We start from the raw sequence: 72089 nt of genomic DNA, 5'->3' as shown, positions 1-72089 counted from the left end.
AAACCCTGGTTGTCCCAAACCTTCATGATCATCTTCCAGCCAACCTGAGTAGTATGGCGAACAACCGGCGTGGTATCTATCCGGCTCAATAGAGTCTCTTTCCAATATGATTTTGCAGTGCCACATGTGCTGAGCTTGGCACTTATGAGGGCTATCGTCATCTTTAAAATCGGCCCTGAAATGACCCATTTTGTCGACCCTTGGTATAACCTGTTTCCTTCCTACCTGTCTCATGACTCGGAGAGGGACATAACGATAAATTCCTCTCAGGCCGATGAGAATAAGAAATGGTGCATCCCGAGATCGGACAATGAACTCTTCAGTAGGGAACCATTCGAACATCCACTGCACTTGGTCTTCTTTCAGATTTTCAAACAACCCTACCCATCCTTTAGCGTCTTCTGGTTGAGTGAACATGTTAGGCATATAGTTCATTCGCCTTGGCTGATGGAAGGCGATATGATCATCCCAGTCCCTGCGTAGGATCTCTTGCCGATATTCACCCCTTTGGAGGTGCTCCATGAGCCAGAGTTGGAGTAGTAAGTTACAGCCCTCAAAGTGATTGGCCCCTTGCTGACATTTTCCTAGGGCTCGGTATATCTCTGCGACAATCATTGGTACTATGCTGAAAGGCTGCCCGCCAATCCCTTCCATTAGAGTCTTGGTAACCATGGCCAGTCTGGTATGGATCCTAGCCTTCTTCATGGGAAATACTATCATCCCCAAAAAGCAGAATATGAAGATGAAGACTCTTCTGTGGATATGCGTCAATGAGGTGAGGGCAAATTCATCTGGGTAGGTGCGGTAGGACTTGCTATGGCCGTACCTTTCGTATAGATATTCGAAAGGAATGTAAGAGTCCTTCAAACAAGTCAAGTCTGGGTTTTTCTTCAGCCCCATCATCTTGAGGAAACCCCTACCCTTGCGATTTTCTGGAACAAGCAAACTCGGAGTCTCCCAAGGAATACCAGCTAACCCTCCTATTTCTTCGAGCAAAGGGGTCATTTCAAGGTCCTCGAAGCGAAACACTGATCTATCACTGTCCCAGAATAAGGTTGCAGCCTCTATGATTTTGTTGTCGGGCTGGATTTCCAAAAGGGAAGGCAAATTTCACAAGTATTTGCGGACGAGAGTCTGGTCATTGGAGTGAAGGTCTTCCCACCAGCTTAGCAACCTTGGGTGAATGTTGGTTACCATGCCGAATCTGGGAACTTCGTGCTTCATTTTCTGCAAAACAAAGTGTTAGACCCTTACCCCACCGGACTCGACTATTTAAACCAATAATTAGCATAAACGACATTTAGTTCTCCAAATAAATGCACAGAATATGGTGGTGTCCGTTTGGGTTCCAAGGAAACCCAATGGACTTTGGACAAGGCTATCTTAAAGAGTCATTATGTGGACAGCATAACTGACTCGACTAGGTTTGACAGTGATGCATGCACAGTGAAAACAGAGTAAGGTTTCTATGGGGTATTAGACCGGTACCCTTGAGCGGACAACTCAAGAGGGAAAGGCACGGAACCGTTGACTGCAACACTGATCGACTGGTTTTACCGCAAATACGCCTTTACCAAATTTAGGGGGTGATATATTGGAAGGGCGCAACCACTCATTATAAGCGTTGCTATGGTATTTATTTGGCACGAGTGGAATATGATGTTGAAGATGCAGTTACAAAAATGAAACAAGTTGTCACGTATTTGCACGTTCATATAATAATGATTACAATGATTGCTCATAATTACAACAGTATTGAAAGAAAGCAGTAAAGGCATTAAAGAAAAGAAAAGAAAGAGCCAAGTCAGTTTAAGTAGAAGAGAAATAAAGACATTAAATAAAAGCAATAAAGAAGCAATAAAGTCACAAATAACATGTAATGGTAAAAGCCTAAAAGAAAACTCCCCAGTGGAATCGCCATGCTGTCGACGCCCCCTTTTTCCTCTTTTAAAAGGCGAAATCGGGTTTACGATATTTGGACGGACAACTCTATTCCTTTTGGGAATTTGGGTTTGAGATTTAGAAGAGCCGCCACCTAATGATTAAGTGCATTAGGACACCAAAAAATTTAAAAGGAAGAAGAACCAGAGAATGGGTAAGGGCTTGAAATTATCTCAGGGGGAAGGTGTTAGGCACCCCCCAAGATCTACTAGTGTGGATCCCGGCCATGTTATAATTGTGACTTTAAAACAAATAAGCATACAAGACAACTTCCACATAATGATTACAAGTAGGAATGTATAAAGGTTAAATAAGCATGCTGGAGTCAGAAAATAGGTGGTTTCATTGTTGTTTCAAAGAATGTATAAGTGCAGAAAATAAGGATCAAATAGCGAATGCGAACAATCAGACGAAAGAAGTGAAATGGGCGGAAGTTCTAAAAGGAAACAATGCTGGAAATTCAAAGAGGTTTTAGATGACGTGAAGCAAAATACAAGGATTAAAGAGCTGGAAACTGACAGTTTAAAGAAAACAATAACGGAAGTACATAAGGAGAAGGGTCCTAGGTTTACAAGTAACATGGATCATCCACACAACACCCGGTAACCAATTATACGCGTGGTGTTATCGTGTGATCATCATATCTATGTCTACCCTTCCCACCCCGTTAAGGTATTGAAGCGCGGAATAGTATCGTTACTTATTGCATGCTATTACCCGTCCCGATCCTATCAGTCCCGGAGGCATTGAGACCACTAATCCTAAAGGGGAGGGAGTTGGGGCCTTTTGGAAGTTTTAAAAGGATAAAAGTCTAGGCGACAAACAAAACACATAATCAAATAGGGGAGAATCAAACAGCAGTTACGGCTCACACAAGCCTCCTTACTTATAAGCAAATATATAGCATGACTTCGGATACTGGTTAGGGTCTGAATTAAATTTAAAAGCGTTAGGACAGGTGGCTGATTTAGCACATATTTTCAGATAAGAAGTTTGGATTAGACCTGCCTGTTGGTTGTAATTATTAAAGACTGGCAAAGTTGATTAATTACCTAAAGGTTTGCCTAGGTGAAACCTATAGGCATGATATCTGACAATGCAAAAGTATGTTGATTTTAAAGAAGGCTTGCTGGTTATAGAAAAATACGAGTTCTGCAGATTAAACGACATTGCTACTGATTTTAAACTTGTAAACGAGCTAGACGATTCAGATTCATTAGTTATCCCTATAGGCATGCTTCTAAGCATAATTGACTTAGGACATTTGTAAGAGTGCAGGAATCCTATAGGCATGGTCTCTGGAGTACATTTGTTATTTTAACCTATGGATAGTTTGCCTAAGGGGAGTATGCAAAAGTGCAGAAACTTATAGGCATGATTTCCAATGCAAGTGAATAGCTTATAGGAAGGATTTCTTTATGCAGTAATGAATAACTTATAGGCAGGATTTCTATATGCAGCAATGAATAACTTATAGGCAGGATTTCTATATGCAGTAATGAATGACTTATAAACAGGATGCAATAATGAATAACTTATAGGCAGGATTTCTATATGCAGTAATGAATGACTTATAATTGCAGAAGTAAACCTAAAGCATGATATCTACCCCATATGCAAAACATGAAAGTCCTTCCCCCCATTTTACTATACACCCCATAAGTCATTACAAGGTTATTACAACTTGAATGAATCCAGAAAAGTGAATAAATAAAATACATCTGAAATTAAAATTCCAACCAAGGAGAGCCTAATTCAGACTCCTAGTCTAACGTATGGAATAATCCAACTTCCAAGGACCAGATTCTCCATAGCCTTTCTCTCATTTGGGATGTATCAAAGTTCCAAGGAGTTTCCTGAACTCCAGGCAATGCTTACACCCCAAATATCATTGTAGAAATATAGTGCAGTGTGGAAAGGCAAGCCCTTAAATGTCCAAGTTCAGAGGGAACTCAAGGTTCCCAAGGCAAGGCTCATAGGAGGGGGGGGGGGGGGGGTAGAACTTAGAGTCTAAGAGTAAGTGTAAGTGCAACAGAGGAGGAATTAGGGAAGGCCATGGCAGGCTAGTGGTCATGCCTAGCAATTGGGATGCTGGCACACCCCTGACCAGCCTGTCAGCCAAATCTTAGGAGTTAGGATCTATTGAAGATCAAGTTCAGACCTGAGCAGTAATTTGGGTACTGTCAGGCCAAAACCTTAACTCAGATATATAGAGGGGGATAAGGGTAGGGATTTATAATAGAAACAGTTATAAAGAAAGAAATACACATAGCTAATCACTGAACATGAACGGAAAAGTAAACAATAATGCTGAAACTATAAACACATAGGGGTAATGGGGTAGGGAACAATTGTTCATAAGGAAGAGAAGCATGCAATAACATATAGGCATTTTAAATCAGATGTTACACTTTACAAAGGGTAGAAAGTAGACATGCATACAAGACTGTAAATAAACACATTGGGGTGATACTGGAATTGATTTAGGACATACCAGTTTCAAATAAGCAAGTAAAGAGAAGCAGTAGTCTTGTAAAAGCCAAAGTGCAGACAAGAAGCAAGAATGCTCTAAGTGTAAGTTCAAAAGAGAATCGTGATTGTGATTTTTTTAAGAGTCTGTCTCTTTCTCCTTAAGGAGTCATGTATATATAGTGTAGAAAGCAGGCAGAAAGAAGGCAAGAAATAATTTTGAAAGCTGATTGCTAATTAATTACACGAAAATCTCCCTTAATTAAGGGGTTCAGATTCAAAAGGGCATAACTAATAAAGGATAAATTAATCAAACTCTTTTCAAAGCAGTACAAGAGGGGTAAATACATAATAGTTATTTAAGGGCAGGGTTTTGACAGTACACGATTGTATAATTTAGGAAAGAGACTCAATTAACAGCCACGAAATCAGAAGTCCAAATACTTGGTGTGAGTGAACCCAGTCAGAAAAAAGGGGAAGAAAGGTTTTACTTAAGGAAAATCAGTAACAATCAATCAAACCCTAAAAATAAGATTCTAATCAATTATAAGTTGGAAAACCTTTTCAGAAGAAAGAATTCATCACACATATAAAAACATACAGCCACGCTTAAACACGAAGAACTATCATGCTAATTAGTAGAAAAGTCTAGCATAGAAAAAGTTCAGAGTCGTAAACAAAGGAGTTCAAACTCAGCTCATAGACTCAGAATGAGTCTAAAAGAGTTAAGGGTTCCAAAATAGAACCCCGGTTCAAACACTTGCTCAAACCTTGGTAAAACCCCCAAATTCTAGGGTTTCCAACTCGAATCAGAGATAAGGAGGCAACGGGCTCAGAGATTTCTTTCAGAAACTCACGAGAAAGCAAACAGATACATTAGCAAATTCAAAACAACAGAGCGAAGAAACTGATTTGAAGCATAGAGAGAGTAGAAGGAACATGTTTAAGAAAAACCTGGGACTTAAACAAATTCAGGAGAAAAAAGAGATAGTATAACACTTAAGAAAAATAGTAGAGAAAACATGTTTAAAGGGAACTCAAACAAGGTCCAGTACAAGGCAAACAAAGAACTAAGAAACTTAGTAGAAAATACAATAGAGGAACATAAGGATATCAGAAAAACATAGCCAAAAACACATAGGGAAACATAACAAGATAAACATGTGAGGGCATGGTATAGAAACACAATATGAAGGTGAAACATAGAAAGCATAGAAGAACACGTATAGTAGTAAGAAAGCATAAGAAAGCAGTAGAAACACATGCGTGGTAAAAGGACATAAACACATAGGCACAATGAGGACAAATACACATAGAAAAGAAAAGTCGGAGAAACACTTTGAACTTTCAGAAACCCTAAATCGGAAAGAAGTAAGTTTTGAAAGAAAAAATTGGGAAAAATGTTTAAAAACTCAAGTAGAGCACAAATATAGAACAGATCTAAGAAAACAATCAGAGAAAACCTCGAATAGCTAGGGTTTCAGAGGAACCCTAAAACGAGAAAGGCTTGGAAAAGGTCTGATCTTGGTCGGAAAGGTCAGAGATAGGCTCATAGGACCAGGATACGCCGGAGCAAGGCCGGCGATGGCCGTGAAAACTCGAGCAGGCACAGGTCTGGATGAAGGCCTTCGAGGTCTGGCCTTGATTCTTCAAATATCGAGCACACAGGAGTCATGGGGAGTGAGTATAAGGTTACCATGGCCGGAGGAGCCATGATTTCCGGTGGGTCTTGAGGTCGGAGATGGTGAGAGAGGCTAGGGTTTCGAGAGAGTTCGAGAGAGGAAAGGAATTCAGGGGCGGCTGATAGAGTGAAATGAGTTAGGGTTAGGGGTTTGGGTGAATTAAACTGGTAAGGGGAAATCGTGGCCGTTGATCAGATTGATCAACGGCCCGGATTAATAGGGATTTGGGTCGGGTGGTCTAAAGTGGGTTAAGGTTGGGTAAATAGAATTGGGCTGGTACGAAATTGGTTGAAATTGGGTCAATTAGGGGGGTTAGTTTGGTTATAATTGAAATGCAAATGAGGCCATATTTTAAATAGCCAGTTTTTCCCTTTTAATTTATAAAAATAGTAAAAAATGATTTCGAAAACAAATTAAAAGTACTGGATCAATTAATTAATACAAATATTAATTTAAAAATATTGGAACCAGTTATATAATTATAAAGTGCTGTTAATTCTGAAAACAGGCTAAAATTGCAATTGTATGCAATTTGGCTTTTAAAATACCAAATAAATTTGTAAAAATGAATAGAAATTACCCTAGCTACATGTTGGTATAAATATAAGAATAAAATAAGTTATACCAAAAAAAATAATTTTGGAAATAATTATTGGTTTTTGTACTACTAAAATGGGCAATAAATTGATCTAAAAAATCCTTTAAAAATTAGGAAAAATACTAAAACACTTGGGCATACTTGTATATGCATAAATATGTTATTTCGAAAGTATTTTGCATATAAAAAATAAACGGGAAAAATTGGGTATCAACAATGGCGCAACTCCAAAATCAGAATCGAGCCCCAACAAGCAGAATCGAACTCGATAGATCACAGAAAGTTGTTCATAGGGTCGAACCCGTACAGGAGAAATTGAACGATAATGGATCGAGAACTGATCCCGCCATCATGAAGATGCTCGAGGAGCTCGCTAAATGGATTGAATCGCGAGAAAAGAAGATCGAGGCTAATGATTAAAAGGTAGAACGTACAACTCCCGGGTTGATCAAATACCGGGGGCACCCCCGATTCTAAAGGGATTGGATTCGAAAAAGTTTGTACAGAAGCCTTTCCCACCAAGTGTGGATCTGAAGCCCATTCCGAAGAAATTCCGCATGCCAGAAATTCCAAAGTATAATGAAGCCACTGATCTTAACGAGCATGTCACTTCTCATACATGCGCAATAAAAGGAAATGACTTATAAGACGATGAAATTGAATATGTTCTATTGAAAAAATTTGGAGAAAATTTATCGAAGGGTCAATGATATGGTACCACAATTTGCCTCCTAATCCCATCGATTCTTTCGCCATGCTTGTCGATTCGTTCGTAAAGGCACACGCAGGAGCAATAAAGGCCGCGACTAGGAAGTCAGACCTCTTCAAAGTGAGACAAAAGGACAATGAAATTCTAAGGGAATTCGTATCTGGATAAGATGGAGCGCATCGACCTACCCCCGGTCACCGATGATTGGGCTGTCCAAGCCTTTACTCAGGGTTTGAACGAGCGAAGTTCGGTAGCATCACGTCAACTAAAGCAGAATTTGATTGAATATCCAGTGGTGAACTGGGCCGATGTGCATAATCGATACCAATCAAAGATCAGAGTTGGGGATGATTAGTTAGGAGCTCCATCCTATTCCGTTTACCAAAATAGGTCCGAAGGCAGGATTCAAAGAGACATCGACAGAGAGCCCCGATTGAACAGAGATCGGTACTAACCATATAGCGCAGATCGTACAAACAACGGACCGGGACGTAATCCCGTTCGAAATGATCGAACGAATGATCGAGGTAAAAATTCTCGAGGGTTCATGAGTAAGAGTGGATTCGATAAACATGTCGAGCCTAAGGAAGCACCACGGTTATCGGAATACAACTTCAGCGTCGATGCTTCAGGTATTGTGTCAGCCATTGGACGAATCAAGGATACTAGGTGGCCCAGACCCCTGCAGACCGATCCAGCGCAAAGGAATCCAAATCAAATGTGCAAGTACCATGGAACCCATGGTCATACAACCGAGGACTGCAGACAATTAAGGGAGGAAGTAGCTCGTTTATTCAACGAAGGTCATCTTCGAGAGTTCTTGAGTGAACGAGCAAAAAATCACTTCAGAGACAGAGATGCAAACAGGAAAAACGAATAGGAGGAATCGCATCACGTGATTCACAAGGGAGAAGCATACTCGGGACTACTTACCAGAAGATACCTTATCTTTCAACGATGAGGATACAGAAGGGATCGAACAACCTCACAACGACGCGCTTATAATATCTATCCTTATGAATTAAATTCAAGTTAAACATGCGTTGGTTGATCCAGGTAGCTCGGCAAATATTATTCGATCGAGGGTCGTGGAGTAGCTCGGCCTTCAGAATCAAATCGTGCCTGCAGCTGAGTGCTCAACGGTTTTAACATGGCAAGTGAAACCACCAAAGGGGAAATCATGTTACCGGTGAACGTGGCTGGAACTATCCAGGAAAGAAAGTTCCATGTAATCAAAGGTGACATGAGATAAAACTCCCTGCTCGGGAGACCTTGGATCCATAATATGAGAGTGGTACCTTCAACGCTTCATCAACTCTTGAAATTCCTAATGCCGGAAGGAGTCAAAACGGTGTACGACGAACAACCAGCAGCCAAAGAGATGTTTGCAATCGATGAGGTGATACCAGTATCGACTCTAACATCAACAAAGAGACCAAAATCAAAGGAAAAGCAGAAGGTCAAAAGAGCAACCACAGTCGCCGGCTTCGACTAGATCGGTACAACGGGAAATCATCGAGGATGATGATTGCATGATACCTCGAACCTTCGTAATCTCCAATGATTCTGATGCCACAAATTCAACGGTCGAAGAGCTAGAAAAAGTCATACTGATCGAGCATCTGCCCGATCGAAAGGTATACCTGGGCACGAGGTTAACTCTCGAGCTCAGGGAAAAACTTGTTAAATTCCTTATTAAAAATATGGATTGTCTTGCTTAGTCCCACCTTGACATGACAGGGATCCCACCGGAGATGACCACTCATCGATTGAGTTTGGACCCAAAGTCCAGACCGGTAAAACAAAAGAGAAGGCCATAGTCCGAGGTAAAGAATGCATTTATCAAGGACGAGGTAACCAAACTTCTCAAAATAGGATCCATCTGGGAAGTAAAATATCCCGAGTGCTTAGCAAACGTAGTTGTAGTCCCCAAGAAGTGGAAGAAACTTAGAATGTGTGTAGACTACAAATACTTCAACAAAGCATGCCCTAAGGACTCTTTTCCCCTGGCGAATATCGGTCGCATGATCGATGCCACGACCGGCCACGAGATCTTCAGCTTTCTCGATGCCTACTCCGGGTACGACCAAATACAATTGAACCCGGAGGATCAGGAAAATACTTCATTTATCACTAAGTATGATGCTTATTGCTTTAATGTAATGCCGTTTGGGCTAAAAAATGCTGGTGCAACTTATCAACGCCTAGTAAACCAAAATGTTCGAAGAACAAATAGGTAAATCAATTGAGGATTATATTGATGACATGCTAGTTAAGTCCCCGCGCACAGAGGACCATTTGACACATTTGCAAGAAACCTTCGACATATTGAGAAAATACAACATGAAGCTCCACCCCGAGAAATGTGCATTCGGGGTCGGTTCAGGAAAGTTCCTCGGCTTTATGGTGTCAAATCGGGGAATCGAGATCAACCCCGATAAAATCAAGGCAATCGAAGACATTACAGTTGTGGGCAGCGCTAAGGCCGTACAAAGGTTAACAGGACGGATAGCAGCTTTAGGCCGGTTCATCTCGAGGTCTTCGGACCGAAGTCATAGGTTCTTCTCACTGCTCAAAAAGAAGAACAATCTCACTTGGACCTCGAAATGCCAACATGCATTGGAAGAATTAAAGCGGTATCTTTCGAGCCCACCATTGCTTCATACTCCGAAAACGGGCGAGCAACTCTACTTATATTTGGCAGTCTCGGAGGTCGCGGTAAGTGGTGTCCTAGTTCGAGAAGAGCAAGGTATGCAATTTCCTATTTACTACGTTAGCTGAACTTCAGGTGAAGCAGAGATTGGGTACCCACGCTTAGAAAAATTAGCGCTTTCTTTAATAAGCGCCTCTAGGAAATTAAAATAGTATTTTCAATGTCACCCAATTTGTGCCGTAACCACTTAGCCCCTTCACAACATTTTGCACAAGCCTGAGCTCTCGGGCCGACTGGCCAAATGGGCCGTCGAAATCAGTGGGTACGATATCGAGTATCAACCCCGAACGGCCATCAAGTCTCAAATCTTAGCAAACTTCGTGGCCGACTTTACGCCAGCCCTCGTGCCCGAGGTCGAAAAGGAACTATTGCTAAAATCGGTACATCCTCGGGGGTGTGGACCCTTTTCACATACGACTCTTCATATGTGAAGGGGTCCAGGCTACCCATCGTTTTGAAGCCAGCCATAAGAAATACAATTAGACAACCTATCAAAACCCCTAAGTTGACTAACAATGAGGTCGAGTATGAGGCCATGATTGCAGGTCTCAAGCTGGCTAAAAGTTTGGGAGCAGAGATCATCGAGGCTAAGTGTGATTCCCAACTCTAGTTAACCAAGTCAATAAAACCTTCGAGGTTCGAGAAGATAGAATGCAAAGGTACTTGGAAAATTTGCAGGTAACCTTACACCGGTTCAAAGAATGGACCCTACACCATGTACCTCGAGAGCAGAACGATGAGGCGGATGCCTTTGCAAATTTGGGGTCATCAGTCGAAGATTATGAAATTAGCTCGGGGACTATCGTACAGCTTTCAAAGTCGGTAGTCGAAGAAGGCCACGCCCAAATAAACTCCACAAGCCTAACTTAGGATTGGAGGAACAAATATGTCGATTATCTGAAGAATGGGAAACTTCCGTCGGACCCTAAGGATTCGAGGACTCTGTGAACAAAAGCTGCACAATTCACATTGTCCGAAGATGGAACGTTGTACAGAAGGATGTTCGATGGGCCGTTGGCAATATGCTTGGGTCCGGGAGACACTGACTATGTCCTATGAGAAATTCACGAGGGTACTTGCGGAAACCATTCCGGTGCCGAATCACTGGTTCACAAAGTCATCAGAGCAGGATACTATTGGGACAGTACAGAAAATGATACTAAGGAGTGCGTTCAAAAATGCGACAAATGCCAAAGACATGCAACAATGATCCACCAGTCCTGGGAACAACTTCATTCAGTCTTATCCCCATGGCCATTCATGAAATGGGGAATGAATATTGTCGGCCCTCTACCATCGGCCCCAGGTAAAGCTAAGTTCATTTTATTTATGACTAACTATTTCTAAGTGGGTTGAAGCACAGCCCTTCGAGAAATTCAGAGAAAAAGAAGTCGTAGACTTTATTTGGGATCACATCATATGTCGATTCGGGATACCCGCCGAGATCGTGTGCGATAATGGGAAACAATTCGTCGGTAGCAAAACAACAAAGTTCCTCGAATATCACAAGATAAAAAGGATCCCGTTGACGCCATATCATTCTAGTCGGAACGGACAAGCCGAATCAACAAACAAGACCATTATTCAGAACTTAAAGAAAATGTTGAACAACGTTAAGGGGAAGTAGAGAGAAATTTTGCCCGAAGTCCTTTGGGCGTATCGAACAATTGCAACACCATTCTCCTTAGTATATGGCGTCGAAGCCCTGATCCCGATCGAGGTCGGGAAACCCAATGTCAGTTTTCGGTACACGACAAAAGAATCAAATCACGAAGCTTTGAGCACGAGCCTCGAATTGCTAGATGAAAAACGGGAAGCCGCCCTCGTTCGAATGGCCACCCAGAAATAGCGAATCGAAAGATACTACAATCGAAGAGCTAATCTTCTATACTTCAAAATTGGGGTCTTAGTTCTGCGAAAAGTCACCATCAACACTCGAGACCCAAACGAGGGAAAGCTCGGTCCAAATTGGGAGGGATCGTATCAGGTCCTCGGCATCATCGCAAAATGGTCTTATAAACTTGGCACGATAAACGACAAACAATTGCCAAATAATTAGAACGTATCACTCCTCAAGAGATATTATTGCTAAGGTAGTGGTTTTCTCCCTTTTTCATCTGTATTTTATACTAACTTATTGCAGGTGTGTGGTCGAAGACGTCGAAGTTCTCTCCTAAAACGAAGTCCTTAGGTCTGAAAGCACGCGTTGCACCCTTTTTCCTTTCGACCGATTTTTATCCCAAATGGGTTTTTCTGGCAAGGTTTATAACGAGGAAACCATTGTTCGTGCTAACTTAGAACAATTCAACAGTATCCGAAGCTTCTCTACAATCAACCTCGAATACTGGGGGGGGGGGCATCACCCTCGGATGTTATGTTTTCAAGGAAAGTACTTCGTGTCGATAGGAGCCGGATAGGTAAATTTTGTGAAGGTCCAAACGGTCGAATGAACCGTGCCCATGTAGATTGCTCGAGCCCTAGCGGCAAAACATGTACGCATGAACAATCTATTGAAAGAAGTATCTTTTCCCTACCAAATGTTCCATGCCTTAGTGAAATTTCTACTTTACAACTTCATATTTACAATCTATTGCGGAAACCGGCTCAAGAGCCAATCGCACCTAAAGCTTGAGCAATTAACCCTGTACTCAAGGACTGCCGTCCGAAAATCAACAGGCCCGAATTATTAAGCTACTAAATCATAAGACCTTAAAAAGGCAATCTTCGATTTAATAGGCCACAGCCACCCCACTCAGGGACAGACACTTTGAATAAGTACGAAGTATTTTCGCAGCCAAAGCTTGAGCAATTAACCCCGTACTCAGGGACTACCATCCGAAAATCGACATGCCAGAATTATTAAGCTACGAAATCATAAGACCTAAAAAAGGCAATATTCGATTTTATAGGCCACGACCACCCCACTCGGGGACTGACACTTTGAATAAGTTTGAAGTATAATCGAGAAGCAAGCCCAAAGGGCAAATCTCATGTTAAAGGCTACGGCCAAACTAACACGGTTCGGAGACGTCCGAATATTTTAATTGAATAGGCCTTCAAATATTTTCATAAAACCGGTTAGAAAAGGCTACCCTCAGCAAAGTTACAAAGGGTTTCGACAACATCAACCCTCAAAAACCTTAAGAGATACCAAATTGTTCGAACTCTCAAACAAACTTATCCTAAGGCATAACAAAGTTCACGATAACGCTGAATCCTAATGGGTACAGATTTATCTCTTGCTAAGGCATAACAATTTGTTATACAATTAAAACTTTTTAAGACAAAAAAGGGGAAAAGGCCACTCTTTTAAGGACATATTGGCCCGATTCAAGAGCCTAAGGGCCATTATGTTATTGAGTTCGAGGATCCACTCTTGCTCAACTAAGACCTAAGGGTTTTCTCTACTCCGAGTTCGAGCAATTACTCACTCGATTATAGAGACTATACCAATCTGATTTCGACAAAATTTTTGCTAGGCAACGAAGTGAGTCAATATTCTCACAAGATCTAAAGTGTACATGAATTATCATAAGGCAAAGGAAAATAGAGTTTTCACGAAACAGAAATTAGAGACAAATCGAAAAGAAAAGGGATTTTCATTTATGCAAGAATATATACAAAGACAACTCAGGGTCTTACACAAAAAATCCAAAAAAGAAGAAAAAATTCTAAAGTGCCTAAGCTTCCTGGGGAGCCGCATCTTCATCTCCACACTCGGATCCACTCGAGCTCGCGGAACCATCATCATGAGAGTAAAGCTTTGGCTTCGGCCTCTAGCACTTTTGCGTTCTCGATATCGACAGTATGGTCAAAAACACGAGCATGAATCTCTTCGAGAGTCTCTCTCTGAGACTGGCATTTGGCATGCTCGGCAATACAGTATGATCGGACCTGAGCAACGTTGGAAATTTCATTTGCTTGCGCGTGAGTGGCTTCAGCATCAGCTCGGTAGACGGCCACGACCGCCTCCGCATCGGCTTTTACTCTTTCTGCCTCAGCGGCCAACCGAGTCTCGAGCTCCTAAATTTTCTTCGCTCGAGCCAAGCTCTCCTCCTTCATGCTTTGGAGTTGACACTCAGCCGAAGATAGCTGGACGCGAGCAGTATCTTTCTCTGAGGCGAGATGGTCCATGTTCTGTTTCCACCCCAAGGTCTCTGCCTCTTTCATCTTAGCCTCCTCGCGAAGCCGCTCGATATTTTCGGCCTTCTGCTGAACCTGCAGGATCAAAGTATTAGTCGCCATCCCCGAATCGACACACCAAAATTCTAAGACAATTTGTCATTACCTGCTCGATCAAGTCAGTCTGCTCTTTGTGAGATTTGGCCAGTTCAGATAGGAGGTCCTTGATCTCCTCTTCGTTTTGCCCACTGAAGAGTTTGAGGGCATCTCTCTCCCCCGTGAGCATTTTGACATTGGCCTCACACCAGTTCAGCTCGGCTCGTGATTTTGAAAACGTTTCCTGATAAAGCGTCACAGCCTCTGGAGAAAGGAAGGAAATCAGGAAAAAGGAAATAAAGGCAAACATGAAACTAATAACGGGGGCTGAAGTCTACCCGGTTCAGGAGTCGCTGAGCCTCATAAAAAATGATTGATGCATCCATATCAGAAACATCATCGACCCCCGTGAAGCAGCCACATAATAAGTCATCCTCTTCGTGGGTCGTTCCCACGTCGGGGGTCTCCATAGCCTGGGCCTCCTGAAATTGCCCCTAAAAATGTAGGGAGGGGCGGCGAATCATCAATGTTGATTTCCCCAAGCAAGACACTTGGGGTGCTCTCTCCTTTTCGGAGGGCCTCGGAACCAGACCCATCAGGCACACCCGCCGATTGTTCGTCAAGGCGGACATGTACACTCACCGATTTTTCGTTATGGTGGGAGACATCTTTAGCCTCCGATGACTTGGGGACTTTGCACAGACCATCTTCCGAGATCTCCTCGGTTTGAAGATGATCCTCCTCGACCATCACCGGCTCAGCTGCCCTTGAAGCTTTGGCGATCCCCCTCTTTCGAGCCACCAGCTCAAAGTCATCATCATCTTTCTCCTCTTCTTCATCTCGTAGTTTCTGGGCTACGTCTGCAGGTAGAGCGGCAGTGCCATTCTTCTACTTACGAGCCTTGCTCCTTTTAGGCTTTGGAGTATTGGAAGGCGAGACCCTCTTCCTCTTCTTATCCTTAGCAGGTTTTGGGGCCTCCTCTTCCCCAGGCTAGGGCGACCTCATGATAGCATTGTCTTCAAGACCTCTATGTGGGGAAATAAAGTAAAAACAAAAAAGAAACATTTCACAGAAGGGCATCAAACATAGATAGAGAAGCTTACCGTGATTTTTGGCCTCCCATCGACCATTTGCCAAATCGCGCCACGAGCGCTCAGCGTACGAAGAGGTCGAGGCTAGTTTCTGAACCCAACTTTCAAATTTTGGGATTGTACCGAGCACCCAAGAAACCTATGCATCATAGGAAAGGATGTCAATACATAAAGGCAAAAGAAACAAAACGGTAAACAGAAGCTATAGCTTGGTTTGTACTTACACTTCATGTTCCACTCTTCAGGGAATGGCATCTTCTCGGCCGGAATTATGTCGGAAGTCCTCATTCGGACAAAGCGGCCCATCCATCCTCGTTCCCTGTCTTCATCTATGCTCGAGAATAGCACCTTGGTGGCTTGACGCTGAAGCTTTATTAGTCCGCCTCGATAAAGATGGGGCTGCACATTCTTATGAGATGGTCGAGGGTAAAAGGCATCCCCTTGACTTTTCTCACAAAAAATCGAAGCAAAATTACTATAATCCAGAAGGAAGGATGGATCTGGCCCAGGGTTATTTGGTATTGGCGGAAAAAATCAATGATAACGGGGTCAACGGGACCCAGCGTAAAAGGGTAAGTATAAACACTCAAGAACCCTTTCACATGGGTGGTGATGTTCTCTCTAGGAGTCGGAATCACCACCTCCTTGTTTTCCCAATGGCAATCTTTTTTTGCCTGTTCAAGATCACCCTCAGTTATCGAGTATATGTATGTCGACATTAGCTCATATCGGCCAGGTACCCACAAGGTTTTTTCAACTTTAAAGTCAGAAGTAAGATCGTATGACCCAGGAACTCACTCTTCCATGCGTGGCGATGAAGAGGCTTTTTCTTTTTGAGGAACGACTTTCGATGTTTTCGCCATTTTTTATGAGACAGGGAAAGAAGAAGATAAAACTTGTTGTTTGATGAGAAGGTTGGCAAACGAAATTTGAAAAATTGAAAAACTTGAAGGAAGAAGAAGTTCTTTGAAGATTAGAAGAGATTTTGAAAGTAAAGTTTGGGAAATGAAGATGATCCATTTATAATATTTGCTATGACGGTTCAAAGGCACTAGTGGCCGACCATCAACTAGCGCTAATTGATGATCTTGGGAACCGCACCGACGCGACACTTCAGTCGTTTCTGTTGCATACGTCATAAGAATGACATCATAATTGGTCGAATCATAAAATCAAAGACTCAGTTCATTTCTTCTCATCACACTCCAAGAAACAAGGGGACTATCTATTTTTGGTTAAAATCAGGCTTGTCCGATTTTGCTATTTAATCGAGACCAGGAGATCACGTCGAGGATCAACCTCGCAACGGACCGGACTATAGCACGAAGACGAGGTGTCGAGTTCAAGAATCAAGATGTCCGTCGAGACCGAGGCCAGCAGCAATCGAGACTAAGTATGACTGATTTCGAGTGAAGTGCAATAACGAAAAGGCGAGATATCCGTAACCAGTCAAAGATCACGGCGAAAATCCTGGAACAGATCAAATAAAGGGCGATTATTTGTACCAATCATGGGATTTACCTCCGTAATTAGAATTTTACCATAATTATGATTCCTCTAGTATATAAAGGGGAGTCCCCATCATTTGTAAGACACCTTACATTCACGAATATCAAAGCAATATAATATTTCTTTCTTTTTCTCATTAACTTGCTGCTCTTTAACTGTTCTTACTCTACCAAGCTCGAGAGTTCATTAGCTCGAGAGCATTGACCAAACACTGGTTTGCTTTGTATCATTGTCAATTTGCATCACTTATCTTTACGTTTATCAATTAATATTAAGTGAAATCTCATATCCTTAAAACCACATTATAAGTTTAATTATTATCCGAATTTTAGGGTAAATTCCATAATTCGAATTCGAAGCTTCTAATTAAGGATTAAGGGACCTTTCCCATTGTACTACGACCTGTAATGGTTCGACTTATAGTTTTTACTTGATTTAGGATGCGGGTTTAGCATGTTATACGCTACGTAAAGATAAGTGGAATATAAACATAACGACCCGACCGGTAGTTTTGAGTATTTTAGCCCCGATTCCCTATTTATTGCATCCTCTATGTTATATTGTGGCTATGTGACTTTTAGAGGTGTTTGGTTTTGGTTTCAGGTGAATTTCGGAGTGAAATGTGACACATAGTCCCTAAGTTGGAGGTTTAAGTTGAAAGAGTTGATCGTAGTTTGACTTTTATGTAGATGACTTCGGAATGGAATTTTGACGGTTCTAATAGCTCCTTATGATGATTTTACACTTAGGAGCGTGTCCATATATTGATTTGGACGTCCGTAGGTCGTTTCGGCTTGAAGTAGCGAATGTTAGAAAGTTGAAGGTTTGGAAGGCTGGAAAGTGTGACCGGGAGTTGACTTTATAGATATCGGGGTTGGATTTTGACTCTGGAAGTTGTAGTAGGTTCTTCATGTCATTTATGACTTGTGTGCAAAATTTGAAGTCAATCGGAGTTATTTTGGTATGAATCGGCATTACTTTTGGAATTCGGAAGTTCAAAGTTTCAATAGGCTTGAATTGGGTTGCTATTCGTGTTTTTTGATATTGTTTGATATGATTTGAGGCCTTTACAAAGTTCGTATCGTATTTTAGAACTTGTTGGTATGTTCGGACGGGGTTCCGGGGGTCTCGGATGTGATTCGGATCAAGTTCGTCTTCATTGTTGGCTTTGTGGGATTGCTGGTTTTCTGAGTCTGGTTTCTTCTCATGCGATTGCATGAAGGGGCTACGATCGCGAAACTTTAAGACTGGCAGATTTGATGTTTTTCTATGCGTTCACAGGGATGGGATTGCGATCGCGAAGTTTGGGAAGTTACAGCCCCGCAAACGCGTAAGTGATGTTGTGTTCGCGAGGAAGAATGAGGAGGCCCGGGAAGGCTGATGCATTGCTCTATGCGATCGCATAAGTGTGAACGTTATCGAGTAGCTTTGGAGTTTTACTCACCGCGTTCGCGACCTGTAGAGTGAGTTCGTGTAGGTCATTTTGTGAGGGTAACATTATTGTTCTTCGAGATTGCGCAGGACATTCCCCGATCGCGAAGATGAATCGCTGGGCAGCAGAATAAAAACTTGAAAACGAGGGTTTCATCTAATTTTTCATAATTTGGACCTAGAGAGCTTGGCTTGTGGCGATTTTTCGAGAGTTTTTCAAGGAAATCATTGGTGATTCTAACCCAGATTGGACAATATTTCATGAATCTATTATTATTTTCATCATCTAACTAGTGATTTGAGTTGGAAATTTGGGGAAAATTGTGAAAACTTCCTAGACTAAATTTAGGGGGTTTTGTAAGGAGATTTGAGGTCGGATTTGAGTAATTCTTTTATGGGTTGACTCGTTATCGAATGGGTGTTCGAATTTTTATAAATTTGGTCGGGTTCCGAGATGCGGGCTCGAGTTGACTTTTTGAGTTAACTTTTTTTTTCTTTGCAAAGATTGTAACTTTATTGTTAGAAATAGTTTTCTATAGTTTATATTTGTGGTACGAAGTTGTTTTGACTAGATTCAAACCGTTCGGAGTTGGATAATCGAGGAAAAGGCCTACTAGTGGGTTGAGTTAGCATGTTTTGAGGTAAGTGTCTTGCCTTATTTTTTTTGTGGAGGAATTACCCCTTAGAATTGGTGTTGTTTTGTGTTAATAGTGTTGTGTGGAAGCCGTGTACATAAGGTGACGAGTGTATACACGGGCTAAATGTTGAAACTTACAAGTTTTAGCTGTGTAGGTTCCTTTCATGACTTAATTAAGTTATCTTAACATGTTATATTCATCACCACTAGTCTCTTTTCACATGCTCTACTTGTCATATTTCTTACTTGTTAATGGCTCTATATGTTTAACTGAAGTTCTTGTTTCCTTTATTCCATATTCATTATATAATCGTTGAATTCTCTACTTGATGTTGTTATTCTTGGAATACTTCTTGTTAAAATTGGTATTGATTTATAAAGGCCGTGATTCACATTGAGGCAAAGTATTAAGGTGTGAAATACTATTCTTGTTGAGTTATTTACTTTCAGTTCCTATTGTTGAGACTCTTGTGTACATTGTGGTTGAGCCATGGCCTACTTATTGTGAAAATACTGTTATTGTTGATTTCTTTGGCAAGTTGTGATATTAGGCACTTGCGGTGCAATTTGTGATACGTTGTAATTTTGATACACATACGGTGGTATAAGATTTTGGGGTTGAAACGCATGCGGTGAGATACGGTGGGACTGATACGCGTGTTGCTAGTAGGGGAATTACTTGAAGCCACGCGGTGTGATAAAACGCGAGATGCTATTTCGAAAAAAAATAATTTTCAAAACTTAATACAAGACTCCCGTGGGGATATAAGGAAAGATTGTGAATTATTTTGTGATTTGCGACTACAAGGCGGTACCTCGGTAGTGACTCTTGTTGATACTTCTCTAACACTTGTGTTTGGTTATTTCGTTTACTTGGCATAGCATCCCTTGTTTCCTCCATGAAGCATTATTTGTCCTAGGCAGTGTAGTTAATCTTGGTATATTTCCTACTTTTTTCATTTCCATGGTTATTATTATTACGCTATTAATTACTCGTTCTGTTTCTTATTGGTTCCAGTAGGGCCTTGACATGACCTCATCACTATTCTACCGAGAATAGGTTGGGCACTGGGGTACCATTGTGATGTATTCATACTACGCTTCTACACATCTTTTTGTGCAGATCCAGGTACCTCCTACTAGTCCTGGCACTAGTGAGGCGAGCTCAGTTCGAAGACTTCAAGGTATATCTGCTGGCGTTCGCAGGCCTCGGAGTCCCCCTCTATCTAGACTATTTTATTTTCCTATCCTTTTGTAGATAATGATGTATTTGGATGTCCAGTACCATCATATAGAGCTTGTGACTTGTATTCGCCGGGTTTTGGGAAGTTGTATATACTGAGTTGCGGATTTTATTTTATATTAGATGTTGAGTTTTAAGACTTTAAATTATCATTCCGTTAATATAGCCTGTATATTAGGCTTACCTAGACTTAGAGACTAGGTGCCATCACGACATCATGCAGAGGGAAATTGGGGTCGTGACAAGTTGGTATCGGAGCTCTAGGTTCATAGGTGCTATGAGTCAAAAGCAAGTTTAGTAGAGTTTCGCGGATCGGTACATAGACACATATAGTTATCTTTGAGAGGATATGGAACTGTTACGACAAGTTTCACTTCTTTGATTCTGTATCGTGCTAATTTGCTGACTTCAGAATTCTAAATCTCTGTCTTTCTATTCTCTCATAGATGGTGAGGACACGCTAAGTTGGATCTGATGATTAGACACCCGCACCCCTTAGTTTCCGAGCATGTTAGACACTCTTGCCCAAGCGAGGTTGATTCCACTTGCTCCTTTCATATCTCAAGCCGGGGGAGGAGCACATACTCCCACAGCCTGTACCCCAGGGCAGTGGGTCCAGAGTGATCAGGTCTCAGAGGTCATACCAGTGCAACCAGTTGTCCCAGTTCAGCCCGAGGTTAGGGCAGCAGTATTTGAGGAGGAGCCGATCAGGCTCGAGAGGTACAAGAAGTACCACCCTCCTACTTTCAGCGGCTTAGCTTCAGAGGATGCACAGGGTTTTCTTGAGGAGTTCCACCATATTCTCCGTACTATGGGTATTGTGGAGTCAAGTGGGATTGCTTTCACTACGTTCCAGCTTAAGGGAGCAGCTTATCAGTGGTGGCGAGCTTATGAGTTAGGTGCCCGACCGAGGCAGCTTCACTCACCTAGGCTCAGTTCTCAGAGATGTTCATGAGAGAGTTTATTCCCTAGAGTTTTAGGGATGTATGGAGCGCAAAGTTTAAGTAGTTCCTCTAGGGTGCTATGACAATATTAGAGTATGCGGTCAGGTTGAGCGAGTTCTCCCAACATACACCAGCTTTAGTCTCCACAATTAGAGAGCGAGTACATCGATTTATCGAGAGGCTCAACCACAGTATTAGATTCACCATGGCTCGAGAGCTGGAGACTGATACCCCATACCAGCAGGCTGTGGAGACCGCTCAGAGATTGAGGTGTATGTGGGGCCGGGAGAGAGAGATGAGAGGGAGGCCAAGAGGGCTCGAGATTCTGGCATATATAATGGTGCCCGTACCCCAGTTGCAGCCCGTCATGGTAGAGGCTATGTGAGTCATTCTGTTCATTCAATGCTTCCAGCTTTTAGCGGTATTCCGGCCATTCCTAGGTCTCAAGTTGCCCAGTATGCACCACACTGTCTAGTGCACCTCCTGCACGGGGTGCTTTCAGCAGTGAGTCCAGCCGAGTAGGACACATCCTCCGAGAGCTTATTTTGAGTGTGGCGACACTCGTCATATGGTGTGGGACTGCCCCAAACTCAGAAGGGGTGCACCTCCATAGACTACTCAGGCTCCATGTATTCCATAGGGCCCCCTGATTTCTCAAGACATGGTTACCGCACTAGTTACCACTCCACCTGCTCAACTAGCTAGAGGTGGAGGTCGGGCAGATAGAGGTCGTCCTAGAGGGGGTGGCCAGGCCATATGTTCTGCTCTTTCGTCTAGGACGGAGGCGGTTGAATCTGACTCAGTTATCACAAGTATTGTTCCTGTTTTTCATAGAGATGCATCACTCTTATTTGATCCATGCTCCACTTATTCCTATGTATCATCTTGCTTTGCTCTATATTTGTGTATATCCTGTGATACCTTGAGTTCTCCTGTCTATGTGTCCATGCCAATGGGAGTTCGATTGTTGTTGATCGCGTGTATCGGTCGTTCTTAGTTATTCTTGGTGGTTTTGAGACCAGAGTTGATCTATTATTGCTCAATATGGTAGATTTTGATGTTATATTGGGTATGGACCGATTGCCACCCTATCATGCTATTCTTGATTGTCACACCAAGATAGTGATGTTGGCTATGCCAGGTTTGTTGCAGTTGGAGTGGAGAGATACTTTAGATTATGTTCCTAGCAGGGTGGTGTCTTTTCTTATGGCACACCGGATGATTAGGAAGGGGTGTGAGGCATATCTAGACTTTGTGAGAGATGTCGGTGTTGATACTCCTACCATTGAGTCAGTTCCGGTAGTAAGGGATTATCTAGATGTATTTACAGCTGATCTTCCGGGCATGCCGCCCGATAGGAGTATCGATTTTGGCATTGATTTGTTGCTGCACACTCAGCCTATTTCTATTCCAAAATATCATATGGCCCCAGCTGAGTTGAAGGTGTTAAAGGAGCAGTTACAAGAGTTACTTGATAAGGGTTTCATTCGGTCCAGTGTCTCACTTTGGGGTGCTCCAATCTTGTTTCCTTAAGAACAAGGGTGGTTATATGCGTGTGTGTACTGATTATCGACAGTTGAACAAGGTTATAGTGAAGAACAGGTATCCATTGCCACACATTGATGACCAATTTTACCAGCTACAGGGTGACAAAGTGTTTTCAAAGATTGATTTGCGGTCAGGTTATCATCAGTTGAAGATTCAAGAGTCGGATATTCTGAAGACTTCCCTCAGGACTTGGTATGGTCATTACGAGTTCCTTATGATGTCATTTGGGCGGACCAACGCCCCAACAACATTCATGCACTTGATGAACAGTTTATCCCAGCCCTATCTTAACTCATTCGTCGTTGTGTTTATTGACGACATCTTGGTGTACTCCGGATTTGGAAGGATCATAAGCAACGCTTGAGGGCTGTGCTCCAGACCTTGAGAGAAAAGAAGTTGTATGCAAATTTTTCAAAGTGTGAATTCTGGCGTGATTCGCATTTTTGGGGCATGTTGTGTCGAGTGAGGGGATCAAGGCAGATCCGAAGAAGATTGAAGCAACGCAGAGTTGGCCCAGACCGTCTTCAGCTACTGTGATCTGGAGTTTTCTTGGTTTGGTACGGTATTACCATTGATTCATAGAGGGTTTCTTATCTATTGCTGCTCTTATGACCATATTGATCCAGAAGGGTGCTCCGTTCAGGTGGATTGAGGAGAGCTATCAAAAGCTCAAGACTGCTTTAACTATAGCCCTAGTGTTGGTGTTGCCTACGGGTTCGGGGTCTTACACTGTATTGTGATGCATCGCGTGTTGGCATCGGGGTGGTGCTGACGCAAGAAGGTAGGGTGATTGCCTACGCGTCTAGACAGTTGAAGGTACACGAGAAGAATTATCCTGTCCACAACCTTGAATTAGCAGCTATTGTTTATTCCTTGAAGATTTGGTGACACTATTTGTTCGGTTTCCCTTGTGAGGTCTACACCGACCACCAGAGTCTACAACATCTGTTAAGAATAAGGATCTTAACTTACGACAGTGGAGATGGTTAGAGTTTCTTAAGGACTATGATATCACCATTCTATATCATCCCTCGAAGTCCAATATGGTGGTCGATAACTTGAGATGAAAGGTGGAGAGCTTGTACAATTTAGCATAACTACCAGCAGCGGAGAGGCCATTAGCATTGGATGTTTAGGCCTTGGCTAACCAGTTCATTAGATTGGACATTTTGGAGCCAACTCGAGTTTTGGCTTGTGTGATTTCTCGGTATTCTCTTTATGTTCGTATTAGAGAGCGTCAGTATGACGACCCCCACTTGCTTGTCCTCAAGGACACGGTTCAACACGGTGATGACAAGGAGGTCACTATTGGGGATGACCGTGTGTTACGGATGCATGGCGGGCTTTGTGTTCTTAATGTATATTGTTTGTGTGAGTTGATTCTTTAAGAGACCCATAATTCGTGGTACTCCATTCATCCGGGTGCCACTAAGATGTATCAAGACTTAAGGCAACACAACTGGCGGAGGATAATGAAGAAGGACATAGTGGAGTATGTAGCTTGGTGCCTAAATTGACAACAAGTGAAGTTTGAGCATCAATGGCCAGATGGATTGCTTCAGAGGCTAGAGATTCCAGAGTGGAAATGACAGCGGGATACTATGGATTTTGTTGTTGGGCTCCCACGGACTCAGAAGAAGTTGAAGTGTCGGTGATTGTGGATAGGTTGACTAAGTCTGCTTATTTTATTCCAGTGGTGACTACTTATTCTTCAGAGGAGCTGGCTCAGGTTTATATTTGCGAGATTGTCCGACATCTTGGCGTGCCGGTATCCATCATCTCTGACTAGGGTGTACAATTTACATCGCGATTCTTGAGGGTCGTACAACGTGAGTTGGGCATGCGGGTTGAGTTGAGTACAACATTCCACCCTCAAATGGACGGACAGTCCGAGCGCACAATTTCGATATTGGAGGATATGCTTCGTGCATGTTTAATGGAGTTTGGGGGTTCTTAGGATCAATTCTTGCCGCTTGCAGAGTTTGCCTACAACAATAGTTACAAGCTGAGCATTCAGATGGCTCCATTTGAGGCCTTGTATGGGAGGTGGTATCGGTCTTCGGTGGCCGGAGCTATTGGGTACAGACTTGGTTCAGGATGCTTTGGAAAAAGGTTAAATTGATTCATGATCGACTTCGCACAGCCCAATTTAGACAGAAGAGTTATGTGGATCGGAAGGTTCGTGATGTTGTATTCATGGTTAGGGAGCGGGTCTTACTCCAGGTTTCGCCCATGAAGGGTATTATAAGATTTGGGAAGAAGGGAAATTTGAGCCCTAGTTATATCAGAACTTTTGAGATTCTTGAGAGGATTGAAGAGGTGGCCTACAAGCTTGCACTACCACCTAGTCTAGCTTTATTCCATGTTTCTATGCTCCGGAAGTATCACGGTGATCCGTCTCATATGTTGGATTTCATCTCAAGCCAGTTGGACAAGGATATGTCTTATGTTGAGGAGTCGGTGGCCATTTTGGACAGGTAGGTCCGAAAGTTGATGTCGAAGAACATTGCTTCAATGAAGGTTCAATGGAAGGGTTAACTAGTTGAGGAGGCGACTTGGGACACCGAGCATGATATGCGTAATCGTTATCCTTATTTTCACCACTTCATGTATGTCTCTATACTCGTTCGAGGATGAACGTTTGTTTTAAGAGGGGGAGGATGTAACGACCCGGCCAATAGTTTTGAGAATTTTAGCCTCGATCCCTATTTATTGCCTCCTTTATGTTATATTATGGTTATGTGACTTGCTGGGGTGTTTGGTTTTGGTTTGGGTGAGTTTCGGAGTGAAATGGGGAACATATTCCCTCAGTTAGAGGTTTAAGTTGAAAGAGTTGACCGTAGTTTGACTTTTGTATAGATGACTCCGGAATGGAGTTTTGACTGTTCCCAATAACTCCGTATGGTGACTTTAGACTTAGGAGTGTGTCCGGATGTAGATTTGGAGATCCGTAGGTCATTTCGTCTTGAATTGGCGGAAGTTAGAAAGCTGAAGGTTTGGAAGGTTGAAAAGTTTGATCTGGAGTTAATATATTGATATCGGGGTCAGATTTCGATTTTGGAAGTTGGAATAGGTCTATCATGTCATTTATGACTTGTATGCAAAAATTAAAGTCAATCAGAGTTGTTTTGTTATGAATCGGCATTAGTTTTGGAATTCAGAAGTTCATAATTTCAATAGGCCTATAGTGGGTTGCGATTCATGTTTTTGATGTTGTTTGATGTGATTTGAGGCCTTGAATAAGTTCATATCGTGTTTTAGGACTTGTTGGTTTGTTTGGACAGGGTCTCTGGGGTCTCGGATGTGATTCGGATCAAGTTCGGCTTTATTACTGGCTTATGGGATTGCTGGTTTACTGAATGTGGTCACGTGAAGGGGGCCGTGATCGCGAAGCTTTAAGACTTGCAGGTGTGAAGTTGTTCTACACGTTCGCGAGGATGGGATTGCGGTCGCGAAGTTTGGGAAGTTACAGCCTAGCGAACGCGTGAGTGGTGCCACGTTCGCAATGAATGGAGAGGAGGCCTAGGAAGGCTGACGTGTTGCTCTACGCGATCGCATAAGTGTGACAGCGATCGCATTGCTTCGGAGTTTTACTCACTGCGTCTGCGACCTGTGGAGTGTTTGCGTAGGTCATTTTGTGAAGGTAGCATTTTTGTTCTTCCCGGTCGCGAGGAACTTTCTGCGATCGCGAAGAGGAATCACTGGACAGCAGAACAAAATTTTCAAAACGAGTGTTTGATCTCAGTTTTATAATTTGGACCTAGAGAGCTAGGCTTGTGGCAATTTTTTGAGTGTTTAAGTGATTTTAACCCGGATTGGACCATATTTCATGAATCTATTGTTATTTTCATCCTCTAATTAGTAATTTGGGTTGGAAATTTGGGAAAAAATTGTGAAAACTTCCTACACTAAATTTTGGGGGTATAAAAGGCAATTTGAGGTCGGATTTGAGTGATTCTTGTATGGTTGGACTTGTTATCGAATGGGTGTTCGGATTTTTGTAATTTAGGTCGGGTTCCGAGACGCAAACACGTATTTACGTTTTAAGTTGAATTTTTATTACTTTGCAAAGATTGTAACTTTATTGTTCGATATAGTTTCCTATAATTTATATTTATGGTATGAAGTTGCTTAGATTCGAGCTGTTCGGAGTTGGATAATCGAGAGAAAGGCCTACTAGTGGATTGAGTTAGCATATTTTGAGGTAAGTGTCTTGCCTAACTTTGTGTGGGGGAATTACCCCTTGGGATTGATAGTGTTTTGTGACAATTGTGATGTGTGGAAGCCGTGTACTTAAGGTGACGAGTGTGTAAACGGGATAAATATAGAAATTTATCGATTTTAGCTATGTAGATTCCTTTCATACCTTAATTGAGTTATCATAACATGTTATATTCATCATCTTTAGTCTATTTTCACATGCTCTACTTGTCTTATCTCTTACTTGTTAATTTCTCTACATGTTTAGTGGAAGTTCTTGTTTCCTTTATTCCATATTCATTATTTAACCGTTGAATTCTCTACTTGAAGTTGTTATTGGAATATGTTGTTGTTAAAATTGGTATTGAGTTATAAAGGTCGTGATACACATTGAGGCAAAGTATTAAGTTGTGAAATACTATTCTTATTTAGTTATTCACTTCATGTTTCTATTGTTGAGACTTTGTATACATTGTGGTTGAGCCATGGGCTACTTATTGTTAAAACACCGTTATTGTTGATTTCTTTGTCAAGTTGTGATATTGGACACATGAGGTGCGATTTATGATACGTTGTGATATTGATACGCATACGATGGTATAAGATTTTGGGGTTGAAATGCATGGGGTGAGATAAGGTAGGCTTGATACGCGTGTTACTAATAGGGTAACTTCTTCAAGCCACGCGGCGTGATAAGTTGGGCTAAAAGGCGAGATGCTATTTCGGAAAAAAATGATTTTCAAAACTAAATGCAAGGCTTCCGTGGTGATATAGGAAAAGATTGTGAATTGCTTTGTGATTTGAGACTACGAGGCGGTACCTCGTTAGTGACTCTTGTTGATACTTCTCTATTACTTCACTTGTGTTTGGTTGTTTCTTTCCTTGGCATAACATCCCTTGTTTCTTCCGTGATACATTGTTTGTCTTAGTCAGTGTAGTTAATCTTTCTATATTTCTTACTTGTTTCATTTTCATTTTTATTATTATTACACTGTTAATTATTCGTTCTGTTTCTTGTTGATTCCAGTGGGACCTTGACCTGACCTCGTTACTACTCTACCGAGGTTAGGCTTGGCACTTATTGGGTTCCATCTACGCTTCAACACATCTTTTTTTGCAGATCCAGGTACCTCTTACCAGTTCAGGCACCAGCAAAGCGAGCTCAGTACGGAGACTTCAAGGTATACCTGCAGGCGTTCGTAGGCCTCGGAGTCCCCCTCTATCTGGACAATTTTATTTCCTTATCCTTTTATAGACACTGAGGTATACGGATGTTTAGTATCATCATATAGAGCTTGTGACTTGTATTTGTCGGGTTCTGGGAAGTTGTATATACTGAGTTGCGGAGTTTATTTTATATTAGATGTTGAGTTTTGAGACTTTAAATTATAATTCGGTTAATATTGCTTATATGTTAGGCTTACCTAGTCTTGGAGATTAGGTGCCATCACGGCATCCTACGGAGAAAAGTTGGGGTCGTGACAATAAATCAACTCGTATATATTAATGAGAATTGAGTAATATTTTGGTTACTGAATATTGTTTTATTTTACAGGAAGAAAGTTAGAATTATTAAGTTTGATTTTGGACCCATTCATATTCAATTGAGCATGTTTAACCTTTAATCAGTCAAAGAGTGATTTTGAACAAAACACTAACCGGATATTTTATCTTCGTTGTTGTATTTGTCAACTCTTTTTTTTTTCAATTGTAAAATGTTATACACAAATGAAATAATAATCTCAATGATAAAATGAAGCAAAAATGTGAAGAATTATGTGGAAATGCTTTATATATAAAACAACAATTTTATCAGATAAGATAATCAGCGAAAAATTACTTTCTTTATGAGTTACTATTGTTCCTCAGCTGTTTATAGGAAATTAAAGACAAAAGCGAAAACAGGAAAAAAAAGCATAAAATCTTCCTTAAGCATGAGACAAAAGGCAAACTAGCCAAACTAGCAAGGGTCAAATTTTGCTTAAATTTATGGACAATATGCATGCACGTTTTTTAATGTTACTCATTTCATCTCATTCGGGTAAAAAGGAAGATTCTGAAAATGTACAGGAAAAAACGTGACAGATTTATAGGGCGGCTCAATAAAATTGATGTGTTAAAGCCAAACCTTAATAAGAAGTCCAAAATATTCTTTTTTTCTTAAGTCTTTTAGATGAAAAGTTATTAATAATCTTTACAAGCGTTATCTTCTAATAATTCTTTTTCACATATACACACACACACACACACACACACATATATATATATATCTATATATATATACGTCTCTCTCTCGAGATAATTTTCTAATCTCGCATAAGATTTGAAAGCGTATTTTCGCATATGCAACTATTACAAGGATTGTTAATATTATTCTATAAGCAATATATGCATTTGAAAAATAATAATGTTTTTCCGTTTGATTGAGTATATCGATTAAAAATTTATTTTTTGCTTGTACTATTTTCCTTAATATTTTTAAATCGAAGAAATATGTCTAAACCATCATTATTGGAGTAACTATTATGTTTAAAGGATTTTTTGTGGTTTAATCGTTGTTTTTTTATGTTCTCATCACCTAGTGATCTCAATATTTTACCACTAAAATAGTGTCACGACCCCAATTCTCCCTCCGTGAACCGTCGTGACGGCACCTAGTCTCTACGGCTAGGTAAGCCTAACATTTGCGGAAAATGAGACGAAAACATAAAAGCTAACAACTAACAGAAAATTTTTAAATAAAAAGTTAAGATGCCGCTCGGATATACAATAATCACACTCGAAATGTACATAAACTCTCCCAAAACCCGAAATATCGTAAGTCACAAACTACAGAAAGTAAATAGTGCTTCTACACTCCAGAGTCTAACAAAAGGAAATACAAGAAGTGTTTGACATAGGGAAGAGCAGAAAGGGACTCCGAGGTCTATGGACGCGGCAGATATACCTTGAAGTCTCTAAAGCTGTCTCGCCTCATTAATAATGCGGCGATAAGCGGTACCTGGATCGGCACACAAAAAACATGTGCAGGGAAGGGGCATGAATACACCACAACGGCACCCAGTAAGTGCCAAGCCTAACCTCGGTCAAGTAGTGACGAGGTCAGGTCAGACCCTACTGGTATATATATATATATATATATATATATATATATATATATATATATATATATATATATATATAATAAAGCAAGGCAGAATGAAATATTATAGTAAAACAAAGACTGAAATTTAAGAAGAATGAAATCACAGAAGATAACAACTTAGTATATAGAGATAACGACAGGGGATCTCCTGAGATACCGTCTCGTAGACCCAAACGTAAATGTGCAGGGGAATCTACCAAAGTACCGTTCCGTAGTCCCAAAGTAAATATGCAGTGCAGGTGGATCTCCCGGAATACCGTTCTGTAGTGCCAAAGTAAATACCCGGAATACTATTTCGTAGTCCCAAAGTAAATATGCAGCTCAACCGTAGAAATGCACTACAACACGGAATCCTACAATTTACACTAAGTACAAGTCAAGGAAGAAGTAAGAAATTCACTAATCATGCTGCACAGAGTTCAGATAAGCAATTAAGACACGTAGACATGTTGTTCTAAACTAAACAGGATAATTACATATGCTAGTGTAGTTCACTAAAAAGGAAACAAGTATTTTACTCAATGAAAACAGAGTTTTCGCAACAAATAGCCCGTGTGTGCACTCATCACCTCACGTACACGGTGCTCATATATCAAAAACAGTACCAAATCCTAAGGGGAGTTCCCCCACACAAGGTTAGGCAAACCACTTACCTCGAACCAAGCTCAATCAATCTGTAATAATGCTTTTTCCACGAATATCCGGCTCCGAATGGACCAAATCTAGCCAAATCAATTACATAACTTAAATATATCTACAAAAAACTAATCTAGCTAATGAAATCAAGGCTAAAGCAAGAAATTAGAAAATTATCATAAAAAGCCTCCCAGGGCCCAAGTCTCGGAATCGGGTAAAAGTTACCAAATATGAACATCCATTCACTCACGAGTTCACTCGTACCAAAATTATCAAAATCCGATGTCTTAATCCCAATTAAAACTCAGAAATTCGATTGAAGAACTTTCCCCCCATTTTTCCCAACTTTTCACCCAAATTTCATAATTTAATGAAGAAAACAACTATGGATTAATGAAATACAACCACAAACGAGTTAGGGATCGTTACCCCAAAGCTTTCTCTGAAAATCCCTCGAAGAATCGCCAATTTCCGAGCTCTCAAGTCCAAAAATGGTGAAATGAATCAAACCCTCGATTTTTGCCTTTTTCTGTCAGTTAAACCGCACATGCGCTCCATTCATCGCACCTGCGGGAATTCCATCATAGGTGCGAAATAACTTAGAGGACTTAGACCGCTTCTGCGAGATGGTGGCCGCACCTGTGCGTAACTAGTCTGCTCCTGCGGTCCTTCGCCGCATCTGCGATTCCTCCCTCGCATCTACGGCTTCGCAGATGCGGAACTAACCTCGCACCTGCGATCCTAGCCTAGGATGCCCAAATCCGCTTCTGCGTTCCAATTCCCGCTTCAGCGGGCTCGCACCTATACTGGCCACTCCGCAGGTGCGATTACACTAGCACCAGAAAATCTTCTACAATTGCATAAGTTCAAATTTCAACTAGTTGAGTATCCGAAACACACCTGAGGCCCACGGGACCTCGACCAACATACCAACCAAACCTAAAACACCATACGAACTTAGTCGAGCCCTCAAATCACATCAAACAACGCTAGTAACACAAATTACTCTCCAATACAAACTTAATGAACTTGAAACTTCAAATTTCCACAACCGATGCCGAAACCTATTAAACCACATCCGATTGACCTCAAATTTTGCACACAAGTCATATTCAACACTGCGCACCTAATACAACTTCTAGAAACAGATTCCGACCCCAATATCAAAAATTTTACTAACCGCCCAAAACTCTAAAAATTCAACTTTCGCTATTTCAAGCCTAAATGAGGTACGCACCTCAAAAATACAAACCGGATACGCCCCTAAGCCCAAAATCATCTAATGGAGCTAATAGAATTAACGGAAATCCATTCTGGAGCCGTCTTCACACTGTTCCAACTATGGTCTAAATCTTAAAGCTTAACACTCTATTTAGGGACTAAGTGTCCCAAAATACTTCAAAAACCAAAACGAAGCCTCCCGGAAAGTCAAAATAGCAGAAATAGATATGGGGAAAGCAGTTAATAGAGGATCGGGGCTATAACTCTCAAAACAATCGGCCGAATCTTTACATCCTCCCCCTTTTTAAATAATCGTTGTCCTTGAACGAGCATAGAGACATACCTGAAGTGGTTAAAAGATGAGGATAACAGCTGCGCATATCCTGCTCGGTCTCTCAAGTCGCCTCCTCGACCGGCTGACCCTGCCATTGAACCATTACTGATGCAATATTCTTCAACCTCAGCTTTCGGACCTGCCTGTCCAAAATAGCCACTGGCTTCTCAACATAAGATAGATCCTTGTCCAGCTGGACTGAGCTAAAATCCAACACATGAGATGGATCACCGTGATACTTCCGGAGCATCGAAACATGAAATACCGGATGAACTCCTACTAGGCTGGGAGGTAAGGCAAGCTCATAAGCAACCTCCCGACTCACTGGAACACTTCAAAAGGACCAATAAACCTTGGGCGCAGCTTACCACTCTTTCCTAACCTCATAACGCTCTTCATAGGAGAAACCCGGAGTAAGACCCGCTCTCCAACCATGAATGAAACATTGCGAACCTTCCGGTCCACATAACTCTTCTATCTGGGCTGGGCTGTGCGAAGTCTATCCTGAATCACCTTAACCTTATCCAAATCATCCTGAACTAAGTCTGTGCCCAATAATCTTACCTCGTCCGGCTCGAACCAACCCACTGGGGACCGACACTGCCGACCATACAAAGCCTCATGCAGTGTCATTTGAATGCTGGACTGATAACTGTGTAGCCAAACTCTGCAAGTACCAAGAACTGATCCCAAGAACCTCCAAACTCCATCACACACACACGGAGCATATCCTCAAGAATCTGAATAGTATCCTCAGACTGTCCGTCCGTCTGAGGGTGAAATATTGTGCTCAACTCCACCCATCACCCAACTCATGATGTACGGCTCTCCAGAACCATGATGTAAATTGGGTACCCCGATCAGAGATGATAGATACTGTCATGCCATGAAGTCTGACAATCTCGCCGATATAAACTTGAGCCAGCCGCTCAGAAGAATAGGTAGCAATCACAGCAAGGAAGTGAGCTGACTTGGTCGGCCTATCCACAATAACCGAAACTCCATCAAACTTCCGCTGAGTCCGTGGGAGTCCAACAACAAAATCCATAGTGATCCGCTCCCATTTTCACTCCGGAATCTCTAACTTCTGAAGCAATCCACCCAGCCGCTGATGCTTATACTTCACCTACTGGCAATTTAGGCACCGAGCTACATATTCCACTATGTCCTTCTTCATTCTACGCCACCAATAATGCTGCCTCAAGTCCTGATACATCTTCGTGGCAGCCGGATGAATAGAGTATCGCAAGCTTTGAGCCTTATGAAGAATCAACTCATGCAATCCGTCTTCATTGGGAACACATACCCTTCCCTAAATCATAAATGGACCATCATTCCCAATAGTGACCTCCTTAACATCACCATGCTAAACTGTGTCCTTAAGGAAAAGCAGATGGGTGTCATCATACTGATGCTCCCTGATATTATCATAAAGAGAAGATCGAGAGAACACACAAGCCAATACTCGACTCGCCTCAGAAATATCCAATCTCACAAACATGCTGGTTAAGGCCTGAACATTCAATGCCATGGGCCTCTCTGTTGTTGGTAGATATGCTAAACTCCCCAAACTCTCTGCCTGGTGACTCAAAGCATCGGCCACCACATTGGCCATCCTAGAGTGGTACAAAATGGTGATATCATAATCCTTAAGCAGCTCTAACCACCTCCTTTAACGCAAATTGAGATCCACCTACCACAGAATCTAACAAGAAATCACATTTTGAGAACTTTGCATATAATTTCTTCTCTCTCGAAGTCTGAAGCACTGTCCTTACGTGCTGCTCATGATCCTCCCGACTCTAGTAGTATTCCAGAATGTCATCCATAAAGACAATGATGAACGAGTCAAGATAAGGCCGAAATGCACTATACATCAAATGCATAAATGTGTTAGGGCATTGGTCAGCCCAAATGACATAACAAGGAACTTGTAATGACTATACTGATTCCTAAAAGTAGTCTTCAGTATATCTGGATCCCGAATCTTCAACTGATGGTAACTTGAACGCAAATCAATCTTGGAAAACACTCTGGCACCCTGTAACTGATCAAATAAGTCATTAATACGAGGCAAAGGATACCAGTTCTTCACTGTAACTTTGTTCAACTGGCGATAATCAATGCACATACGCATAGAACCATCCTTTTTCTTTATAAAACAAGTCAGGAGCACCCCAAGGTGACACACTGGGACGAATGAAGCCCTTATCGAGCAATTCCTGTAATTGTTCCTTCAACTTCTTCAACTTAGAAGGGTCATACAATAAGGAGGAATAAAGATGGGTTGAGTGCCCGGCAACAAATCAATACCAAAGTCAATATCTCTGTCGGGCGGCATGCTCGAAAGGTCAACTAGAAACACATCAGGATAATCCCGCACTATCGGGACTGAATCAACTGTATGGGTATCAATACTGACATCTCTCACATAAGCTAGATACGCGTCACACCCTTTTTCAACCATTCGTTGAGGCTTAAGAAATGAAATAACTCTGGTGGGAGTGTAATCTAAAGTACCCCTCCACTCTAATCGAAGTAAACCTGGCATAGCCAGCGTCACGGTCTTGGCGTGACAATCAAGAATAGCATAATTGGGCGACAACCAGTCCATGCCCAAGATAACATCAAAATCTACCATGCTAAGCAATAATAAATCGGCTCTGGTCTCAAAACAACTAATAACAATCAAACACGATTGATATACGCGGTCCACAATAATAGAATCCCAAAGAAGTAGATACATAAAAAGGGGAACTCAAAGAATCCCGCGAAATCCCCAAATGCGGGGCAAAATAAGATGACATATCAGAATTAGTGGAGCCTGGATTGAATAGAATCGATGCACCTCTATTACAGACCAGAACAATACCTATAATGACAGAGTCGGAAGCAACGACCTCTATACGAGCAGGGAGGGCATTGTATCTGGCCTGGCCTCCCTCTCTAGGGCGACCTCTACCTCCCTGACCTCCACCTCGGGCTGGCTGGGCAGGTGGGGTGGTAGCTGGTGCTGTAATTATAGCTTGAGGACCTGGTGGAGCACGATGTGGCTGAGAAGTCCGTGGAGGTGCACCCCTCCTAAGCATGGGGCAATCCCTCACTATGTGGCGAGTGTCGCCACACTCCAAACAAGATCTGGGAGGACGTGGCGATTGTGAATGGCTCGGGCCACGTCTGCTGGAATGACCACTGAAAGCACCCCGTGCAGGAGGTACACTAGATATTGGAGGTGCAGAATAAGGCTCCTGTGGTCTAGGAGGAGCTGGAATACCACTGTATGCTGGAAGAACTAAATGAGCGGGGCGACTTACATAACCCCTACCCCGGTGAACTTCAGTGGAGGAACGGGCAACAGGATAATGGCCCAACTTTCGAGACCTCTTGGCCTCTCTCTCCTCCCTATCCCGAGCAAACATGCCTTCCGTTTTCCTAGCAATACTCACCACCTATTGATACGAGATATCCATCTCTAGCACCCAGGCCATGCTAGTCCTGTGCTGGGATAGAGTCCCTCAATAAACCGATGAACCCTCTCTCGAACTGTAGAAACCAAGGCCGGTGTATGTCTAGCCAAGTCATTGAAACGGACTACATACTTTGAAACAGTCATAGCACATTGGCGCAATAGCTCAAACTCCGCGCGCCATTCGTCCCTAAGGCTCTGGGATATAATCTCTTAAAAACATGTCCGAGAACTGAGTTTATGTTAGGGAAGCTGCCTCAGCCGGACTATCCAACTCATAAGTACGCCACGACTGATAGGCTACTCCTCGAAGCTGAAAAGCAGTGAAAGAAACCCCGCTCGACTCTGTTATGCCTATAGTGCTGAGGATATGGTGGAACTCCTCCAAAAATCCCTAAGCATCCTTTGATTCTAGACGACTGAATGTAGGAGGGTCGTACTTTTTATACCTCTCAACCCTCCGCTGCTCCTCCTCTGAATCTGCTGCCCTACCCTCAGGCCGGACTGGGGCTACAGGTTGTACCGGTATAACCTCTGGAATCTAATCAACCTGAACCCGCTGCTCTAGGGTGCAGCCGGCGCGAGTCTGTGCTCCCCCCCCCCCCCCCCCCGCCTGAGATGTGGCTGTAGCAAGGGGAATCAACCCTTCCTGAGCTAGAGTGATGTAGTAGGCGTATCAGGTGCCTGTGGTCCGACTGGAGTTGTTGGTGGCTCCTCAGTAGCAGCTCGCTCGGGTGCTCTAGATGCACCATGGGTGCGTCATCGACCTCTACCCCGGCCCCGACCTCTGGCGGCTCTAGTAGGGGGCGCGGGTGCCTGGTCATCTCCAGTAGCACATGTCCTCACCATCTGTGAGAGAATAGAAGATAGAAGTTTAGAATTTCAAAGTCAATAATCTCGCATGACAAGGAATCAAAGGAAGTGAATTTTCCTAACAGTTCCATAGCCTCCCAAAGATAAGTATAGACGTCTCCGTACCGATCCGCGAGACTCTAATAAAACGGCTTGTGACTTAGGACTCCTATGACCCTAGAGATCTGATACCAACTTATCACGACCCCAGTTCTCCGCCCGTGAACGGTCGTGACAGGACCTAGCCTCTACAACTAGGTAAGCCTAACATTTGCGAAAAATGAGATGAAAACATTAAAGCTAACAGCTATCAGGAAATTCTTTAATAAGAAATTAAGAAAGAAGTGTACAATAATCACTCTCAAAATGTACATATGCTCTCCCTAAACCCGGAACATTGTAAGTCACACTCTACAGAAAGAAAACAGTGCTTCTATACTCCAGAGTCTAACAAAAGGAAATACAAGAAGTGTTTGACATAGGAAAGAGTAGAAAGGGACTCCGAGGTCTGCGGACGCGGCAGATATACCTTGAAGTCTCTAAAGCTATCTCGTCTCACTGATAATGCGGGTGATAAGCGGTACGTGGATCTGCACACGAAAAACATATGCAGGGAAGGGGCATGATTACACCACAATGGTACCCAGTAACTATAGGGTATTTTTCTTAACATAACTTCACAAGAATCTCTAAATCTATAGCGAATTTGATAAAGATACTTTGAGAAAAGTTGTATCCCTTTGAATCAAGTTTCTAGAAACTTACACAATTTTTTTTCTAGCATTCATATAAAATGACTATTTTAGTGAAGCGTGGTAATGTTATTATTTCTGGAAGTCTGCATTAAAAGTTTCTTCACTTGTATATAACATTGTTTCGTACTAGAACTTTATTTCATTATCTTGGGAGTTAGGGAGCTCAGATTGAGGTGATTTTTAAGAGAAATTTTATTTGCTTCATTGGCGTAACTAATTCTAACTTAGATCCATGGTTAATATATGAATCTATCATTATATAAACATCAAATCATGAATTTGAACAAAAAAATTTATAGTTTTTGTCCAAGCCTTATGCAATACTCATAAGTTATATGAAGACATAATGTTATTTAGTGTGTCACGCCCCGAACCTGGGGGCGTGGCTGGAACTCGGCGCCGAGCTGGCCCGAGCGAACCACTCTGTTACTTTTTTTTTTCTTCTAACTATCATGGGCCAACATAGCCACAACTTGTAAAACATGAATACATATGGGCCGTCAAGGCCTCTAACATACTGTACAAAATGAAACTCTATCTACAAAGCCTCTAAGAGTATTAGACATCAAAAAGAACAGGGCACCGGCCTACCCATAAGTCTGTAGCAAAATTCTGACACGATGACTTATAGACTCGGCTGCACTCCGAATGAGGTGGAGCCTTACCGATCATTCGCTGAATGCCAATCTTGTCTACTATGAGGGCTCGTCAAACTGATTATCTGTACCTGCGGGCAAGAATGCAGTGTCCCTAACAAAAGGACGTCAGTATGAATAATGTACTGAGTATGTAAGGTATGTTAATAAGTATATAAAGGATATGGAATAAACATGGAGTAAAGGACTCAACCTGTAAGTTTCGATAGCTCTGTAAATCATGAAATATTTGTAAAATCATGCATATCCGTATAAATGTCATCTAATGCATAGGTTTGTACGTACATAACATCATCAAGCCTCTGAGGGCATCCTATCATATCATTTCGGCCACTGTGGGCAAATCATCAACGTATACCAGCTGATCAGGTGGTGGTGCGTATATAACGGCGTAACCTTTTCCCATATCTCATATACATATAATATACATATATACGCGTATATAACGCCATCTGGTCATGGGTCAATGTAAATGAATGCAATGCATGAGAAGTACGTCAATAAATTCTTTTGGAGTGTCATAAGACCATTATGCCTCTGATTATTTCATAACGTATTTTCTGAGACCCATGAACAGACGATGGAATAATAAGACATATGGGAATTCAAGAACATAGGCACTTCTAACACTTCTATGAATAGAGTCATTTAAGGAAGTTGTGCGTTTGCTCGTTTCATTTGTATCGCATGCATCATGCCAAAAGGGAAGAAGGGATAGCCTTAACATACCTGGATTAGGGAAAAATCCGTGTGATATTCTGGAAATTCTAGAGCTTAGAAGACTTATCGCATTCCCCTTAACTCTTGCACCTTCGCATTATGAAGTTCCACTATATACAAAACTGAAGAAAAATTTCCTCACCTAAAGTTTTATTATCAACTCAACCATGAAAATTCGAATACTTGTGAGGATGGTTATCAAAATAAATAAGACAAGAAGTAGGAAGCCTTCTAAAGTTTAATGACATCAAAATAAAGCCCTTCCATATGCTTCTGTTACTAGAGTATTTTAAATGATCATCACGAAGTACCCATACCCTTATCACACCCATTCGACATGGTTACATCAAGGTAAATGAAGGATCCACGTAACAGAAGTCTGAAATGCAGTGTGTGTGTGTTGACTGTAAACCGCTGGCTTTGATCCATGGTTGACACAACTCCTAGACTAAATGCCAAAATAACTTTTGGTAACCACCAAACACCAAATTGGATGTTTAACCACCAAAGTGAATGACTGATTGCTAAATAGCTTGTTGATTGCCCAATTAAAAACCTTAATAAAAAGTTAGTGGAGTAACTAAACTAGGAGTGAAATCTATGGAATATTGTTTAACCAGAAAATAGGATTTTTGGTCAAAGCGTAATTTTAGAAGAACTCGGGTTACTGATAATCGTATAAGGAAATAATTGTGTAACAAGAGAAGAAAAAAAATTGAACTGTGAAGTAGTAGAATAAGCAATTGAAAGCAATGTAAATAAGTTTATCCCAATAACAATCAGTGTCCCCATACAAGTATTATTCCTCTCCTTTTATAGCTATTTCTAAGTACTGCATTTCTTTTTTCTCATAATAGAGTCATTATGAGCAATTAATGACATTAATGTAACGTTACAATTGGCAATCGTAACTGTTTCATGAAGATTCTATAACGTTTCCCATCATTAATGCTCATTAATTACATATATTACATATCTGTACTTTTTGCTAGCTTGGTTTATTCCTTCGATATCTCTTCAAATTATCAAGAGGTCCGAGTAACCGTTCCTTCTTGTTTTCTTGTATCTTTGCCCGTACCTAATGAAGCTCGCAGCTCTTTGAATACTCTTTGATAACTGTCACTCTTTTATTGATCCACATGTCTTGACATGTCAGCACATAATTAATTCCACATGTTAACTCGATTTTCCCCAATACAGATAGTCTCCCCACTTGCCATTTATTCAACAATTGAATATTTGGGAAGTGGATCTCATTAAAACGGGAATTTTTGCCGCCATTCCACATATCATTATACCTTCTCCAGAACTGACGCTTCACATGTCACTTCCATTTAATGCATGTGACACGTGGTGGTTTTTGATTGGTTCTGCAACCCTTCAGCGTCTTTTAGGGCTTTTCTTACGGCTACATCAATTACGAAGTGACAATTTTTATTATGACGTTCCGTTCATTACCTTTTTGTTTGACGGTTGCTTCTGAGTATAAATATATCCTTTGTCTCTTCTTTCATGGAAAGTTTTCCATTTTTGACTATTCAATCTTCTCTTCTTCTTCGTATAGCTATGTCTTCTTCAAACCCTGATCCTCAAAAAGTTCTTATCGTAGATGAACTTCCTCTTGCTCCTACTAGGAGCAGGAGACGGGGTAGGTTATGTAGTTTAGAGTCAGTTTCCATTCGAGGTTCTTCCTCCTCTTTACCTAGCTCCACTCCTCCTTCATCTTCTAGAACTAGGGCTTCTCTTTCTCATAGGTCTTCTGCCAGAAGTGGAGATTCGAATGAACCAGTTCGTGAACCTACAGTAGATGAAATTATCCCTTCTGAACTTTATTTTTATATTGATAGAGAATAAATTAGAAACAAGGTTACTTCTATGTCCTCTCATGATCGTGCCCGATGTTTACCCTTCAAAGATTACTGAAGGTTTGATCTCTGTTGTCCGTAGAGATTTTCATTGCAGATTTGATTTCCCAATTATGATCCCTAATGCAAATCAAAGGATCACTTCTTTCAAGGTTGGCATTTCTTTTGTGTATACATATCCCTTTACATTGGACTTTAGACCCCCTATTAACCCGGTTATTATTGAATTTTGTCGCTTTTACAATGTGTGTTTAGGACAAATTGGCCCTATTGTATGTAAGGCTGTTGCATGTTTAAGATACTTGGCTAACTTGGCTCAATTGCCTTTCACCTTTTTTCATCTAATCCACCTCTACTCCCCTAAGTTGTTCCGTCATGGGATCTTTACTTTAGTGACGAGGAGTAAGAGGGTTTTAGTCAGCCCTGAGGACGATAAAGATCGTGGCGGGTACGCCTGATTTGTTGCTGCTCCTACGGTAGGGTTAGCAGGTGAAGGAAATATTCCATTCCTTGAAAAGTGGAATTTTGCACGTAAGTTTCATTTACTACTTTCTCCCTTCTCTTTTTTTTATAAAATAGTTTGTACTTCCCGTGACTGTTTTGCTTTTCTTCTTTCAGCAAACATGGGAACTGTTAAAGATATTTCCAATTTTGGTGGTTGGGTAGAGAAATTATTTACCATTGCTTCGATGGAAGTTAGATCTTGGAAGTACCTCTCAAAACAGGTTTGGTTGGAAGGTTAAAACTCACGGTAAAAAATTTCATTCTTTTCCTTCTATTTTTATTCATTCTTTCTTTAGAATGTATTTAAGCCTTCTTTTAATCAGGGTTTCCTATTCGTAGCATTAGTGCTGAGTCGATCGCAGCTTCTAGACTTTCTTGGGCAAGAGCTCAGGAGATAATCTTGAATTCTTCATCGAAAAGGAAAGCTGACAGACCCTAGGATTTTGAGGACGAGGAGGAACGAGATGGAAGTTCTTTGGTTAGAAAGTCGCGGCCTAGACGCGTCATTTCGGATGACGAAGTTACTCCTCCTCGTCATGTTCCCGCAACAGAGCCTGTTGAAGCCACTTCAGTGAGTTCTGACGAAGAGACCCCCATGGCAGCTCGTGACTCTGATGAACAACTTTTTTCTCGTGGGTTTGATAATGAAAGCTTTGATTTGGCATCTGAGGAGGTACCTCTTGCCTCTTTTCGCGTATGTGTCCCAATGCAATGCCCTTTTCCTGTTCTTACTGCTGCTGTTTCTACTCCGTCTCAAGCCATTATGACTTCCTCTACAGTCCCTGCTACAAATGTTTCTCGAACTGAAGTCAGTTCTTCAAGTGGAAGTAAAGTGATGAAGCAAATTACCATTGAGGTTCCTGCCGATGGTAATCTTCTGAAAAAGTCAGGCCAAGCTGACATATGGTTGAAACCCTTGATTGGTCCGGTTGAAAAATCCAAGCTAGAAAGTCATAGTTCTTTGACTTGGATGAATGACATCGTGCAATCATCACTGAAGGTATAAACTTCTTTTTATGTTCTATTCCATTTTCCTTTTGCTAAGATTCTTACTCCTCTTTTTTTTTATGTAGATCAATCTCATCGGTATGGAGATGATGAAGAGGGTTTCCCATACAGAGCAATTGATGCATGATTACCAGATTGAGGCAGATAATTGGAAAGAGCAGTATGAAAGTCTTCAGCTTGAAATGGAAGTTTTAGAAGAAAGCAAATGTACCTTAGAGCAGCAACTAAGAGTAATGGCATCGGAGTTAGCAGTTCGGAAAGCTTCTTCCAACCAGGCGAGCAAGGATAAAAACCTCCTCGAGTTGTCTTTTGCTGAACAACTCTCCAAAGCTACTGAAGAGATCAGAGGTTTGAAGGCTTTGTTGAATGAGAAAGAGGTTTATGCTGGTGAGCTTGTTCAAACACTCACCCAGACCCAAGAAGATCTCGGAGTGTCTTCTGATAAGGTCAAGTTCTTGGAGAGTTCACTTGCCCCCTTACAGTCTTCTTACAATGCTACTTTAGCTGAGAAGGAGGAGCTCCAAAGTGAAATAGATCATTGGGAAATAGACTACGAGGCACTTGAGGACAAGGCTGCTGTTGAAGTACGCTGGGCCAATCTGAACACGCGCCATGATACTCTTATGGAGGTAAGGCAAGAAGGTTTTAATTTGGATGCAGAGTTAGCAAAGCTTAAGGAGACCATAGAAAAAACTCAGCAAAGCCAAAGTTTGTCTTCACCCATGGCTGATACTCCCAAGAATGTTGAAGCTAATCCCGGTGCGGTGAATGCCTCAGCTCCTTCTGACCAAATCGAGCCTTCTGTTGGTGATGATGTCGTCTTGAATTCTTCTTCAGAACCTGCTCCACAGTGAAAGTTTATTTGTGAAGTTTGACTCTTTTTTTTGTTTTGTTGGTGGAACGTTTGCTGATTTTACCCCTGGTCCCATTTTGGGGTAAGGTTTTTGGTAACAACATATCCCCAGGTCTTTTCGGGGATTTATAATGACAATTAGTTTAAATTTAAGTTCATACTTAGTTTCAACTTAATATTATAAAGTTTTTGCTTCAACTTAATGCTTTTGACTTTGAGTTTCTGTTATACTCTTTTGTTTTTTAATGATTTGCCCTTGCCTTGTTTCTTTATAAGTTCAGGGTCTTGCTTCTATTTAATTTCAATATGCGGGTTTTTGTTTTACCCTTCAAACTTTTTGCATTTTAGAAATGCTTAGTTAATTTCATAGATTTTTGAATCAAACATGAATTATAAAAGAGGGCCTTTTTATATACGACACTAGACGTCTCAACTTCAAAATGGGGCAAACATACGAAAGGAGAAATAGGAACACACATGTTTCTTGGAATAACATTGATAAAAGTTTTCATTTGAACTTTGTCAAGCTTAAATAACACCTTACATGTATTTAAATATCTTCTATAACTCTTCCGTAACTGTTTCTACAACAAATTTGTAAAAAAGAAAATCCAAGGGTTTCTTTATGACCCATGGCTAAATACTGCCTTTAACCTAAACATTCGTAAGATCTTGAAATTTGTATCCACGAGTGTATTCATTACAAGTTTTTGGATCAGGCTTGCGTCTTGGCTCGTGACTTTGCTCTGAACCTGATATTTATTGAGTAGACTTTAGGCTTGACTTGAAATTTAATTGTTTTAGCCTTCTTTGCCTTCCTTATACATATATTATATGTATATTATATAGTCTCCCAAGTGTTTGAGCTTTGAAGATGAAATCTCGAGCACTTGATTATTCCTTCCATGCGGTCCTTTTCCTGAAAAGGAAAAACATACGGCACTCGAAGATATAATTTTAGATGAAGACTGCTTAACCCATTACATTTCCATCAGAATTGTTATAACCCTGTACTGGGAATTACGTTTCTTCCGCGTGTCTTTCAGGTCTAAATTCATCATTTGGTGTGAGATAGCTTTTTGCCTATCATCTAAAATTGTTAGTATAATTTTAACAATTCAAAAATAAAAATCGTAAGTGAGGATACCTGACTGTTGGTATTTGCTTCCCTTAAAAATAGTACTTCTTCAGATGAACAACATTCCAACTTGAAGGTAGAATCTTGCCATCCATGGTTTCAAGCTCATATGCACCTTTTCCTGCAATACCACGAATCTTGTAAGGCCCTTCCCAATTTGAACTTAACTTTCCTGCAATTGCTGCTCTTGTGGATTGGAAAATTTTCTTGAGCACGTAGTCCCCAATTTTGAAGTATCTAAGACGAGCTTTCCAATTGTAATATCGCTCAATAACTTGTTTTTGTGCTTCCTTTCTTATCAGGGCAGTTTCCCTCCTTTCTTCAAGCAAATCCAGATTTACCCGCATCTTTCCTTCAATTGATTCTTCAGTAACTTGAGTATATCTCGTACTGGGCTCCCCTATTTCGACTGGAATTAAGGCTTCAGCACCATATACAAGTGAGAATGGTGTCTCTCCCGTACTCGTTTTTGCTGTTGTTCGATAAGCCCACAAGACTCCAGGTAGTACCTTTGGCCACCTGCCTTTTGATTCTTCTAGTCTTTTCTTTAGGTTGTTGATAATAACTTTATTTGTTGATTCAGCTTGTCCGTTGGCTACCGGATGATAAGGTGTCGAGGTAATCCTTTTAAGTTGCCAACTTTGGAAGAATTCCGTGATTTGTGCACCTACGAATTGCGGGCCATTGTCACACACGATCTCTTTTGGAACCCCAAACCGGCATATGATGTTGTGCCAGATGAAGTCTCGAACCTCTTTTTCTCGTACCTGTTTGAAGGCTCCTGCTTCTACCCACTTAGTAAAATAATCATTCAGTACTAACATAAATCTTACCTTGCCCTTGGCTTGTGGTAGTGGACCTATGATATCCATCCCCCACTTCATAAAAGGCCATGGTGCAATTACCGGATGCAATAATTCGGCTGGTCGATGCATGTTGTTACCATATCTTTGACACTTATCACATTTAGCCACAAATTTTTCTGCCTCTTCTTCCATATTTGGCCAGTAATCTCTAATTATAGTTTCTACCAATGATCTTCCCCCTGCGTGATTTCCACAATGTCCCTCGTATATTTCTTTCATCACATATTCCGTTTGAGAAGGCCCGAGACATCTTGCTAGAGGGCCACCGAACATTTTTCGATATAAGTTACCCTGATCTAAACAGTAACGAGCAGCCTTTTTGCGAAGTGCCTGAGCCTTTTTCTTATCTTCGAGTAGTATTCCATACTGCAAAAAATTGACAATCTCGTTTCTCCAATACCAAGTTAGATTATTGTAATTTACCTCATTTTTATCTTGATATAACATGGAATGAAACAAATGTGTTAAGGAAGCATTTTCTTCATTTGTTACTTCTACAGCAGATGCTAGATTAGCCAAAGCGTCTACCTCTGCATTCTCTTCCCTTGGTATCTGTGTGACCTTCCAATTTTGGAATTGTCTGACTAAGTCCCGTGCCTTTTCCAAATATTGTTGCATCCTTGCCTCTCTAGCTATATAAGTCCCCTACATTTGATTAACTATGAGCTGTGAATCGCTTTTGATTATGACATGCTCTATTCCGAGCTCCCGTGCCAATTCTAAACCTGCAATCACAGCTTCATATTCTGCCTAATTATTAGTAATAGGATGACATTTTATGGCTTGTCGTATAGTTTCTCCTGCAGGTGGTACCAAGATAATGCCTAGACCTGCTCCTTTGACATTTGATGAACTATCAGTAAATAAGGTCCAAGTACCTGGATTAGACCCGTTAAATACCTGCAGTTCTTTTTCTGTCTCCACTTGTATCTCTTGGCTAAAATCTGCCACAAAATCTTGTAAAACTTGTGACTTTATTGCAGTTCTAGGTTGATATGTAATGTCATATTCGCTTAACTCTATAGCCCAATTGGCTAATCTACTCGATAACTCTTGTTTATGCAATATATTACGCAAGGGGTAGACAGTTACTACAGAGATAGGATGACATTGAATATAAGGCCTTAATTTCCTAGATGCCATAATTAATGCTAATGCAAGTTTTTCTAAATGAGGATATCGAGTCTCAGAATCTAATAAAGACTTGCTAACATAATAAATCGGTGATTGTTTACCTTGCTCCTCTCGAACTAATACGGCACTTACCGCTACTTCTGAAACAACAAGATAAATGAGTAGTTTTTCCCCATCTTTTGGTTTTGCTAGCAATGGTGGATTTGACAAGTATGCTTTTAAATTTTTAAGTGCTTGTTGACATTCTTAAGACCATTCAAATTGATTTTGCTTTTTTAGGGCTGAAAAGAACTTGAAGCACTTTTCTGATGACTTGGAAATAAACCTTCGCAAAGCTGCTATTCTTCCTGCCAGCCTCTGTACTTCTTTTTTGCTCATAAGTATATCCGAAATTTCCTCAATAGCTTTAATCTGCACGAGATTTACTTAAATGCCATGGTTAGAAACAAGAAATCACAAGAACTTACCTGATGACACGCCAAATGCACATTTCTCAGGATTTAACTTCATGTTAAATTTGCGAAGAATCTGAAATGTTTTCAGACAAGTGTTGAATATGATCCCCTTCTTGTTGTAATTTGACCAGCATATCATCTATATACACCTTCATGGTTTTTCCTAGGTGTTCTTGAAACATTTTGGTCACTAACCTTTGGTATGTGGCCCCAGCATTCTTTAGGTCGAACAACATCACTTTGTAGCAGTAAGTCCCCCTGTCTGTTATGAACGAAGTTTTTTCTTCGCCTAGAGGGTCCATTTTAATCTAATTATATCCTGAATAGGCATCTAAAAACTTAATAATTCATGTCCTGCAGTAGCATCAATTAGTTGATCTATGTGCGGTAATGGAAAAGAATCTTTAGGGCAAGCTTTATTTAGATCAGTATAATCTACACAAACTCGCCACTTACCATTCTTTTTGGGCACTACTACAGTATTAGCAAACCAATCTGGATACTTTACCATTCGGATGGACCCGATTTTAAAAGCTTTTGCACCTCATCTTGAATCACCTGATTCTTGAAGGAGCCTTGCGTCCTTTTCTTCTATTTGACGGGTGGGAATGTCACGACCCTAAAACCAACCCGGTCGTGATGGCGCCTATCGTGAACCTAGACCAGCCGACACAAACCCAAATCCAACCAGAATTTCATAAAAGTCATTTTAAGCCATTAATTAACAAAAATCTCATAATATAAGTCAAAATAACCAGTGCGGAATAAATACACCAGCCCGCATCACGGTGTCACAAGTCACGAGCATCTACTAAGGTATGAATACAATGAAGAGTCTGAAAATATACAAAAAAACAATCTAAGGAGGATAAGAGGGAGAAAAGCAAGGCTGCGAACGCCGGTCACCTTCCTTGCTAACTCCGATGAACCTGCCACTGAGTGATCAACACCCGCTACCGGGTTCAGAAATACCTGAATCTGCACACATGGTGTAGGGAGTAATGTGAGTACGCCAACTCAGTAAGTAATAAATGTAAATGAAAGTAGAGCAGTAAGAAAGCACATAATTCACGTCATAACACTATGACAAATACAGTACATTGCTCAAAAACAGTACAGATACCCTTTTTTTTCTCGTAAAACAACTCAGTTTCACTAAAAACCTTTCCTTTTAAAACATCTTTCAATAGTTTCAAACGAGTGATGAAAACAGTGAGAAAAAGGATAGAAACATAAATAGCCCCTCGGGCAAAACATGTACCATCAACCGCCCCTCGGGCAAAATATCAACAGAACCAGCCCCTCGGGCAAAATATCAACAGAACCAGCCCCTCAGGCAACCTCACAATTACTTGTAGTCGATCCCTCGGGCAACAACATGAATCACAACAGCCCCTCGGGCTACATCATATCACTCACACTGGGTACCCGCACTCACTGGGGGTGTACAGACTCCGGAGGGGCTCTTACAGCCCAAGCGCTGTAACAAGACATCTCGTGGCATAAATCAATCAAGCCCTCGGCCTCACATAACAAGAAGCCACCTCATGTCATAAATCAATCAGGCCCTCGACCTCACAATATCATGAATCAGTAACAACCTGCTGCGGCGTGCAGCCCGACCCCATAATATCCTCACAACACATGCCCTTGGCCTCACTCAGTCAGAAACCTCTCAAGCCACTCGGGCTGTCAGTAAAGCAGGAAACTCAGCTTAATATATCATTTAAAGTAACAAAACGGAGTAAATATGGCCGAGTTAGGAAATCAGTAACATACAGCATGACTGAGTACAAATAATAAGTCAAAACAATGATGAATAGTAGTAAAAAGCCCCTAAGGGTCCAAACAGTTGGCACAAGGGCCAAACACGGCCTTCAGCCCCAAACATAGTAATATTTTCCAAAACACAATAATATCAAACGGTTTTCAATCAAATGCGTGACTTAACAGTCGTACGGGACAGACCAAGTCACCATCCCCAATGGTGCACGACCCCACGCTCGTCATCTAGCATGTGCATCACCTCAAAGTAGCACAACGATGTGAAATCCGGGGTTTCATACCCTCAGGACAACATTTACAATCATTACTTACCTCAATCCGGTCCTAACTCTAGCCCGCGATGCCTTTGCCTCTCGAATCGGCCTCAACTCGCCCCGAATCTATCCAAAATCAGAATCATAACATCAAAATGGGCTAAAGGAACAAAACCCACGCGAAAATATTCAAGTTACATCGAAAATCCCGAAATTGGCCAAACCCGACCCCGGGCCCACGACTCGGATTCCGATAAAAATCACAAAACTAGAATCCTTAAACTCTCACGAGTTCATACATACCAAGAGCATCAAAATCCGACCACAAACCACCCCTCAAATCCCTAAATCTAAGTATCCAATTTCAAACCCTAAACCTCCAATTTTAACCGCTAATTTCCATAAATTCCATGTTTAAACAATTGAAAATCAGTATAGAATCGATTTTTAGGTTCAATAATCTTACCTCTAAGTGTTTCCCTTCGAATCCCTCTTCAATCTTTCCCAAAAAGTTCCAAAACCGTTCAACAATGGTGAAATAAGGACAAAAATCGCCTAGTCCCCTATTAATACATTCTGCCCAGGGATTTAAATTTCTTCATCGCGATCGCGGAAACAGCCTCGCGATCGCGGAGCACAAAAATCGACCGCCCTCATTTAACCCTACGCTATCGCGAAGCACTGCCTTTGCTAACCCACGCGATCGTGGCCTCTACTACGCGATCGCATAGAAAAACCTTACCACTTTACACCAGCTCCTTCTCTTCTATGCGAACGCGATCCTGACCACGCGTTCGCGAACCACATCTTCATCGCCAAATCGAAATCGCGACTTAACCTCTGCGATCACGTAGAATAAATCTCACCTCTGCCCAACTAGACCTACACGATCGCGGACTCTTCTACGCTATCGCGAAGAACAAAATGTCTGCAACAGAATACCAGAAAACCTGCTATCTCCTCAAGTCCAAAAATGCCCCGTTGAGCATCCGAAACACACCCGAGGCCATCGGGACCTTAACCAAACATGCCAACACATCCCATAAAATCATTCAAACTTGTTCCAACCTTCGGAACACTCAAAACAACACCAAAACATCAAATCAACCTCGGATTCAAGCCTAAGAACTTAGAAACTTTCAAATTCCGCAAACGATCAAAAAGTCTATCAAACCTCACTCGAATGGCCTAAAATTTTGCACACATGTCACAAATGACACAACAGACCTACTCCAATTTCCGGAAATTCCATTCCGACCCTTATATCAAAATTTCCACTATCAACTGGAAAACGCAAAAATTCCAATTTCGTCAATTCAAGCCTAAATCTACTACGGACCTCCAAATACATTCTGAACACGCTCCTAAGTCAAAATCACCCGAGGGAGCTAACCAAATCATAAAAATCCAAATCCGAGATCGAATACTAAAAAGTCAAGACTGAGTCAAACCTTTCAAATTTAAAGCTTAAAGTTGAGAATCATCCTTCCATATCTATTCTGATTAACCTGAAAACCAAAACCGACGATTTACATAAGTCATAATACATCATACGGGGCTAGCCATGCCCGAGAAATGGCGAGCAAAGTGCAAATGCTCAAAACGACCGGTCGGGTCGTTACATCCTCCCCCACTTAAACATACGTTCGTCCTCGAACGTGCCCAGAGTTGTTCCAAAAGCCAACTAATCGTTGTATAACCTTACCATGCATATAACCGGGAGTGATCCCACGTCACCCTATCCCATAAAGGTCTGATAACACAACATGACTGAAATTTTGCAATCCAACCAAGCCCATGAAGCTTAGAACCAAAATTTCCACTTTCGAAATTACCTACAAGATCAGAACCTCACCTCTACACACCGAATAAATCTGAACACGCTGTATATGTCCAAACAAGCTGATGTAATCACATGAAATACCACATAACTCAAACACTCGTAGCGATAACTTCAAATCACAGCAGCTGCTCGAACAACTCAATACCGGTAATAAGTGTCTTATCAAGCAAAGCCTCATTCCGACACTTTCGTATACTGCAAATGATGAAAGAAACACGTAGAAAGTCGTAACCATTCCTCAGATCAACCATTCATGAAGCTCCCTCTCCTTTGACAAGGACCATAGTAAATTCCTAAGCCTAATCCCAACGTTATCCTTCTAACATGCTAAAATCGAATCCGATAGTATTCATTCTAGATCTCAGTGACCTCATCTCATCCAACATGATTACTCTAGTGACATGACACATTGATACAATCTAGATCCACAACCCGTGCGACCCGCGCACCAATAAGCAACAGTCCAAATGTACTCAAATCATGGAAAAAACAACTCAAATGAGAGAGCTATACCGCAAGCTCACCAGTACCACCCCCACACAATGCTGAGAACTCATCACACATCGTAGAACCAAAACACACGAATCTAACCCGAAGGGTCATACCTCTACATAACCTCGCTGCAACGCGCGACCGTATCCAAACACTGGTCCACATAAAGCAACTCAAGTCACTATACTCAAAATCAACATCCACGCGCAATTTGATGTCTAGTACCAAAAGTAAATCATCATAACCACGGCGAAACAAATGACATAACACCACACAAACCCGAAAGGACACAACCGCTACGCCATCCACCGAGCAATAAGCAACACTCTTCCCGCTCGAATTCCACTATGAGAACCCAATAGAGCCGCACCAGATGTGCCTATACCCAACAAATCATAGCGCCTCGCAATACGGAAAGGTAACTCATAGATCACTCCAGAACACTAAGAAGCTCAATAACAATCGAATCAACACATCCCTCAAGAATAGCAACTCGGAGCCAACAAAGCCGACTCGATGCAGAACACATCCATATTGGCCTACCAATGAACCCCTTATCAAGGAGTTCCTGAAACTACTCCTTCAACTCCTTTAACTCCGCCGGTGCCATACGATACGGTGCCCGGCACCAAATCAATACCGAAATCAACAACCCTGTCCCACGGCATGCCCGGCCGTAGGAATCACATCCGGAACATCCCTCACGAAGGCCAAAGAAGAAGTCAACCCTTCCCAACTATCTGCTTGGTCTTCAAAAATGAAATCGCCCTACTGGAAACATAATCCGTCGAACCTCGCCACTCAATCTGTGGCATCCCCGACATAGCCAACATCTCCGGCTTAGCACAACAGTTCAGAATAATCCGACACGGGGACAACCAGTCCATACCCAATATCACATCATAATCAAACATACTAAGCAGCAAAGGATCCTCGGGTCTCCGAATCCATAAAGCATACGAATCACCATATCCGATCCTATTTCCACCGTCCGAATATATAACACACCTCTAATACCCAATCACTCCACGAGGGATATTCCTAACATTCTTCTGTGACACCAAGCAAACTCGAATATCAACAGTCGATCAAACAAGAAAGTGTTGCAATACCAATGATGTATTATTAACTCAATCACATTGCTCTTTCGGAGATATATGCCCTCTTCAAGCCACACCAATTAGCAATATCATTTGCCTAATCGTCTGAAACTGCTTGTGTTGCCTAAGAATGTATGACCTTCCTTTCAGAACTGAACTGTGACCTTACACATGCCAATCTCAATCCTACACAACATACCGTACATACTATGACATCCTACGATAATTGGGAGAACTTCATAATCCACTCCAAACCACAAACAACTATGTACTCAACTAGCCAAGAACATTCCATTTGATCCCATCTAGAAGAGAATCACAATACATCACATGCTCCTCACGCTAGCAGAAAATATACATCTCTAATTGTGTAGAAAACCATCAATAACTCTCCGAATCCCATTTGCACAAAACCACACCGTCATGACTGAAACCTATGAGCTTGTCCAAGCTGCGCAGGTCACCAAAAACCCAAGAGCATTGCCACGAGACATCTGTAGAAACTCATTACCTTATAAGCACCCAACGAGCTAATCATACCCCTTGCCATGCCGATCCGAACTACTACCAAGCCGCCCTATCTATCCAGGTTCCTTCTGAATTATCTTAAAATTGATACTTTCCTTGCCATGATACCGCAATCCTCAACCCGGACTCCCCACACGAGACCCAAGCATAAAACCATACCGTCTAAGGCTCATAAGCCGCTGAATACTCTCTCAAATATCCCCGAGAGCACCACATTCCGAATACTTACCCTGAAGCGACTTCCCACAAATCTACAACCATTACCTTCACCTTTTTGATATTGATATGTGGAATCCATAATGATACAGGAAATGTCCCAAGTATTGACACCGTCCAATGAAAACCTCGATCTCTATCAATTACACATCCTGAAGATCCCCAATTATTGCATATAAATCTTGAATCCATTAGAACCATTCTCGAGAGTCATTCACTCTGCTCATACCTCAATTAGACTGATCAAACGGACCGAATGACTTGTGCTCCATTAGCACTCCAATACCCCAGAAAGTAACCCCACCTTAGTGCGACCAAATACATTCCTGCTCCATGCACATTACATCCTTCACCACTAACAATTCAAGTCATTCCACGATTATTATACACCCCTATTCAAAATTTCCCTTACTCGAGTCATCCCCAATCTCAACCTCTGTAAGCCATAACTGATCACCAATATACCTCAAACTTGAACCAACTTAGCACATAGCCATACAATCAACCGGTCAATAGCAGACTCCCCCACTTGGCATCAAAGCCATAGATCAAAACACACGAAAACCCACAATGCCCACACTCCATTACTGCCATAATACATAATGAGATTCAACTTAATCCTTCATAAGCTCATGCAACACAACCATCTAGTACTTCAAATCATCTGCAATCTTGCATTCACCCTCGTAATAGTCAAGCCCACAATCGTAAGCGATCCAAACCCAAATTGCAACACATATAACCCACTGGTAACAGAGATCTCGCTATAAAACAACATATGGATCACACAACCCTCAGGACACCCCGCATGAGAGAACCCACCTGCTTCGCCCCAAACTAACATTCCCTTATACCCTTCCGCAGTCATAGACATCACGCAATCACTAAATCTTCCTGAGTCTGAACTCATATCGTAACATGAAATCTACTCCACTCCCCAACTAGATAACATGAAAAGATCCTTCACATACCCCTAACTCGTGGCTATACATCCAATCAAGATGGAAATCGAGCACCAAATAGTTCTTTCTACCCTCAAGCAGACCCTTCTCGTCAAATTCAAATCATATGAACGCATCGCACAGTCACATCATACTCATCACCTAGCCATTCAGTCATCATTTCCACGAATAGGGACACTACCGAACATATAAATCCAGAAGCACGTGCTCACACAATCTAAACCTCAATACTCAAGCTACAAGCAGAGCCCAGCCTCAAGTCCTCCAGACTAGCCCAACATCAACACATAGAAATCACATCTCGCCCCTCGATCAGGGAATCACAAGCCGTCGATGCACAGCTGATATCGAGCGTTCATGAACACATACGAATGCATGGAAGGAATTAAACAATTATATTTCAAGCTGAATCAATGTCGCACGATCAGAATTCAAGAATGTGAAGTTTTTCCCAAACAGGTTCCGCAGCATCCCGAAGATAACTACAGACGTCTCCGTACCGATCCGCGAGACTCTACTAAACTCTCTCATAACTCGTGGGACCTATGTAACCTAGGCTCTGATACCAACTTGTCACGACCCTAAAACTAACCCGGTCGTGATGGCTCATATCGTGAAACTAGGCCAGCCGACACAAACCCAAATCCAACCAGAATTTCATAAAAGTCATATTAAGCCATTAATTAACTAAAATCTCATAATATATGTCTAAATAACCAGTGCAAAATAAATACACCAGCCCAGCATCGAGGTGTCACAAGTCACGAGCATCTACTAAGGTCTTAATACAACAAAGTGTCTGAAAATATACGAAAAAAACAATCTAAGGATGATGTTTTAAGCGTCAATACCACACATGATAGGGGGTGATTTGTGTGGTACCCAATTTTCGCTTAACTGAACTATAGAAGAACCTGGTTCTTCTAGGTGCTCCAACTACTACTGTTTGCGGAATAATAAATACTGAAAATAAAGAAGGACAGATATTTTTACGTGGAAATCACCTGGCTCAAAAGGTGAAAAAACCACGACCTACTACTCAGTAGGATTTTCCCAAACTTCCACTAAAATCACTGAGCCAAAATAGCATTTACAAAAACTCTTTGTAAACCTAAGGATTAATTCTAATCCCGTTGTGGCACACAGCCTCAACTGTTGCGACAACTTCAAGTTAGCTATAACTTGAACACTCTAGGTACCTAATACAGCTGCTTCTATGAAAGCTCAAAGGTACAATCTTAAATCACCTACTACAATTGAACTAGAATAAAGATAGACACAATGTAACTGGTTCTTCTATCTCGTTCAAGTAGCTTCAGGAGTGCACACTCAAATCACACATAAATTTCTTGCAAAATTGCCTTGCTCTTTTGTTCTCGATTTAGTTTAACTTCTGCGTATGTGCAATACCTGTAAAAGAGAACAATACTGTCATTTAATAGGCTAGTAATCAGAGTTTGATTAGGACTCAATTGCTGCTCTTCTATCGTAGAAGAGTTCATGATGGTCTCAAACTCTAACATTATCTTCATACTAGATTGTGTTTTCTTCATATAAGGAGACTTTCTCTCCTTATCTAATATGCAACCTTTTCGATCAGATCAGGAGATATTGCTGCTTGATCAGTAGACCTTATCTCCTTTACGTGCATCTCACATGTATATATTAATCATGACTGTGCTACACAAGATGGACCTGGTCCAAGACTGAGTTATTTTTGTCAATCTTCAAAACTTCACCTGTTCTTGGGACAACAAATTTCCCTTTTGATGATGACAAACTCTGTGCTTTTTACTGATTTGGAACCTGTAAGAACTCAGCTTAACAAAAAATACTAACTTTAGAAAATTCACTTATCATGAAGGACCAGGTTAATTAGGTTATAAATATCACTTATTTCAGAATGTGTAAAGCACAATGTCTCTTCTCCCTTTTGGCATCATCGAATAGTTGCATAGAAAGTGTGATTTCCAGATTTTAATAAGTACTCATGGCCACTGGGGCAACTGCAAGTGCGATCATGGTGCAATCATCAGTAATCAAACAAACATATTTAAACTATCAAGGACAAATTAATCATTGAACAAGAGAAAAATAGTAGTTATCATTGATAGAGATATGTTGCCACCTACAATCCACAAAAAGAAAGAAAAACATTCAAACCATGAGCAAAAACAAAAAGATAGAAAAATCCCTAATCTGGGTCACTGAGGTACTAGGTAAGTTCAGGAGACAAGAGCTAGAAGTCCTAAGGCTTGGAGGAACTGGAGAGTTGGGTTTAGGTTTGGAGAATATCCAGCATGTTTTGAGGAATTCCATCATTCTTCTCCTTTTCTTTGGCAAGCTCAGATCTGAGACCATCCATCTTAGTTTCCACTTCAACCACACGAGCCTTGAGCCTAGCTATTTTAGCATCCTTGGCTGCACATTCCTGAACCAGAGCCCTAACTTTGTTGTTGATGGGTGTCTTCTGGGATGAACCAGGTTCATTTGGGATGGCATTGACTGAATAGTCACAAGCAAGAAGAGTGTTGATGCCAAAGTGTTCCTTGCTCGAGGCCATTTCCCATTTCTTCAGAGGCACATTGAGCCTGTCCAGAACTGTGGTTAGAATAAAGCCATATGGAGTAGCATGAGCCTTGGAGCCATTTATGACCCTGTCTAGCAGCTTGATAATGAAGGCAGGCCAGTTGATTTGCTTTCCTTTCTCCAGGCACTCCATAAGAACTAGATCCATGTGATTAGCAGTGTGCCTTATCTCCTATCTAGGCAATAAACACTTGTTGACAAATTCAAACAAGACCTTGTGCTCAGGCCTCATTTCACTTTTCTGCACAGCCCTGACTTCATTCACATCTTCTGAATCACAAAACCTCCTGGTGATCTCAAGAGCAGTAGGGAGGGAGTCCAGACATGGCCACCTTTGCCTTGTATAGTCATCAAACCCTTCAGAGGGTATGTCCAGGATCTCTCCCAGTTTCTTTGCATCAAACTGCACTTGGACTCCTTTCATCATGATGCTACCAATGCCTTCCTTAACCACATCATTTGCCATAAATTCAATCAGCTCATTTCTGGCTAGCCTACCATCCATCTGAAGGACCATGTCCTTCCATCCCTGAGCTGCTAAAGCATCCACCAATCTCATCATTCCTGGTTCCACCAGGTCCTTCAACAGTCTACCCTTTAAAATCTTTCTTCTGCCAAACATGGCAAGCTTATCCTGTTCCTTCTCAGAATTATTTTCTACTTTTTCTCCACTCCAGTCATCATCATCAAAAAATTGTGATTGTTTGTTTTTCACTGCAGATCTTGTTCTCCTGGCTAGTGTAGGTTCAACAACCTCAGACACAGAGGAAGAATTCTTGGAGGAAGTCTTGGGCTTTTTGGGCTTGGGGGTAGGAACCTCCACTGATGTAACCCTTTCTTGATGGACCAGTTCCATCTCATCTTCCTCAACAGCCTCTGAGGATTCTGCAATCTTTCCCTTTCCTTTATCTATTTTCTTTTTCTTACTTGCATCTAAAGCCCTTTGTAGCTCAGCTTCACTCTGTTTCACCCTGCTTCTTGTGGCTCTACCCTTTGGCAATGAAGAGGCATTAGGTGTTGGGGATGAAACCCTTCTTTTCTTGGAAGGCTTAGGAACATTTGGGGATTTTGTTGTGGAAGGTTTTCATTTATTTGGGTCATAGCTTGCCCCAACCTTTTTCAGCAGGTCTGGTAGGGTTTCTTCAGCAGATGAAACAGGTTCATCTCTTTGTGTGCTTAGATGAACCAACCCCTCAGCAGCTTCCCCAGAACCACTTCCCCCTGACTTCATGCCACTCTCTTCTACCCTTTCATGTTCAACCCCACAGATAGCAGGCACTACTCCCTTCCCAATTCCCCTCTCTTCACCACATACACCCTCTCTCTCTTTTTCTTTTTCAAATTTCTTTTTACCTCCACTCCTTCGTTTCTCAGGCAATTCAACATCCCTAATGGGTCCAACCAGAATAAACCTAGTCTCTAAGTTTTCAGTCACAGATGAACCTACCTTAGAAAGGGATTCTTGAGTCTTTTCAGAATCAGAAGACCCATGTCCTTCCCCCTCAGTAGCGGATTGATAGGATTCAGAATCAGAACTGGAGTCTGAGTTTTGAGCTTGGCTTGCTTTCAACCTTTCATTTAATGCCTTCCTCAAAGCCCCAGATGCTACAGTCTTTCGAGGAAGAATTTTCACCCTTCGTAGTCTAGGCTTTGGAGATGCATTGGGTGTAGTAGTTGAGGATGAATTTGAGGGAGATGGTGGTGGAGGAGTTCCAGGATTGTCTTGTGGTTCAGACATGATCGTTGGTTTCTTGAGAGAATTTAGGAATTAGAGTTTTAGAGAAGAAGGCAAGTGAGGGTGAAGAAGAATTTTTGATGGTTTTGAATTATTAGGATGGCAGAGGAGGTGATGTGTATTTAAAGAGAGATACACATTTAATAAGTAATGGTAGCTTTTTAACATTGGTCAATTAGAGGTCTAATCAACCTGAAATTTCTGATTTGGAATGATCGGTTTATCTTCCCTAGATATTAGGCAAAATTTCGGTTTGAGAGTTCTAGGCAAATGGAACTGGTTCAATGCTAACGGATAGAATTTTCTAGGAATTGAACAATTATAGGACTTCTGCTCATGATTGAAATATTAATCTTTCTAATTGTACAGAGTATAGAAAACATAACTTAGCTTTCATATGAACCCATACTGATGAACTAGGTTCTTCATTTAGAACTCTCTTGAACATGCCTCAAATGCCATAATAGAAAAATTGTGTAAGAGATCAGTGAGTCATATAAACACATGTCACAGGAGTATACTAATTAAGTATGAAGCTGAGTAAGAATTAATCTAGATATTACACATGTTCAAAATTCCTAGCCAAAATTTTTTTTTTTCATTTTTTTTTCATTGTGCATTCTGAGCTGGACCTATCTGGTGATCTTAATCATCCCTAATTCCAACATGTTCCTCTCAATGTTTTCTCTACTCAGTGCTTTAGTGAAGATGTCAGCAATTTGTTTATCAGTAGCACAAAATTCTATGGAGATCAATCTTTTCTCATAGTTATCTCTCAAGAAGTGGTGTCTAACATCTATGTGCTTAGTCCTCTTATGATGAACAGGGTTCTTTGTCATACTTATAGCACTAGTGTTATCACAGAATATAGGAATGCAACCAACTTCGATGCCAAAATCTGCCAGCTGTTGTTTGATCCATAGCAATTGAGCACAACAAGATGCAGCAGCAACATACTCAGCCTCAGCAGTGGATAAGGTCACTGAATTTTGCTTTTTAGTGACCCATGATACAATACATAAACCAAGAAAGTGAGCCATACCTGAGGTGCTTTTCCTATCCACAAGGAAACCTGCATAATCAGCATCAGCATATCCTACTAGATTGAAATTACTACCTTTCGGATACCAAAGACACATATCAGTGGTGCCTTTCAAATATCTTAGTATCCTCTTGACAGCAGTCAAGTGAGACTCCTTTGGATTTGCCTGAAAGCGAGCACAAAGCCCTACAGTGAAAACAATGTCAGGTCTGCTGGCAGTAAGATACAAGAGTGAACCAATCATACCCCTATACAACTTCTGATCAACTTATGAACCAGGTTCATCAATGTCTAATTTAGTGGCAGTTGCAATGGGGGTGTCTATTTCCTTTGAATAATCTATTTTAAACTTTTTGATCAGCTCTTTTGCATACTTCTGCTGATGGATCATGGTCCCATTTGGGCTTTGTTTGATCAGTAAGCCTAAGAAAAAGTTAAGCTCGCCCATCATACTCATTTTCACTCCCCATAAATTTTGCGAAATCCTTACTTAGTTTATCAGTGGTGGCCCCAAAGATTATGTCATCAACATATATTTTTACCACAAGGAGATCCTTACCTTTTTCTCTTAAGAATTGGGTACTGTCAATTTTACCCCTTTTGTAGCCATGCTCAAGCAGAAATTTGGACAGTCGTTCATACCATGCTTTGGGAGCCTGCTTGAGTCCATAGAGAGCCTTGTCTAATTTGTACATATGCTCAGGACATTCCTTGCTCTCAAACCCAGGAGGCTGTTTCACATACACTTCTTCTTTCAGGTAGCCATTCAGGAAGGCACTTTTGACATCCATCTGATGGAGAGTGAATTCCATGTGTGCTGCAAAGGCTATGAGGAGTCTTATTGCTTCTAGTCTTGCAACTGGAGCAAAAGTCTCATCATAAGCTATGCCCTCCTCTTGGTTGTAGCCTTGGACCACCAGTCTTGCCTTGTTTTTTGTAACTGTTCCATCTTCATCAAGTTTGTTTCTGAAGACTCATTTTGTGCCAATAACTGATCTGTCCTTGGCTCTTAGAACAAGGTGCCAAACTTGACTTCTCTCGAACTAATTGAGTTCATCTTGCATTACATTCACCCAATCTGCATCCTGCAAAGCCTCAACAACATTTTTAGGTTCAATAAGAGATAGGAAGGCATCAAAAGCACACAGATTCTTTAATTGTGATCTAGTTTTGACTCCAGATGTTGGATCAGTGATTATGTTCTCAATAGGATAGGAACTTTGATACTTGTGAGGTTTCACAACCAACTGATTTCTGCTAGATGTTTCTCCCATGTTCTGTTGCTGAGGAACAGGGTCATGAACAGGTTCTTTTAGGGAATTAGTTTCAATTCCGCTTTGATTAGTTCCCCCTGTCAGGTTGCCCTGGATGGAAGAACCTGTTCCATCACCTGTTCCTTCTTTTGGTGCCACTTTAACTTGTGCTGAGACTTCAGTCAAATCCATTACCAGTCCAATGGCTTCATCTTCATGTTCCTGTCTCTCAGAAAGAATGTTAGTTTCATCAAACACTACATGCACACTTTCTTCTACACACAAAGTTCTTTTATTGAACACTTTATGTGCTTTGCTATGTGAAGAATATCCCAAGAATACTCCCTCATCACNTTATGTATCGGATTCCATTCACCCCACGGTTGGGAATTAATGATTGGCTCTATCTATAAAGATTTTGGATTTGTTCATAATGATCAAATTATATCTGGTCCTGTTTCCACCTTTCCAGTCATTCTCGATACAATTTTTAAATATTGGATTTTCCGTTATTTAAATCGTCTGTCTCCGTCACTTGTAGTTTAAGCACAGTCCTAGCCATGTCTTCAAGAGTCCTGTTCTTTCTTTCAACTACTCCATTTTGTTGAGGTGTCCTAGGGGCAGAGAAATTATGATCTATACCATGCTCATCACAGAATTCAGCAAACTTAACATTTTCAAATTTAGTTCCATGATCAGACCTAATGGATGCAAGTTGATTACCTAGTTGTTTCTTAGTTTTTCTAACAAAAGCAGTAAACATGTCAAATGCTTCATCTTTAGATGTTAAAAATAGTACCCAGATAAATCTAGAATAATCATCAACAAGCACTATCACATATTTCTTTCCACCTCTGCTCAAGGTTCTCATTGGACCACAGAGATCCATATGGACCAGTTCCAACGTCTTAGTTGTGCTTACCATTTTCTTGCTTTTGAAGGATGATCTTACCTGCTTCCCCCTTGCACAGGCCTCACAAACTTTGTCTTCCTTTAACTTGATGTTAGGTAGCCCTATCACCAAGTCCTTAGAGACTAATTTGTTTAGCTGATTCAGACTAGCATGGCCAAGTCTTTTGTGCCACAGGAGGGGATCATTATCCAACACACTTAGGCAGGTGAGTTCATTTTCTGACAGAGTAGACAAATCTACAATATAAATATTGTTAACTCTTTTTCCCTACAAAACAATCTTGTCAGTGGTAAGGTTAATCACAAAGCATTTGGTAGAGGTGAATGCTACAAGGTTACCTCTGACACACAGTTGTGACACACTGATCAGGCTGTATTTCAAGCCATCTATTAAGTAGACATTCTCAATGGAGTGTGAGTCTGTCTTACCTATCTTTCCAACCCCAATAATCTCACCTTTCTTCCCATTACCAAAGGAGACATTACCTCCCTTTAAGTCCTCAAGTGAAAGGAACTGGTTCTTGCTTCCAGTCATATGTTTTGAGCAGCCACTATCCATGTACCATATTTGGCTACTTTCCTTCACTTGGACATGCAAAAAGAAATCAAGGGTTAGTCTTAGGAACCCAAACTAGTTTGGGTCCCTTTCTATAGGCAAAGGGGTAAATCAAATTCCTTTTAGCCCACCCAGGCAGCTTATTTTTCTTTTGAACAAAAGCTTTGTTCTTTTGACTGGCCTTTTCTTTTGCATTACATTCATTTTTGTAATGGCCAGTCTTCCCACAGTGTGTGCGGTTTTTGTTCTCAGGAAGAGTGAGGTACTTGCTTTTAGGATCCCACTTATGTGCTTGAGTCCCATAGCCAAGTCCTCTTTTGTTGCTACTCTGATGTTCTTGTAGCCAGGAAAGTGCATCAGAAGCCTTGTTCCATTTGCAAGTTCTGTCTAGTTCATGTTTTACCTTCCCTAGATCTTCTTTTAAGACTTTTATCTGCTCATTCTTCCTGTACAACTCATCCTTCATTTTTCCTAAGTTTTCTTCTAGGGTGAGTTGAGTGTGATCAACTTTCTTTTTACCTGTTCCTAGTTTTAGTTTTAAGTTCTCAGACCTAAGTTATAGGACACTGGTGTCAAGTTCAAGAACCTGGTTCTTCAACTCAACATTTTTACCATCACTCTCATTAGACCTAGATTCTAGATTTTTGCACTTGGCTTTTAGGATCACACATTCCCTAGACTGATCTTCTTCTCATTGTTAATTATCTCAGACTCATCAATGAAGTCTAGCAATAGTTCAGACATCCTTTCTTTAGACAGTAATTTAGTCTTGTCTTTGAGATGAAGGACACTTACCTCTTATTCATCATCTGATTCTCCGATGGCCATAAGTGCTTGTTCATCTCCAGCTTCATCTTCTGAGTCCTCATCTGATGTTTCTCCCCAAGCAGCAACCATAGCCTTTGTTGATCCTTTGTTCCTTTTGGGTTGGACCTGTTCCTTCTTCCTGTTCCTTCGTTCAACCCTTTCCTTCTTCCACTCAATTTCCCATTAAGGACAGTTCTTGATCATGTGATCAGTCTTACCACATTTGTAGCAACCCTCGTTGGTCTGTTTCTCAGGAACCCTTGGTTTGTTGAAGGTTGTACCTCTTGAAGAACCCTTTCCTCTCATCAGGTACTTTTTGAAATCTCTTGTGATCATGGCCATTTCTTCATCCTCCAGATCTGAACCTTCAGCTATTCTGAGAGCCAGACTTCTTTCCTTCTTGGGTGCATCCATTTTCATGGTTTGCCTTCTCAGTTCATAGGCAGTGAGGTTTCCAATCAGTTCATCCAGCTTGAGAGTAGCAATGTTCTTTGATTCCTGAATAGCAGTGATTTTGCTTTCCCAAGTCACTGGTAAGACTCTTGTCAAGATTTTCTCAACCTTGTCTTCTTCAAGGATAATTCTCCCAAGAGATTTAAGTTCATTTGTTAGTGTTGTGAACCTTGTGTACATCTCCTGGATAGATTCTCCTTCCTTCATACTGAAATTCTCATATTGAGAATATAGCAGTGTTCCTCTTGATCTCTTTACTTGAGGAGTTCCTTCATGAGCCACTTGTAAAGTGTCCCATATTTCCTTTGCAGTAGTACAACTTTGAATCCTGCTGTACTCGTCTGGACCCAGTCCACACACAAGCCATTTCTTGGCCTTGGCATTCTTCTCCCATTTCTTCAAATCTTCAGCAGTGCAGTCAGCTCTTGTCTTTGGCACGTCCACTCCTTCATCATTCTTCTTTGTAGTTGCCAGGGGACCATCAGTGACTATGTCCTAGAGTTCATAGTCTTCTCCTATGATTTGATCTCTCATCCTGTTCTTCCACCAAGAATAGTACTGACCATTAAAGAGTGGAGGCCTAGCAGTGGATTGCCCTTCCCAGTTTCCAGGTGGTGCACTCATTTTGATCTTTTCCTAAGGTGTTAGCCTCTTCAAGGATAACCAGCTCTGATACCAATTGATGTTTTAAGCGTCAATACCATACAAGAGGGGGGGGGGTGATTTGTGTGGTACCCAATTTTCGCTTAACTGAACTATAGAAGAACCTGGTTCTTCTAGGTGCTCCAACTACTACTGTTTGCGGAATAATAAATACTGAAAATAAAGAACACAGAGATTTTTACGTGGAAAACACCTGGCTCAAAAGGTGAAAAAACCACGACCTACTACTCAGTAGGATTTTCCCAAACTTCCAGTAAACTCACTGAGCCAAAACAGTATTTACAAAAACTCTTTGTAAACCTAAGGATTAATTCTAATCCCGTTGTGGCACATAGCCTCAACTGTTGCGACAACTTCAAGTTAGCTATAACTTGAACACTCTAGGTACCTAATATAGCTGCTTCTATGAAAGCTCAAAGGTACAATTTTAAATCACCTACTACAATTGAACTAGAATAAAGATAGACACAATGTAACTGGTTCTTCTATCTCGTTCAAGTAGCTTCAGGAGTGCACACTCAAATCACACATAAATTGCTTGCAAAATCGCCTGCTCTTTTGCTCTCGATTTAGTTTAACTTCTGCGTATGTGCAATACCTGTAAAAGAGAACAATACTATCATTTAATAGGTTAGTAATCAGAGTTTGATTGGGACTCAATTGCTGCTCTTCTATCGTAGAAGAGTTCATGATGATCTCAAACTCTAACACTATCTTCATCCTAGATTGTGTTCTCTTCATATAAGGAGACTTTCTCGCCTTATCTAATATGCAACCTTTTCGATCAGATTAGCAGATATTGCTGCTTGATCAGTATACCTTATCTCCTTCACGTGCATCTCACATGTATAGATTGATCATGACCGTGCTACACAAGATGGACCTGGTCCATGACTGAGTTCTTTTGTCAATCTTCAAAACTTTACCAGTTCTTGGGCCAACAAAGGAGGATAAGAGGGAGAAAAGCAGGGCTGCGAATTCCGGGCAACAACCTTGCTAACTCCGATGAACCTGCCACTGAGTGATCAACACCCGCTACCGGGTTCAGAAATACCTCAATCTGCACACAAGGTGCAGGGAGTAATGTAAGTACGCCAACTCAGTAAGTAATAAAAGTAAATGAAAGCTGAGCAGTTAGAAAGCACATAATTCCACGTCATACCACTATGACAAATACAGTACATTGCTCAAAAACAGTACAGAAAGCGTTTTTTCTCGTAAAACAACTCGGTTTCAGTAAAAACCTTTCCTTTTAAAACAACTTTCAATAGTTTCAAACATGATGAAAATAGTGAGGAAAAGGATAGAAACGTAAACAACCCCTCGGGCAAAACATGTACCATCAACTGCCCCTCGGGCAAAATATCAACAGAACCAACCCCTCGGGCAAACTATCAACAGAACCAGCCCCTCAGGCTACCTCACAATCACTCGTAATCGACCCCTCGGGCAACAGCATGAATCAACAACAGCCCCTCGGGCTACATCACATCGCTCACACTGGGTACCCGCGCTCACTGGGGGTGTACAGACTCCGGAGGGGCTCCTACAGCCTAAGCGCTACAACAAGCCATCTCGTGGCATAAATCAATCAGGCCCTCGGCCTCACATAACAACAAGCAACCTCATGGCATAAATCAATCAGGCCCTCGGCCTCACAATATCATGAATCGGTAACAACCTGCTACGGCTTGCAGCCCGATCCCTAATATCCTCACAATGCAGGACCTCGGGCTTAGTCAGTCAGAAACCTCTCAAGCCACTCGGGCTGTTAGTAAAGCAGGAAATTCAGCTTAAAATATCATTTAAAGTATCAAAACAGAGTAAATACGGTCGAGTTAGGAAATCAGTAAAATACAGCATGACTGAGTACAGATAATAAGTCGAAACAGTGATAAATAGTAGTAAAAAGCCCCTAAGAGTCCAAACAGTCGGCACAAGGCCCAAACACGGCCTTCAGCCCCAAACATAGTAATATTTTTCAAAACACAATAATATCAAATAGTTTTTAATCAAATGCGTGACTTAACAGTCGTACGGCACTGACCAAGTCACAATCCCCAATGGTGCACGACCCCATGCTCGTTATCTAGCATGTGTGTCACCTCAAAGTAGCACAACGAAGTGAAATCCGGGGTTTCATACCCTCAAAAAAATATTTACAATCATTACTTACCTCAATCCGGTCCAAACTCTAGCCGGCGAGGCCTTTGCCTCTCAAATCGGCCTCAACTCGCCCTGAATCTATCCAAAATCAGAATCATAACATCAAAATGGGCTAAAGGAACAAAACCCACGCGAAAATATTTAAATTACGTCAAAAAGCCCGAAATTGGACAAACCCGACCCTCGGGGACCACGCCTCAGATTCCGATAAAAATCAGAAAACTAGAATTCTTACACTCTCACGAGGTCATACATACCAAGAGCATCAAAATCCGACCATAAATGACCCCTCAAATCCCTAAATCCAGGTCTCCAATTTCAAGCCCTAAACCTCCAGTTTTAACCACTAATTTCCATAAATTCTATGTTTAAACAATTGAAAATCAATATTCTATCGAGTTTTAGGTTCAATAATCTTACCTCCAAGTGTGTTCCTTAGAATCCCTCTTCAATCTCTCCAAAAAATCTCCAAAACCGTTCAACAATGGTGAAATAAGGCCAAAAACATTCTGCCCAGGGATTTAAATTTCTTCATCGCGATCGCGGAAACAGCCTCGCGATCGCGGAGCACAAAAATCGACCGCCCTCATTTAACACTACGCGATCGCGCAAACCTCCACGCGATCGCGAAGCACTGCCTTTTCTAACCCACGCAATCACGGCCTCTCCCACGCGATCGCATAGAACAACCTTACCACTTTACACCAGCTCCTTCTCTTCTACGCGAACGCGATCCTGACCACGCGTTCGCGAACCACATCTTCACCGCCAAATCGAAATCACGACTTAACCTCTGCGATCGTGTAGAACAAATCTCACCTCTACCCAACTAGACCTACCCGATCGCGGACTCTTCTACGAAATCGCGAAGAACAAAATGCCTGCAACAGAATACCAGAAAACCTGCTATCTCTTCAAGTCCAAAAATTCCCCATTGAGCATCCGAAACACACCCGAGGCCCTCGGGACCTCAACCAAACATGCCAATATATCCATAACATCATTCAAACTTTTTCCAACCTTCGGAACACTCAAAACGACGCCAAAACATCAAATCAACCTCGGATTCAAGCCTAAGTACTTAGAAACTTTCAAATTCCGCAAACGATCAAAAAGTCTATCAAACCTCACTCGAATGACCTGAAATTTTGCACACACGTCACAAATGACAAAACGGACCTACTCCAATTTCCGGAAATTTCATTCCGACCCCCATATCAAAATTTCCAATATCAACCAGAAAACGCCAAAATTCCAATTTCGCCAATTCAAGCCTAAATCTACTACGGACCTCCAAAATACATTCCGAACACGCTCCTAAGTCCAAAATTACCCGAGGGAGCTAACCAAATCATAAAAATGCAAATCCGAGATCGAATACTAAAAAGTCAAGATTGAGTCAAACCTTTCAAATTTAAAGCTTCAAGCTGAGAATCATCCTTCCATATCTATTGCAATTAACCTAAAAATCAAAAATGACGATTTACATAAGTAGTAATACATCATACGGGGCTAGTCATGCCCGAGAACTGACGAGCGAAGTGCACATGCTCAAAACGACCGGTCGGGTCGTTACAAGTAATAACAGATCTTCATTCAGTTTGTGGGTCATTACCTCCGGTGGTATACCTGTCATGTCTAAAAGGGACTAAGCAAAAAAATCTACGTTAGCCTTTAAAAATTCAATCAACTTACTTTTCGTCTACGGGCAAAGGTTGGTCCCAATGTAGACTTTTCTGCCTGGCCAATGTACAAATAGTACCACAACTTCCAATTCCTCGATTGTTGTTTTGATATTTTCATTTTCTTTTGGTTCTTGAATAGCATCAGGTCTCGAGTCTACATTTGTTTGCCCGTCTTCAGTTGAGGCTCGTGTTGCTGCATCCTCAACTGAATTATGTGATTTCTATTTTTCGTCACTTTTTGCGCTTGAATTTGCCACAGAATTAATGCTTCGAGAAGCTTGTTGGTCACCACGGATTTGTCAAATTCCCAATTGTGAAGGGAACTTGATAACTTGATGTAAAGTCGATGGAACAACATCCATTTCATGAATCCATGGTCTGCCGAGAATCATATTATAAGCCATATCCATTTCTACTACTTGTAATTTAGTATCTTTGACTACTACTTCTGCAAATGTGGTGAGTACTATCTCCCCTTTTGTTAAGACGCTCGAGTTGTCAAAACCAGACAAGGTGTGTGCCATGGGTATCAGCTTATCATTGGCTTGCATCTTATTTACCACTCTCAACAGAATGATATTCACAGAACTACCTGGGTCAATCAAAACTTGTTTTACAATATTGTCATGTACAAGTAAAGATATTACCAGTGCATCATTATGTGGGGGCACGCCATCTGCATCTGCATCATCAAATGTTATACTATCTTCTTCCAAAACCTGTCGAACACGATTCCCGTGGATGACTGTAATTTTTGACACCTTATTTGCTGTCGTATACGTTACGCCATTGATTTCCTCTCCTCCACTTATGACATTAACCATCCTTTTTGGTGAAGGAGGTTTCGGTGGTTCCTGTCTATTTTTCATAAATGCTTGCTTCCCCTTTTCACTAAATAATTCAGTTAAGTACCCTTGTTTTGGTAAATGCTCTACTTCACCTTGTAACAATCTGCAGTCCGCCGTTTTGTGACCGTGATCGTTGTGAGATTCGCACCAAAAATCAGGATTTCTCCTGTTTGGGTTTGATGTAATTTTTTTGGCCACCATACCTTGTCTCCCGTGGTCCTTAAAATAGCCACCAACTCAGATGTGCTAATATTAAACCTGTAACTACCGATTTTTGCTTTTGAACCTCTGTCGTCGTCCCGTATATCTCTCATGTTTCGCTCATTTTCGAACCTTGACGACGAACTTGATTCTCTATCCCTTGATCTAGGATCATACATTGGGTTTTCCTGTTTAGAACGTGAATCTCTTCCTGGTGGCCCCATATAAGGTTCGTACCTGTTTTTGCCGGTCCTTTTTTCAGTTTCTGCTCGCCTTGAACTTACTCTTTCATCTTTCTGAGACAGAGTGATGGTATCTTCTTCTATCTGCAGCTTGGTGTCGTATCTATTATAAACATCATTCCAAGTTATTGCTGGGAATTCTCGTAAGCTTTCTTTAAGTCTTCTCGTGTCTTCCGAGCTTTTTTCACTAAGATTACTGGCAAAGGCCATACCCGCCCAGTTATCAGGTACTCGTGGAAACCTCATCCTTTCACGCTGGAATCTTTCTACGAATTCCCTGAGCAGTTCTGTATCTCCTTGTTTTATTTTGAAAATGTCCTCCATTCTTTTAACAACTTTTTGAGCTACCGAGTGTGCTTTGATAAATGAATCTGCAAGCTCAGCAAAAGAATCAATAGAGTTTTCAGGTAACAGAGAATACCATGTTAATGCTCCTTTCGTAAGTGTTTCTCCAAATTTCTTGACCAGTACTAATTCAATTTCTTGCTTGGTCAAATCGTTGCCTTTTACCCCGGTTGTAAATGCAGTTACATGATCCCGTGGATCAGTTGTTCCATCATATTTCGGATTATCGGGCATCTGGAATTTCTTTGGAATCGGTAAAGGAGCGGCACTTGGCTTCCAAGTTTGTTGAGAGTATTTATCCATATCTATTCCCTTGATTACAGGTGTCACTCCAGGTATCTGCTCTATGCGATCGCTCTCCTCCTTGAGCTGTTTCTGCAAAGTTAGTACTAAGCTTTGTAAATCAGAATTAACGGGGTTACCTGACCCTCCATCACGAGATTCGCTGGGAGTTCCTCCGCTGCCTGAGTTAACGAGTCCCGAGCGCGGATTCTCTATGGTCGCAGTGTTGTTTGGAGATGGAGTTGGTGATACGGTAGGCAATCCACTAGCAAAAGCTTGAAGAGCATTGCTAACTTGTTCTGCAATTAATTGTTTCAATGCTGCATCGATATCTTGATCGTTCCCATGCTGGTCATTCATATGTGATTCAGATCTGTCAGGTGTCCCTTCGCGAGACTGTAGAGGAGAGTTTCGTGGTGAGGATATTGGAGTCCCATCTCCCTGTTGATTTTGTTGATTCAACCGTTGTTGTTGATTTTGTTGGTTGTTGTCATTAACATTCGACATGATTGTTTTGACAAAAAGACTTGATTTAGAAAGTAAAAGATTATCAGATTCCCGATAACAGAACCAATTAGTTTAACCCGAAAATAGGAATTTCGGTCAAAGCGTAATTTTAAAAGAACTCGGGTTACTGATAATCGTATAAGGAAATAATTGTATAACAAGAGAAGAAAAAAATTGAACTGAGAAATAGTAGAATAAGCAATTGAAAGCAATGTAAATAAGTTTATTCCAATAATATCAGTGTTCCCATACAAGTATTATTCCTCTCCTTTTATAGTTGTTTCTAAGCACTACGTTTCTTTTTTCTCATAATAGAGTCATTATGAGCAATTAATGACATTAATGTAACGCTAAAATTGGCAATCGTAACTGCTCCATGAAGATTCTATAATGTTTTCCATTATTGATGCTCATTAATTACAGATAATATGTATCTGTACTTTTTGCTAGCTAGGTTCATTCCTTCGATATCTCTTCAAATTATCAAGAGGTCCGAGTAACCCTTCCTTCTTGTTTTCTTGTGTCATTGCCCGTACCTAATGAAGCTCGCAGCTCTTTGAATACTCTTTGTTAATTGTCACTTTTTATTGATCCACGTGTCTTGAACATGTCAGCACATGATTAATTCCACACGTTAACTCGATTTTCCCCAATAAAAATATCAGGAAACAAATGCAAGCAAAGTCATCATAAATGCTCTTCGCATCTCCTGTACTATGTTATGTAAGGTCATGTTTCTCTTTACATTAAAGCTAGATCATGTTAAACAGTTAAAGGTTGATGTGTGGAAAGTTGGGACCAGTAAGAGTAGTTTCAACTTTTTATATAATTTACCCAACTATCCCATTTCAGTGTCTCATTTCTATTCATGCCACCTAGTTTAATTAAGGTAAGAGTCGCAGTGTTGCTAAGCCAAAATATGCCACGTTAGTTAATTTAATTCTTATCCAAAGACCTTAGTATTTATCCAAAGACAACCACTAATTATTAATTAACTAGGTAATGTTTTATTAACCAATAATTAATTAATTACCCGCATAATTAAGAATTATCTCAAATTACTTAAAATACTACTCATTTTTAATATACTTTATAAAGCTTACTATAATATACTTTACTATCATGGTCATGTGGTACCATATAAAATTAACACATACACTATTATTTCATTAAAACATCCTTGTAAAAATACATATATTTTCTCAACTTATAATTTTCCTAATCTCATATAAAGAGTACAAATTTTCATACGCTTAATTCTTAAAATGGTAAAAAGATAACCTTCTTTTCTTGTGAGAAAAATAATTTCTATCTTTACAATAAAGAAAATCTCATAAACTTTCTCATATTATGTGTATAATTTAAAGCATATTTGGAAGTAGTAATATTAATAACTATATAAAATTATATTTTTCAAAAAAAAATTCTACAATAAATGTTCGACTCGAAATAAATACCATATCAAAATGTATCTAACGATATCAATGTTATTAAACTTACGGAGTCTTATGATAACATAGTCGCAAATCCTCTCTTACCTCATGAATTGTCTTAGTCCCTTCAAGCTCAAATGGATTACTACAACTCATCCTAATATTAAAGTACGGGATGTAACATCCTTCCGCCCTTTAGAACATTCGTCCTCGAATGTTAACTCTTAGAGATTTGCAAAAGTTTTTACTAGGGTCTCCTCTAGAACTTAAATTAAAACCAAAACTATATCCGAAGTCTCGACTAGTAACAACCTTTTGTACTGGAGTATCTCGTATCTTCTTCACCTTTACCTTACTTACCTTTGAATCTCGCGTCGTATCTTCTGTTTCTTTCATAACCTCCTTCAAGATAGGTGGAAATTACGCCTCAAAGCTCTACTGTAATACCTGCACCTCTGGTGCATACAAAATCTGGCGAAAGCTTCATACTGACTTTTTACGACTCAGCTCTATGGCACGATCTGAAAACAAAAAGAAGGGTAAGATTTCCTAAATGTCCTATAGCATCTCAATTATAAGCGTGGCGCGCAACACACCCATAAGTGAGACTCTACTAGGCACGGCTTTGTAGACTCCCTAGGACACGACT

The sequence above is a fragment of the Nicotiana attenuata genome, unplaced genomic scaffold (genome assembly GCF_001879085.1).
Source record: "Nicotiana attenuata strain UT unplaced genomic scaffold, NIATTr2, whole genome shotgun sequence".
In the NCBI taxonomy this organism is placed as follows: Eukaryota; Viridiplantae; Streptophyta; class Magnoliopsida; order Solanales; family Solanaceae; genus Nicotiana; species Nicotiana attenuata.
Note: the sequence above shows the minus strand (reverse complement) of the source record.